Source organism: Grus americana, chromosome 4 (genome assembly GCF_028858705.1).
Source record: "Grus americana isolate bGruAme1 chromosome 4, bGruAme1.mat, whole genome shotgun sequence".
NCBI classification, from domain to species: domain Eukaryota; kingdom Metazoa; phylum Chordata; class Aves; order Gruiformes; family Gruidae; genus Grus; species Grus americana.
The window spans coordinates 15,241,900-15,313,988 of NC_072855.1; the positions used below are offsets into that span (position 1 = coordinate 15,241,900).

Genomic DNA, 72,089 nt, shown 5'->3' on the forward strand with positions numbered 1-72,089 from the left:
GAAGTGTCTGAGCAGTAGGAATATGTGGAGTTACAAAGAGTCAGGAGTTTCCTTCTCATGGCTTTGCAACTCCGTGTGCAGCCAGAGAAAGTGAGAGGCAGAGGCAGCCATCGAGAGAGGCTCTCGGGGTTCCTGGTCGTTCCTGTTATCCTGACAGTGCAAATGCACCCCTCAGTCTGCAGGCTGAGAGGCTGAAAATGAAAGAGTTGAATTTTCTGCTATTAATTATATAACTGTGATTGCTGAGAGTATTGTATGAGTAGCATTTCGTTGCAGTAGTTTTCTGTATAAAAATACTTGCAGCTAATGTGGTTATCCAAAGCAGCAGGTTCGATTTGTCACTTCCTGGCATTCTGTTCACATGAATGGACATCCCCCTGAAATGAGGCTGCGGTCTTAAGCATACAGATAAATATTCTTCTGGACATTGGAATAATGTCCAGAGACAAGTTTTTTTCTGTCACTCACTGAAAGTGATTTTTATTTATTTCACAAACTGAGGCATGATGAGGCAGCTGTGACTCAGTCTTCTGTGAAGTCTCCATTTGAGCTGATTTCACATAGTCTGGTAAACTTAAGAAAATATTCACCAAAAATAGCAACTGGAAGTGAAAAAGCAATGCTTTTGAAGATTTTGGTGCTTTTTGCCTTTGGCATTGCTTCTGCAGGGTTGAGAGGTACCCACCGTGCTGGGAGAGGGACGTTTGATTGCTTAGTTGAGTAGCTTTCAAATAACTGCAGAACATAACAATAAAGAAAAATAGAGGATCAAACTGCTCCAAACAGATTTACATCAGTGAACCTGAAGAATTGGGCCCAAAGCTTTTAAAATGCTTCCCTAATTAGTAAAAATATTGTTAAAAGTATTCAAACTGTAAATGTATACCTTTCCTTCTGAGCTATGCTCTCAGCTTTCACAGTAACATAAATAATTCCCTTCTTTGTTTTTTTCCACTGTGTGGAAACCATTTTCTGGTTTTCAAAAGCTGTTCCCTGCCCAGCCTTTGTTATTTATGGAGATTGATTATGTTTATTCCTTATACTTAGCTTAATGACACCAGCACACTTAACCTGTGAACCCAGGCTATTTTGGCTGGATGGTAATTTAGCTGAAGTTGTCATTAAGGTGTCAGAGTGGATTGTAGGACAGCTAATTTGTACCGCACCGCCGAAGCTGCTGAAGGCCGAGGGAGGGTCCTTGCTATGCTGTCTGTCACTCTCGGGAGAAAGCTGACACTAAGATGTAGGAAGAGTTGTCCCATGGCTTCTCAGTTCTTCATTCTTTAGTTTTCTGTATGGGAATGTCGATTTTACCCAGTTACAATCTCTTAAATTTCAGTTTATGTGGTTGAGCTATGCCTTTGTCCAGACATGTCTAAAGCTTTTGTTCAGGCATACTTTAAACTGGGTAATTCCATCTAATCACTTACTTCCTACAAGATGGTCATGTACAGCTGTCCCTTAATGACCCTCGGTCATTATGCTTGCAGTGCCATCCAGGGGAGCTGTGTCCTTCAAGAGACGAATTTAAAATTCACAGTTACCTCAAGAAAACTTCAAGCTCAGCAAGGTTCACATCTGACACCTTCAAGAACCTGCCACATCCCTGCCTGACCGCGAGCCTGTGATGAAATTTATTTGATTAAAATAACAGACAAAGCCATTGAGAGAAAAGATTTCTCTTAGATTATGAACAGGCTGAATTGAACCTAAAATATTTGACAGCTCAATAGTTATATGAGTGATTATAACAACCTCAGCCTCGCTAACATCTATGCACGTTTAGTCATTAACTTTAAGGGAGCCAGATTTTCACCCAATGTCTGCCAAAGACCTTTCAAACTCACATTGGATTTAGTCTGCTTGTCCAATACAGATCCTGGGAAAGGCATACTGTAATAATGTGTCTGCAGTTGATTTCCTCCAGAAAAAAACAATTTTCCCTGAATCCATATGGTTGTTAGCAAAATGCATTGTTAATGGAATTACTGTATACAGTGGCTGTGATAACACATGCTACAAGTTGTCATTTGTGATCATCACTGTTTCAACTGACTGTCTGCTCCTGGCTCATGTGTCGCAAGAGGGTAAGGAAAAAAATCACATACTGTCTTGCTTTAACCTCAAAAGGGCAGGATGGTGCCATCTAACAGTTACAGGAGTTTGACTTCTTTTCTACTGTAAGCAATTTTTTGCAAGTTCAAAACCTACTAATGTATGAGTGAGAAAAATTTATACAGAATTATAAAACTGCAAAATAATTGAAAACCAATATCTCTTCAAGGAATGTGAAGAAGTGACATTTATCTACAAATACTTAAGATCCAAAATTAGTACTACATGTTGAATTTTTAATATATAATAAGAGATTTGTCCTGAATGGAGATTTTGATGTATTGACTTAAGAAGGTTATCAGGGAAAAATAAATGGTTGTGCACTGCTAGCCCCTGCTCTCCTTTTGCACATCCCTTCCTTTCCTTTGAGCAGCTCCTCTCTCACGTTGCTTCATCACCGCCCATCAGTAGATATTCTCTTTAGAAAGAGCTAGACACCATCTACGTGTCACAGCAGATGTAAGCATCACCACTCTGAGGAGAAATGCTGCAGTTGTGTCCCTTTCTTTTCCTGGTCACAGACTACCAGAGGCGAGGGGGGAGCTGCAGAACGTGGGATGGGGACTGTGTGTTGGTGGGTACCCTCCCATACAAAAATTAATTCAGTCTTTAAATCACGCAGGTATATCTATGCATGTCATGGATATAAAATAGGCTATTTTCCCTAACTAAAATTATAGGATGAGCTTAGGTATTATATAATAAACATACATTAAAAAAATATTTCTTTTCAATGCTGTTTACCAGTTTGTAGATAATCCCAAATCCAATTCCTATCTTAGCCCTTTTATATTCTGCAGTGTAAACATATTTATCAAAATAAATGCATTTATGCTGCAAGGCCATGTTTATAGCAGTGTATAACTTTGCTAAATTTAAAGTGTTTGGGCACACATTTGTCATGCTGAATGTTTGACTCGGGAAATTATTTTTTTAATGGTTTGGCCATTTCTAAGAATGAAGTTAAGGAAAAATACTGTTGTTTCTTCTTTGCATCAGACAAAAAAATCTCTGAACTTGTTTGTTGAGAAGTTCAAGTGTTTTCAATCAATTTAATTATTTGGGATATTTGTCATGGTAATAGACAGATGTGTTTACCATCTGTGAAAAATCATCTTGATTTTGCCAATTTCCAAGAATCTAAAAAGAGTTTGATTTCTTACATGCTGAGCAGAGTCCAGGACAGTGGGGCAGAGGGATTGTTTGAAGACTCCCCTTGGACTGAGCACACAAAACACAACGGGCAAAGAAGCACAAGCCCTCTGAAGAAGCACCAACATTTCCTTGCTGCTTGTGTGAAGCAGATCTTTCAGAAGACAGTCTGTGATCATGTCACTAAACGCTGTATCGCAAAGGGTGTGAATAACTTAGCAAAACGCTCAAATTGCCTTGTGTCGCAGTACTTGACTCTACAGCCTTACCATTACAGCCTTACGTCAGCGATTTGTTTTTTTACTGTTCTCTCTGTAGGCATAATGTAAATAGTAAAACGTTCCATTTTTGATACATTGAAATATCACATGCCACAATGTTTAATTTGCATTAGTCATAATTTCTCAGGAAAATAAAAGAATAAATGTTTTTTATGATAACACATATTTGTGTATTTCCTTTTTATTTGGGTCTTTATCAGTTTCCCAGAATTGCGTTTTCTCTGTAATTCTGAAAGCCTTTACGGCATACAACAAATCCTTTTGTTACATGAGAAGTATGGAACTTTTTCAGAGATAAGAGTGAATAAATCTTCAGGTTTTTCAAGCTGATAAACACTGCACTGGCCGTGGTGTAAACAGAAGTACTTTGTAAGGCTTTTTAGCTAACAGGCACAGTTCAACAAAACCTGTGGAAAGTGGATGATGGTAGCTGAGAAGAAACCTCTGCACAGCACTCTCAGAGCCAAACCTGCCAAAAGCTTCACCAAGTTTGTACCTCGCTTGTATCACTATAAATAAAACCAGTTGTGGTCTATCAGCACTTGGTGAGGAGACCATCATTTTCTGTTTTGGTCCCGGAGTGCCAAATGTTGGCTTGTTTCCACAGGCACTCCAAACTCTTCCACTGACTTCAGTGGGGTTACTCTAGCCTCATACTAATGTGGTTTGAGGTCTCATTCTCTGCCGTTGAAATCAATGAAAAGACACGGACTGCAGCCTGGAATGACACGCTCAGGACAAACTGGTCTCCATGTCATTGTACGAAACTGTGCAAAAAGACACAGATCTTTGAGGCTAAGTATGAATGTGGCATCATTGAATGAATCTTCCACAGTCTTCTTTCATTTTTTATGATAGCCTCATTTATTTTTTGTATCCTTAGACTGGAGCAGAAAATGGAGTTGCTTCTTGGTGTTTAAAGTCAGATTCTGCCTCTGTCTCTTAATCTTGCAGTGGGAAATTTAGGTATAGAAACGCTACAGGTTTACATACTTTGTCATTTCAGTGCCCTTTTTTTTTTTTTCAGTAACACAGCTAAGAAAAAGCTGTGTGCCACCATATCTAACCAAAATTTGGCAAAAGACTTAGCAAATGTAGGCTTTGTAGTGCTGTCTTGCTGGTTTATGTAATACAGATCTGTATGCAGATAGGTAATATACCATATGTCATACAATTGATCTATGCTAACTGCTATAGTAAAGTAGGCATATTTTAAGGTGTAGAATTAGTGCTGCGTGCAGGTTAAGCCATAATAAATAAATAGTACAACTGCAATAATGCCACAGCAATGCCTCAGCAACCCATTGGCATAGATGGACTTAGATGTAAATTACTATAGCAGTTAATTTACAGAGCACTGCACACAGGAAACTAAACACAGGCCATGCTTTTGAAATTAGTATGCAGATAAAATTAGTGAAACAGTGTATTTGAGAACAGTTACAAATGTATTTTTTTAGGAGGGGAAAAACCCCACAACCTGTACTTCCCTGGGTGGTAGTTGCTTGATTTTAGATTTCTGTTTTATCCGTTAAAGATGAAAGTTTAGAAGGCACAAACAGATAACTGTAACTGGTCTGCATCTTTGTCTTCCATCTGCGTCTGGTTGTAGTGGTCATCTTAATAAATGAGTGTTATTATCTCTGTAGGAAAGATTGTGGTGAGTCTGTGAGTCTCTTTATCAGTTATCTGAGAGTGACTAATTTGAGGGTTGAACTGTACCATGTTATAATTCACTGAAACCAGCCACAATTAATCACCTACTATATTCTTTGACTGTAGCCTGTTCTACCAGAGAAAAAAAAAAGAAAGCAGGAAAGGTTATAATGTAACAAATACATTTTCAGCACTTTTAATGACACTGAAAATAGTGTTTGCTCTCACAGTTATTGTTCTTATGATGCATTTTGCTGCTGGGTTCAGATTTGCAGATCAGCAAAACTTTGGATGGAATAAATTCTCTTTCTTCTGTCAACTTCACTGGAGTGCGGGAGTTGCACATGCTTGGGATGTGTTTCCCGGACTCTGAGCAGGAAGTGGGTAATACCACATCTATTGTTCTTTGTGAATAAAGCTAGGTAAATAAGTAATACTAGTGGCTTTAATCATGCAGAAAGAACTCAGATGAACAGGGAAGTTATGCCTTGGGAAAAAGTAGAGAAACTTCCATAGTGCTTTACTGACAAGGAAGTTGAATGATCGGAGAAGTAAATGTTAATAGCCACATTTGGAAAGTACTGAGAACCACTGCTCAGGGTCAAATTCTGCTGCAACTTTTATTTGTCAGATCAGCAGATTACTGGACTTATATACCAGTACAGTAGGCATATGGCCAACTGAAAGTCTCACAGCAATAAGATGTTGACTCTTGGCACAGGGAAAAGGCTGTGCTCGGCAGGAGTTACAAGGGAAAGATGCAAATTCGCCTTTCAACTGTGTGGAGGGCTGCATATACATAAATATAACACACTTGCTCTTACAGCAATTCTTACTAAGAGAAGGGATCCACTCTTCTAGGTGCTGTGCGAAGGCAGAGCTGAATGACTGTCAACTCTCAGTAAAATGAGACTGTACGGACTGAGCAGGTAATTGCATAGAACTAGCCATGGGGTGACTATATTTTCTTTTCTCGCAAGTAATAAATTTATGGTTTGTGTTAATCATGGAGAAAGGTACTGAACAAAAGACAAATTCTGATTTCTGTTACATTAGTGCAAATCTGGGTTAACTTTGTCACTAAAATGTTTGGTCTAGGAGTGTTCCTGAAGGGCTGGTTAGGGCATACACATACGTCCTGACCTCATTCCAGCCGCAAACAGGGAGGTGTGCTGAACCTGTTTCCATGGAAAGCAAATCTGTATGCATATGCCAGAAAGGATCATGGTTTTCTGTCACTCGGTCCCTAATCTGGACAGCTGGGGATAAGGATCTCACAGGACTTTGCAACGTATACCGATACTTAGCATCAACAAGGACTCTGTTTTTCATTGTCAGCTCTTCCTATTAGGGCAATGTGAGCTCAACAGTTTGCTGAGATCCTTCTAATTGTGAGGATTTAAATAGCAAGATTGGTTTGACTGCAAGAATTCTCCTGTGAAATTTGCTCTTTGTAAAACCATCTTACTATTCTTTGCTTTAACCACCAATGCCTTAGGTTCAACTTGTACAGTATGAATTTTACAGAAAAATATACCAGGTGGTAGTGTTGAGATAGAAGGTAAAAAAACCCCAAAGAACAAAAAACCCCACCTGATCCTCAGCTTGGTCTAAATAAATCTCATCTGGTCTATGTAAATGAAAAACCCTGAACAGGGGCTGTTTTATACCAACTGAAAGTTTGGTATAAAACTGAAACTTAGGTTGCTTTCTCACAAGGATTCTTTTTATGTCCTCCCTCAGATACTTGTTTTTAACAAGGCTTGGATTTTTTTAGGTTTTTAGTTTTTTTTAGTGCATTTTTACTGATCACGGTGCGCTGTGCTGCCGTGCCTCCCCCACTGTATTAAACTGAAGAATTAGATTGTGTTTCACCTTCTTGTTCTTTTCATGTTAAGTGGTATCTGCTAATCCTTTCTGGCCTTGGCTGTTGCCTCTGAGACACCCACTTTTGCTGTATATTCCTGCTTTTGGCTTAGTTTGCAGCTCCTTCACTGGACACTCTTGTTTTTCAAGTAGGGCAAGCATGACACCTACGACAGGTTACAACACTGTCCTGATTTTGGTTTTCTGCCTAATTTGGTTATGAGTTGGCTTTGCAGTGACTTGCATGGATCACATCACCCACTGTCAGTGGGAGCTATGCGATGCTGGGGGGGTTTAGCTCTGTAACTAGCAATTGATCAAGGAGAGTTAAACAAGGTTCTTTCAGTGGCTCTGGTCTTAGTTTGTAATTGTTTATGTCTACAACTCTAATGTCTTAATTAAACTTTCAGCACATTATTCCATCTTTCATGGACTTGCTGTTTCATTAGCTCAGCTGCTAATTAGCCAGTATTTTACCCATCTTCTGCTTAATGCTAAATTACATGCGCTTTTCCCAGGTACTTAGTTTTTGTCTGCAAGGCTGAAATATCACTGAGCCTTTGAATTTATTTTGTCTTCCTGACCTCACTGGGTGGGTTTGGGGATTTTCGTTCCTTCTCTGACATCTATAGTGGTACAAACCTCAGTGGATTTTATCTCATGACCTCATCATACTACTATGACATGTTAAACATTTGCAAGTTTCTAGATTTTATAACATTTCACAACCTATTAATTGGACTGTTTCTAAGTATTTGCTTCTCAGTATTTTGAAATCTCTAGGAGGCATAGTTTGGAAGATATTAGGGTATCTTACTACTACTAAAGACATTTTTTGGCATAATAATTACAGTAAAACTTTAGCCAGTAATGCAACCACTTAGCTCCCTGGTATTACCTCTTCATAGCTTGGATGTAAAAAAAATGTCTGTAATAATAGATGTCTCCTTCTGTTTTACTTTTATTCTCTCCAAAATTCTAAAATAATTTCCATCAAAACTTCAAATAAACCCCCAGTAATTGTTTCTAGTGGGACTCTTCACCTTTTACCATCTGAGCTTCTATTCCATTCATCAGAAAACATTGTCCAATTAACTCACTTTTTTTTGAGTCAATATCACCTTCCTAAAAATACAAATTTCTACATATATATGCATATATATAAAAAACTACTCTAAAAGATCACTTGTACAATAAATAGTTGCATAGGACCAAAACCAAAAGGTGCTTGAGAAGAATAGTTGTCAGATTTATTCAGTTGATGGATTTTCTTCACTTATTCCATCATAATGATTTCATTCTGATAAATCTGAATGTTCTCTAAGAATTAAGTGTGTTTAGTCAGTCAGAGCTCAAAAATAGTGTTCCTGTGGTTCAACTTGGCATTTTTAAGTTACTTTTTGAAGCTGGCCTTTGTAATGTAGTCATACCTACTGTAAGTCTTTTTTCTCCTTTCAAAAAAATGACGTAAAATTAATTCACTCTGGTTAGTTGAAAGCCTTGGATGCACTCATTGAAACTTCTTGCAAAGTACTTCACAACTTACTATGAGGAAGAATCACAAACCAGCTTTGAATGCTTTTCCCTGCTGTTGCATTTTAACTGAAAGGAACTGTCTTGTGACTTGGTATGCTGTGTGACCTTTGAAGCAGCAAAAATTGGTTACTTGAATGCTTTCAGTCAGATGAAATAATTTATCTAGCACAGAACTGAAATGGTCTTCCATATTCTAGCTAATGGCTCTAACTATGGTAGTGTTGTAGCAAAAGGGGATCTTAATTCATTACTTTGTGTTTTAAGAGAATTTGGCAAGCATGGCTCTGTTTTTTGAAATAAAATGCCTAAGTGCCTTCTCACTCAAGTGAGGGGAGAAGCCTCTGAATGAAAGGTCAAAGAGCAGATAATTTTAAAACGTGACTTCTTAGACACAGGTGATTAGTGGGCCAGTTCTAAGCATTGGTACATTGCTTGTACTATCGTTAGCCAACTCATTGTTGGAGATGGTGACTCTTGTGGGCCTCTTTCTGAGATGTCCAGCTCATGCCATGGACTCTGCTGAGGATGTGACTCTGCAACTCATGGTTTGGGTTTCAGTGCTGGGAACATCTACTTTTTAGATGCAGAAATATTTCTTTGGATCTGGCCTCTAATATTTGGTTTGAACTCGAGGTTGCTTAGGTTGGTGTTATTCAACATGGATGGCTGGTCAGTTCCTTATTGATTCATTGCTGGAACAACCATACGAGCTATCGGTGATTTTTGACCATGATCTGAAAGAGTTGGAAATGAGCAGAGTCACTTAGGTGCTGGGAACAATAAAAGAAGGAAGACGGTAAGAAACAGGAGAAGAGAAAGTTTGCATTCAAAAACTTAGGCATTAAGGTTCAGGTCTCTCATTCATTGAAAGAGTTGTATAATATTAGATTCAGGTTAAAAAAGATTGTTCTTTGTTTGCCTGAGGTCAAAACAAAACAAGAACATCCTAGAATACAAATAAATTTTTCTTTATATAACATGAAGTGGTTTAGAAGTAGGAAATCCATTAATTCAATTGTGCTTTGATTTCTACATTGCATGGAAAGAATACCCAGCACCATAAGTCACAGAAATGGAAAGGAAGGTTAAGATTTGCTGAGTTGCTAAAAAAAGCACAATGCTTAACTCTCTGTCCAGATTATATATAAGCTTTCAGAAGTTTCACAACTTTTCTTGCTGTAATTAAAACTCACTAATATTTCTGTAGGAAGTTATCTAATGGGACTGAGAGGACTGAGAGATAATTAAATGATCAGAAAAGCCTTGTTTAGCATTTGTGAGGAAACAGGAGGTGTTAGTTAATGCAAAAGCAATGGAAAAATCCCTGGGTAAAATAGAATTTGAGGTATTTAGAAATAATATGAAAAAAATCCACCTGTAATTTCTGTTCATTCTATCAAGGAGCTGGTAAATTTAAAGGCTGTCTAATGATTTTTTTTGTAATGTAGTTAGAGTTGCTGGATAATAGTTGTATTATTATGATTAGCCTAAATCAAAGGAATGGAAACACTAATACCATTGCTTGGAAAATACCTTGATTGTTTAGGTTTCTTGCTATTGACAAGTTTTGAAAGGGCAGATTTTCCCAGGAATACTGTGTTTAAGAGTTAAAAAGCCTTTTCAAGCTGTTCCTAGGCAGTGGAAACCAGGGATGCTTCTCTATCCCTCAGCCCTGGAGCGAGGTTCAGCTGTATCCTGATGTAGACCTGCACAAACCCTTCTGCAAACTCTTTGCTTTGTGGTTTCTGTAGAAGGAAAGTTGGATGTCTGCTTCACGTTTGTGCTCCAACAGGCATCTGACCTGAAGTATTAAGGGAGCAGGATTCTGGGGTAGGTGGGTCTCCATACAGGTACTCTTTCTCCAGTCAGCTGAGCCACTCCGCTGTGTATGATTGAACTGCCAGCCAATGCAATAATATATATATAAATATAAGGAAACTCCAGCATGTAAGTCAAAAGCAACAATTAGGTGTAAAATTGAGATCTCTTCATGTTAGTTTGATATGTTAGGATCAAATATAGTTTTCTGGTTAATTTGGGTTGCACTTTGTCTCATTATTGACAGCTTGCTTGTTCCTGCCCTTGAAAGTGTGCCTTAATTTGCAAAAAGCTACATATAAATTTGTGTCTGTAGATAGCAACCACAATCAAAACAGCTTTTTGCTCATACATTATCAACATTTTTATGATGAATTATTATTTTCTTAGCCAGAAATAATAATGTTAACATCCTGAAAATGAAATTGCTTTTGCCAGTAGCTCAGGAAATGAAGGGGAGAGAGCTTTGTTGACTGTTCTCATGGGCTGGAAAGATCCTATCGTGATATGCTAAGGTAAAAATCTGGAACACATTTGGCACAATTTTAGAGAATTAGAGTCAGGAAGTAGATCCATGGAGTTGAATAGAAGTGAAAGGAAGTAAAGCAAATTGGCTGTATTTGAGACAGACTGTGGGTTTTCTACTGCCAGTAGATTAACTTGTTAAAAAGTAACGTGTTCTCTTTTATATATGGCACTTGGTTCAGGTGTAGTACAAGCGATGTGAACCAGGGTTCAAAGAAACAATGGATTTGAGTTCCACAATTACACATGCTTTTCCTTCACAGCCAGGGGTGGATAAAATTTGACAATCATATGTGTGCATATACACACATACACACTTTCTCTCTCTCTCTCTCTCTCTCCATATGTATAGAAAGATTCTTTTCCCTGTTTAACATCTTTCCCCATTTTTACATTATGTTTCTTTACCGATTCTCTAAAATACCAAATGCTTCATAAGGAAATATTTCTGGCTAGGACATATCAGAAATTTCATGTGACTCTATTATGTATACAATATATCTTTGAGAAATAGATACATTTTTCCTGTCATTTGACATTCTAGATGTCCAGTTTTTCTGAAGCAGAATTTACATGGATACATCAGTATTTTGATCACTGAAAGTCAAAGACTGTTTTGAGCTTTCTTACTTGCCACTGGTGGCTGATCAAATATTGCTGCTAGCTCAAAGGCAAACAATATAGCACTGACTTTCTTGCTCTCTTACTTTCTCACTGGGTCTGAGAGTATTTTGGGAATACTCTGGACTTTATTCAGAAGTTTGTAACCTTGTGGCAGAGGCCAAATAGGTTTGGATAGTCTCTGAGTGCAAAGAGCTCTGAGTCTAGGACAGTAACTTCCTATGTGACTTTTCCAGCAGTAAGAAATTATGCAAAAACAGAGACCTGAGCCTTGCGTTGACTGTGTCTGGCAGTTAAGTGCTGCTGGGGCATGTTAGCCTTTCTCGGAACATGCTTCTAGGACTGGGTGGCTGTGGCAACCTAGGTGTGAAGAGACTGTGTGGGCTGCAAACAGCTTTAGTCGCCTACATGCTCATCACTGTCTAGGTGGTGACAAATTTAGTTGAAGTCAGTAGTAAAACTTTAGGTCTGTAAAATTTTTTCAGCTTGAATTTACCTCCTCCATAAGAAGACAATCTGTGTCTCTTGCATTCAAATGCTTAATTCTACCCAAGGTGCAAAGTAGCAAAGGTCTATTTTAGACCTTGCTTGGCACCTACTTGATGGCTCATAACTCATTTGGTGTTACAATCACAGTCACTGCAAGGTGAAGCTATTACAGCCATAGTCAGGCACGGCTCTGAGATGCTCTGCATAAACCATGCCCAAATTTAAAAGTCTCCTGTCCCTTCTGTTCCTGACTTTGCTCCAAGTAATTTACCTAAGAAGGGAGGAAGAAAAGAGTGTTGTTGTTCCTTTTACCCAGCTCCAGTTTCAGCTTAATTAAAGGATGAGGCTGTGGTTTAACAGGATTTTGTCTTTAGTGGTGATTTAGTGGCCTCTTTGCAGGTGGTCCCCCTTTTCTATATGCTTGGTCTTGTCCATGTGCCAAAGTGGTACTTATAAAAACTGCTGTCAACAGGCTCAGAGATCTGGCTTGGTGATCTGGTTCATAGTGCAACTGTGTAAGCAAGTTGACAGTGTCAAGGGGTCCCATGGTGCCATGGGGGGCATGAGGGGAAGACCACTCAGCAATGAGGCAGCAGGGAGGGCATCCCTTAAACAGATATTGCTGTGAAGACCCCATATCACAACAAAATATCTGACAACAGTCTGAGGAACACTTAGGAAAATCTATTTGGAGAGGTGCTTTGGGGTGTGTGGTGCAGATTGCCTCCCATACAAACTGCATCCCACCCCATCAGGTGCTATCCACACCAGTATCTAGGCTGGGGACACTGTGGCCTTCAGTTAGGGCTTTCTGAACTTGAATGGGAAACTGCAACACATTTTAAACATGGAGTTAGTTTCTGGGTTTAAAATAGAGTGAAAACATGGCATAGGTGATGAGGCACCTACTGTTGAACCAAGTTCCTTTTGTCATCCTGCATCTGCATTTGAAATTGTAGTCAACTTCCATGGGGTGGGATCAAGGCTTGTCTGCTGAGGCACTTTCCATATTGAATGTCACGTACTTAAAAAGGTTATGTGACTTGCTTTAGAAATAAAGGTCTTCCTACACCAAAGGGACTTCTGTCAGCTAGAGAGTCAGCAGCAGCTCCGCATTGGGTCTTTTAAATTTTTAAGATTTAAGAGACTGGGGAATATGCTTTCACATTCCTGTGTTATAAAGCCTTAAAGAGGTTGGGGTTACAAATAGACACCTGCTGTCATTTTAGAACAGTGCTTGGTGTCAGGCCTTCATTCTCTAAATCTATTCCATCCTCCTCAGTTTATCAGTTCCACCTTCCTCAAGTACCGTGATAACAGTGGTAAGTTCTCCGCCCCTGAGCAGGATACTCTCCTCCACTGTATTGAACAGAAGGGGCTGGTTTTCCTTTCCCTGCTTTCTTCTTTTCCTCTGGTTCTCAGGCCATGTCAACCCATTGACTCTCCGCTTGCAATCAACCTCTGGTGCCAGTTTCCTTTGCTCACTTGTTATATTTTCAAGCATGAACCTACATGTCCCAGACAACCATCCCCCCTCCTTGAGCATTGACAAAAATACCTCCTTATCATCTCTCAGATCACTCCTTCAGCAGTTTGTGTTCTTCAGCAAGGAAAACTGTGATGCTTAAAAGCTTGTGAGCAATTGGCTATGAGTGGACTGCTTATCACACTGACCACTGTTATCTCGCTGTTTCCTGGTACCCAGTCATCTGACCCTCTCTTATCTCCTATATTTGGCTATGAGCATCAGCCCCTATAGACAAGACACACTGTTCTGTTTTTGCACAGGTTGGAAAAGAGCTGATATGATGAGAAATGTTGCAGAACTAGGACTACACTAGATTGTGATAATTTAAGCAATAAGTACAGGAATGATCTTAACAAATCTGGCCCAGCTTTTATACCACTGTCATTGAATGCTAGGTCAAGAGATTGAGTGTTTGGGATTTTTTTTTGTAGAGACACAGGGTATAGTAATGTGCTGGTGAAGTTGATCAATTAATGGGTTTGATGCAAAGTGTGAATTTCTTTCCTGCACTGGTGTGCAGGATAAACCTGTGGCTCTGATATTTCAAAGTAATTTACAGCCTTCTGGCAGATACTCCATTATGTACTCGATGATGCAATTATGTTCTCACCCTGTGGCATGTACACAAAGGAATGAAACATTTGTGACCCTGATTTTAAAACTGTTACTATCTATTTGCATTGTAGTAGCAAACTTTTGAGACCCCAGCTTGGATTTCGATCCTGAACATAAACTATAACAAAATCTCTGCTGCCTGTAAGATTAACATTCAGTAAAGACAAGATAACTAAAGCTAGAATCCCTTGAAAAATATGAAGCACAGAAAATTACTGATTCTGAACCTCCTGGCTGGTGCTGTAACCTCCACCCTTGCCCCTTTGACTGCCATCCAGAGACAACTGGTCTGATACCTAATATGAGTTTTCTTTGCAAAGGTTTAATGTTTTGCTTTCAAAGTGGAATTAGCTAATTTTAAATGCTTATCACTAACGTTGAGCTATACTGAATATGTGAAATACGTTTCCATGACTAGTATGATCAGTGACTTATGTTTTGACTCAGATATAGTGCTGGATGAACATATTGATGAAATAATTAAGCAAAAGACCTTTGTCATTCAACAGGAGATTCCATGTGAAATGTTGACATCTAAACAGGTGTAATTGTTTATTTTCTGAAGCTCGTGATGGGTGTGGATGAGTGTCACAGGCGAGGGTGTGGACGTGACTGTGCTGGCACATGGGGGATGAGAGATGTCACAGGCAGACCCAGCTGCAGCCCTGCCCTTTTCCGGAGGGAGCAGCTCCTGCAGCAGAGCTGCTGAATGGGGTGGGAAGCAGCTCCCAAGCTGCCGCGGTTTGCACCCAGCAACACGTACAGTGAGACAGTTCAGCCGTTCCTGCACGCTCCGTTCAGCTGCTCTCCTGCAGCAGCCACAGGAAGAGCAGAAGCGGAGAGCGGAGGCTGTGGTGTGCACGGCTTGACAGCCTCAGCGTTGGCCCAGTTGGGCCTCTTTGCTCCACTGTGAGAGCTCTGCAGTCATGAAAGTCCCTCTCTTTCTTTCATTTTAAAGTCTGGATTCAGATTTAGACAGAAACTTCAAGTAACGCGTACCTGAAACAACCACAGGTTACCCAGCTGGAACAATGGGATAGTCCTTGGTTTAGTTTATTGGTTTTTTTCCTCTGAGAGCAGAGTAAATCAGGACATGATAGACTTATTCCAGATGATTAAATCCTTCTGGATCCAGCTCCTGTGGAGGTCTGGCATAGCATCTTTGATCTCAGTATCAGCCTGTCCTGAAATCACATGGCTTTCACGAGTTCTTACAATTTGTACAAAATTCTGTTGAAATCGCCAGTTATGCCCCATGGAGCACTATTCACTGAAAAAAAAAGATCACTTGTCTCTCTGTAAACAAGTGTTGTCAATAAAAATAATTTACAAGAACAAAAGCCAATGAGATGTGGTTTCTTAGCTAAGTGTTCAGCTGGGTGATGGAAGGAGAAAGATACCTGCCAGCTAAAGCCAGCAGAAGGTGATATATTTACCCACAATTTCTTAAACTAAATACCAATGTGATTTTAATAGGACCATTAGAAATGGGAATGGAATTTTAACAGCATTAATATTACCTTTTATTTCTTAAACTGATAGAGTGTAGCCCAGAAGAAAACAAGTATTGCAGCTGAGGTTTTCAGTACAACCGTAAGATGTAGTTACCTCAACCATATTGAAAGTCTTTGGGATTTAAACATTTTAATCACTTTAGGTATCTTTGAAAATGATGGTCTAAGACCCTTTCTTTTGGATTATAATGCCATGTCTGTGACTGTTTTGTTTCTTCCCACAGAGCAGTTAGTAGATAACAAAGGTGACTTGCATAGTCATTTGTATGAAATGAAATGAGTGCACTGCAGATCTATCATCCCCATGACATTAATTAAGGCCTAAAGACTTTGGCCTGTCACTAAATTCCTCCCCCTCATGAATTTACAACATACAGCAACCTAGAACTCTGACCTAACACACAGGATTACTTGGATTATTTTCTGTGGTTCTTCTTCTACCCACTGCTTTATTCTTTTCATATACAATGTCATTATCAGAATATACTGTACATTTAAAATTAATTATCACCAAATATTTGTTTATATTGTGGTCAAAATACGTGAACCTGGTTACAACAAATTTTCTTAGCTGTGTTCAGAATGCATGTACATACAAATGTGGAAACTGCATATGCTAATATATTTGCAAATGAGCAGTTTGCACCTGTGAGGAGGAACTGGACTCAGCGAATATGCTCAAATCTATCCAAGTCAGTTTCTGTCCAGCCTTACTAGTAATTATACACAGGAGAAAGACAACTTGGGAGGCAGTGGGATCAGATATAGGATTGGGTTTTAGTGCCTTAAATTTCATGTCTGAACACAGGAGAATTGCCTATATGGACAATACTCGTATGAGACCAGAGGCCTTGGGGACAGCACTCTTCTTCTGGGATCACTAAGAGATTGTGCATATTAAAGTCATCTTGGCATCTTGTTTCTTTTCTGAATATAGGATCAAAATCTTGGAAGCAATGGCTGTAAAGTTCAAAATATCACAAACTGGTGTGAAGTAGTGGGTGAGGATATATCATGGACAGTTCATGTACATTAAAGGTGATTATTTGTTGTTGTTGGGTTTGATTTCCTTGCAAATCTTTCAAAAGATTTGCAAATTAATTACCAGCGTCTGTTTTCACACGTTAAACTTCTGCTTTTCTTTATGCTAAGCCTTTAAATAGATATTGATTAGTCGTTAGCACTAGATGTAGTAAACATTCTTGTTTAAAGTACCAATATTTATTCTCATCTGTATAAATATATTTTTCACATGCTTGACAGTCTAATAGGTTTAGTGTTACTACATGATATATTTAAACATTTAAGGAAAGGTTTAAAAAATTAGTTTAGCTTTCTAGGAGACTAGGACACCTAAAAAAAGGGAATGCATCATGGAAATGTAATTGTCATGCTATAACAATAACTTTGTGTATGTTTAGTTTAATATAGCCAATGACGAGTATGTCACTGATGGAAGAAAACCTCTTGTTTTAGAGCTAATTCCCAATTTAAATTAAATCAATAAGAGAGTATCCTTTAAAATACAAATCTGGCCAAGAAAAATTATATCAAAAAATAGTTGAGATAAGACACTTTTAAGTAGTAAATTTTCACATAATTTGCAAGTGGAAATTTAATGTTATGAATGAATACATTATTTTTCTCCATTCCACAATCCAAATGTAAAATCAATGTTTTATGTTGGGAAGAGAATACAGATAAAAAAGAGAGTATAGATAAAAAAAAATTCTCATCCAAATGAGAATCACAAGCCAGATCCATTTATGCTTTTGATGGTAAAAAGAGAGGGTTTGTTTTTTTTTTCCCTTCCATGGTGCTAAAAGCATAAATCAAAATGACATTACTCCTTAGGAAAATTAGGCCCTTGGATTTCAGTGGACCTGCTTGATGTGAGGTGGAAACAAATTAGAGAGTTAAGAATTTTCTGTTTCAGAAGCATTAAGGTCTAGGTATTTTTAATGCTGTTTCCCAGGCCGATTACTACTTTTGTCACAAATTCTAATCCACTTCATTTCATGATCTAGTTTAAACTCTGATTACTATCATGTTTTATCTCTTGCCTGCAAAGCTTTTCCACTTCTGTTTGGATAAAATCTTATTCTTCTTTGAAGAGAAAGCAGATGTCCCAGTAGATATTCTCTTATAACTTTGCTTACATTTTCCACCAGCTCAGCATTTGCTGGGTTCAGTGATATGTTTGTCTTGAGTGTGTGTTTTGATGATTTCAAACGCTGATATTTTTATTTATTTCCTTTCGTTCTGTTCTTGCAGTCTTCTGTTCAGATCATTATCCATCAAAGGGTACCAGTTCATCCTGATTTGAATTAATGAGAATTTGCAGAGACCTTTTTGCTCTTCATTGGTCTTAGCATACAAGTGGATTTGCCTTAGTTTTTGCTTTCAGTTTACTTTAGCTTCCCCAGCAGTCTAAATATTCTCAGATGCATCTTCATGCATGTCTTTAAATTGCTGGAAATTCTTAACCAAAAATTTGATATTTGTATTCAGAACTTCACCTGATTCTCTTCCTGTTTGTTTTAACATAACAGGACAAAGAAACTAGTTCTATTAATGAAGTCATATTTATCCCAAGAATATTAAATGACTATTAGCTTATTATATATCATTCCACGCTGACCATTTTTCTGGTAATATCCTTATTAGAGATCAACAGGAAAAATCATCAGCAGAAACTCTGCATGGAATTTGAAAAAAATTACTCACTCATTCAGCTTAAATTTTGGCATTAAAACTTAAAGTAGGAAAACCCCCACCTTACTTTACTGATATATGAGTCATATAACTGCTTGCATTATATTCAAAGTTTTCTTGAAGGGAAAATGTATGATTTCAATTTTTTCCATTTATTATAAAAAAATAATGCCAGGAACACACTATTCCCTTCCCCACAGCAAGCAGCTGTCGTAAGAATTAAGAATTATTCATTGTGCAAGCTCCATTTCAGTAGCTGGTGCTGCCTCGTTTCACCTTACTTCAGCACAGGACCATTCCTTAGGGAACCATTCTGTGTGTGGATGGATGCCAGATTCTGGCCCATTTTGATTCAAGGTTTAGATAATGAAACTCATGGTTTTATTTTCCCCCATTGTTTTGCTTCTAGCCAGTGAACTCCTTTCAGTGATAGTCTTTGCCCTAGAAAATGCTCATTCTATTCCCTCTGTATTATTTTAAAACCTAAATCCATTTACTCACCTTGTTTGAAGAGAAAGGAAAGGAAAGAGTTTCTTTTCTACAGAGAATATTATTTCTTTCTGCCTTGTGATTTCTCTTTTAAGAAGAAAATAAAGTAGTGATGTGTTAGTGAAACTAATCCCAAGTATCTTGGAGATATAGACTGGACTGAACTTTTGATTGAGCAAAAGGGGGTCGCTGGTTTTGCCCCAGCCAACAGCTGCGCACCACGCAGCCGCTTGCTCAAGGGGATGGGGAGAATGGAAAAAACAAATTCGTGGGTTGAGATAAAGACAGTTTAATAGGATAACAAAGGAAGATAATAATAATAATAATAATAATAATAGTCACAACAACTACAGCTGCATCTACAACAACAACTACAACAATAACAACAACAATAATAATAATAATACAGGTGATGCACAAATGCAATTGCTCACCACATGTGGAAGGAACATAAAGAAATCTGACACCCAGTTTGTTTCTGAGCAGCGATCCTGCCTCCCGGCTAGCCTCCCCTGTTATATACGGAGCACGATGCTATATGGTATGGAATATCCCTTTGACCAGCCTGGGTCAGCTGTCCTGGCTGTGCTCTCCCAGCTCCTTGTGCACCTGGCAGGGCGTGGGAAGCTGAAAAGTCCTTGACTTAGAGTAGACACTACAACTACCTAGCAACAACAAAAATCCTCAGTGTGTTAGCAATATTATTCTCACACTAAATCCAAAACACCAAAACACTATACCAGCTACAAGGAAGAAACATTAACTCTGTCTCAGCTGAAACCAGGACATAGCTCCTTGCTCTACCCCACTGTAGGAACCGACTTTGATCAACACTCCAGTCTCCTGTGTCAGTCATGTATGTCATGAGATATATTATTCAAAGGAAAAACAAAGTGCCTGCAGTTTCAAATTCAATTGTAGAGACAGCTTTCTTTAAAAAAAAAAAAAAAAACCCCAAAAAATCATTCCTCCCAATGAAATACAACTGTGTTTTACTATAGCCTTTTTAAAACTGAAGATTTATGCAGTTCCTCCTGGAAACACTGCTCCCAGGCAAAACTGTGACACTTTTGCTGCCGCCTTATGTAAAGGGCAGCTCTGGTGTTCATGATCTCAGAGTGGAGTGGCACTGTGCTCCTGCTTCTTGCAGCTTTGCTGTAGTGCTGGAGGGAAGGTCTTTCTGCTGGGCAATGCCTACCCTTGTGATGACTCCCACCTTGTCGCCCTCCATACTTCCTGTTGTCGGGGAGAAAGGTGAGGTAGAGGGACAATGTTTCATCCCTTGTTCTCTGGTAGTGCAAGAAGAATCAGTGGAAGAGACCTATTTGTAAATGGCCAGGAGAGCTTACTCCCTGCCAACACTACATCAGTCCTTAATTGAATCTTTAGCTAAAAAACTTCAAGGCTTTTTTTGTAACTATCAGGAATTAATAGTGGAAGGAATGTTTTAAATTGTTTTTCTTTACCTTTATGTGAAATGTTCAGATGCAAGTTTATTTTGATCCCCGCTTGGTTTTGAGCCTGATTACATTTATAAAATACTTTGCCCAGCTTTTTACCCTCCTGCTGGAAATCTCTGCAGTATTTTTAATGTAACCTAAGATGCCTTATAGTGTCTTAAAAATTAAAAGCATGTAGTTAAAATATATATTTGGAAATGTATTCTCAGGGAATCATGGCAGGTTCTCTTAACTGCATTTTTACATTGCAACGGCAATAAAAACACACTATGGCCGTGATGAATGTAGAAATGTTTATTTTCTGTTTAGATTAACAAATGCACCTTTAAGTGTCCTCTTTTAATGACTGTTCTCTCTCTCATTGAGCTCTGTGCTGTGACTGTATCAATGGGTTCAAGTAATCCCACATCTTCTGAACATGGAAGTTCCTAAAATCTTTATCCAATTTTTTCTTGAGGAAAACTGCATATAATGGAAAAAGAATGTCAGCACAGGGCAGGAACTGACAGTTCTGCAAATGCCAAGGGCCTTTCAGCCTTGTGTCAGGGGATGATTTTGATCTTTGGAGATATTTAGCCATGTTCTTTTAATTTTCTTGATTTCCCTTTGTCTTCCCCACGTCTATTTTTTTTCCCGGAATTTCTGTGCAGGGTTACTGAAGTTATTCTCCCCAGCCCCCAAAGCTTTGTTGGCCTGTAATGTACTGACTTGGGATAATGCAGAGTGAGGTTAGTGCCATCTCCAGAGAGCTGGTCATCCCCAGTGACTCTGTCTTCATTACAGTCTTTCATCCCCATGGAGTTGCTTTAAGTTACTAAAGGCTAGTCATGAAAAATGTTGCTGCCTCGTTCTCATGCTTACATGCCTGAAATTGCATCTACTCAAAGTCACACTGTGTCAAGTCTAGAAATATATTCCCAATTTGTCTCTGGTTGTGTTGAGCTGTTAAGTCAGAGCAAATGTGAAGCGCTAGAGGAAGATAATACAGCTACTAAAAAAGTGCATCAGCAACTGATTCGTAATTGTCCTGAAGTGGCTTTCTCTTATTGCTGAAGAGTTTTTTTAAGAGAAATTACAGAGCCGAAATCACAGCTTGCAGTAGAACAGTAGATATTAACATCATTTTGTTCAAGCTGTTGACCTGAGTTAGGAACTTCATAGGATGTGCCTCAAGATGTAGTCATCCAGAATAGCCATCACCCAGGGGGCGGCACTTGAAAACTGAAGATTTGTAATTGTGCCATATAATTACAAAATTCTGTCATTTGTCTGTGTCATGTCGTGTGTCATGTGCCATTGTTCTTCCCCTCCCTCCCCCCTTTTATTCCTTTTTTCTTTTTTGCTCTTTTTTGCTCTAGTCATGTGTGATGTAGACTGGCATGGTCCTTTAAGAAAGAAAATTGTTATAGCCATGATCTGATGATCTGATGCTTATCTTTAGTACCCCATCCTTTCTTATTCTTTTGCATTGTCTGAATTCACCACAGCAGTTCTCTCTAAGTACAGATATGATGTCTAGCATGTTGCTGTTAGCTCTCTTCATTTCTTATATTGCTCTAACAGGTCTGGAGACATTGCCAGTTTCCTTCCCCCCCCCCCCCCCCCCCCCCGCCCCCCCCCCCCGCCCCGAGATAAGTATCTAAACCCAGCAATTCCAGAAGACAATTAATCTTGACTATTTGTCACCATTACTCTGAAGTAAAGTTAGATACCTGATTTTGACTAGACACCTAACTTTTAGATATCTGAGCTATTGTGTATACCTGAAAGTGAAGGCCTCAAGCTACGTTCTTTTGGCTGGTGAAATACTTCACCAGCAGATGATTTATGGATGTCCTGAAGTGGCTTGCTGTCACTGGTGAAGACACCTTTCATTAAAATTACAGACCCAAATCCTCAGTGAGCAGCAATCATGTAATGACAAGATATCAGATTGCTGCAGCTGAGGATACAGCCATGAATGAAATGGATAAACCATTCATATAGTTTAAAAAAAAAATCTGTTACACTTACATTAGACCAATGCAAATTCACAGAAATCATGTAACATCAAATCCTAAATTAATTAAATGGAGTGAAAAAATCAGATTCTTCTGATCCATAATCTTTATATGTATTAAAACCAAATCAGAATTTTTCTACTTTGAATTTGGCTGCTGGGAAAACAAATTCAGGAAATAACATTAGAGCAAAATTAGAAAAAAGGATGTAAACACCCTAGATCTACTTCAGTACTTTACATGCTTAGTAATTATACACACCGATGCAAAGTATGTGGAAATAAAATCTTTTCACATCAGGATGAGGAAACATTTTATATCAGTTTTGCATCCCTAAAAGACTGAAATAAAAAGAGCACTGGCAGCCCCTTCAGCAATTCTGACATCATGTCACGATTGCTCCTGGAAGGCAAGTAAGCAGGGTAGGTCGCAGTTAGGCCAGATTTGACTTTGCTGTTAACTAGCTTAATAAGGGTAAAATAGATTAATAGGAGAACATAATCTTCATTATCCAATCAGAAGAGGAGCTAAGTTACTGTGTGCGTTCAGAGAACAGCCACATTTCGAGCTCAGGGTGCAGGTGGAAGCCCGGCAATAGGCTGGGGGCTCCCCCATCCACCGCACAGGGTACAGCGGGTGAGAGTGTCTTCCCAGGGGCATGTCTTACGCGTGGATGTGACGCAGAGCCCTCCGGGCCCCGAGAGAACAGGGGTGTTCTCCTGAGCTGGGAGAAGCTGAACAGGAGCAGTTAGGAGAGTCAGAGAGGTTCACTAATGAGGCCCACGGGGGCATCCCTGCTTCCACTCAGAGTCTCGTGTTGCTGAGGAGGATGCACGTCTCAGGGCAAGAGAGCTCTCGGGCAGGATGCAGCACCCAGCTGGTGCCACAATGTCTCCTGTGCTGTAAGTGCTCCTGCACTGCGCGGGAGCTTCACGGCTGGGAGGAGCAGGTGGTGGGAGGGGGAGACTGGCTTCATAGGCATGTGGATAGCCAAGTTTGCAGTGCTGGAGAGGATCACGTAGTATTTTGCCTGTCGGGTGCAAAGGCAGCAGACCTCACAAGGTCTTAGTTTGCTTTGATTAGGTTGGTTTGAGGAGTAGGGAAAAAGCCACTGGTCTTGGTCCGTGTTGGCACAGCTGACATGGGGAAGTGCAGGAGAAACAATCTGCATGGCAAATCCAAGCTGCTGGGCAGGAGACGCCTCCATGACCTCTCTGCTCTGAAATACTGCCCATTCCAGCATAAGGCTCACAAGATAGGCAGAAGTCCAGAGCCTCAGGTCATGGTTGACTCAAAGGTGTCGAAGAGTTCGTATTAGGAACTGGTAAATGTTTTGGCAATGTTGTATCCTAGAAAAATAGGCATACTTTAACCACAATGGAGCCTGCCTGCTGGCACTGAAAATTAAAAAGACCATAGAGGATTATCTAAACTAGAAACAGAGGGAAAGCTGACAGGCATTGAGGAGCACTTGGTTCAGTCTGATGCAATCTTCAAAAAGGATGTGGCTAATGTTCAATGCACCTCCCATTGGTGCCAGGAGGGACATAAATAAACAATTGTGATAAATGGAGAATGCAAATCAGGCTGCTTATACAGTGCCAGTTGAGTAGCATGTGCAATACTGAGCAAGGCCAAAAATTATAGATGCTTCTCTAGCAATAGTAGAAGCCTAAAAGATAAGATAGAAAAATTGGAATAGTTGGCACCAGTGGCAAACCTGACAGAAGATGCATCATAGAGACTGGTTGAAGGGAGGTTAACAAGGTTATTATGATGCCAGGGCATCAATTTTATAGAAAGTGCAGATAGGATATTAGGGTGTGGGAGAGGCACACTACAGGAAGGATAATACAAAGTACAAATACAGTATCTGCATTATATTGTGGGAAAAGGAGAGCACTAAGGAATCTATGTGGGTAAAATCTGGCAATTTAGTAATAAAAATGTAGCATTAGGATTACGTTACCAAACCCTCCACCCCAATAATGACAAAAATGTGAAACTGAAGAAGCTGCAGCTCAGGTAAAATGATAGTAGATTTTAACTATCTAGATACAGTTCATCCTACAGAGTTCTTCCTACAGTTCTTCCTACAGAGATGTAGGAAGAAAAAAAATTAATGCAATAAAAACCTCCTTCCTATATCAGCTTGTCTCAGAACCTGAGGAAAAACCCCAGATGTTATCCTGAACTTGAGCTCAAGTGGTGCACAGGACCTCACTTGAGAGTTACTAGTGAGTGAGCCACTCTGTAACAGTGATCACAATATAGTTGAAGTTAATCTTTGTATCATGAGAGAAAAAGACAAAGAAATCCAGCAGACAGATATTCAGTTTCAAGAAAGAGCACTAGATTAAAAAAGAGACAGGTAGTAAAAAACCCATAAATAAAAAAATTCAGCCAGCCAACCAAAAAATCCTGTAAGGAATAGTTCAACAAGCAAGAGCCTGGAGTATGTATTGCAAGCCCAGTTAAACTGTGTATTGCAATTCCAGGAGAAAATGAAGTCATCAAATGAAATCTCTTCAAGGCTCAAGGGAAAAGCTATCATAGCAAATGATGGGAAATGGAAAAGGTTACTATCTTAGGGAAAAGAATGGTAGTTAAAAAATGGAACGTCTGCAAGCAAAGCCTGTAATACATGGCAAGTAGAAAAATAAATACAAAATTAAGAGGAATAAAAAAGAATTTGGAGTACCTTATAAAGGTGTGTAGCCTACTCTGCCAGAGAAGTGGTGGTTTAGCCCTCAAAGAGGGGTCTGGATGGGCAGATCATGGGACCTACAATCTGGTGAATCTGCCTTCCATCCCTGACAGGGGGTGTGATAAATAAACCATCACGGAGTACATGAATAAAGATGGTTTGTTGGGAAGGTTCCTGTAAGGGTAAGTCCCACCTCACTGGCCTGGTGTGGGTCTCAACATTCTGGTTTACTGGGCGTGCCAGTGAGTGTGTAGATAAAAGGGATCAAGTGGTCTGAGTATGGTCACTTGTAGAGGCCAAGAATTGGTAGACGAGTCACGAATGAATCAGTATTGGGACCGGTTTTATTCAAGATCTTCATCAGTAACCTGGAAAAGGGAGTGAATTGTGAAATCTCTGATTTCACAGATAATAGTAAGTGATTTTGGTTAGTCAAATACCATGCTGGTGGTGAGGATCGTCAAAAGGACCTCAGTGAATGAGTAGGAATAAAACCAACGGATAAACTTCAGAGTAGATAACTGTAAGGCAGGAAAAATAATCCAAATCATGTTTACATGATGCTGAACTCAGAAATGGCAGGTACAACTCAGGAGAGAGATTTCATCCATCATTGGCAGCTGCCTGCAATTATCTGTTCAACAAAGAATGGCATCATCAGGAAAGGTATTGACAACAAACCAAAAAGTATTATTTTGCTCCTATTTGAAACATTGATGTGCCCATATCCTGAATACTGTGTGTATTTCTGTTCTCTGCATCTCAGAAAAGTCAGTGGAATTAGAGAAAATACAGAGAAGGGCAACTAAAATGAGGAAGGAGGTAATGTAATTGCCTTACACGGAGACATTAAGGAGTCTGGAAATCAAGTTTGGAGCAGGGAAAAGACTGTACGACCAAGGTTTGCAAAATCTACAAGGTGGTGACTAAGGTATATGTGGAACCGTTATTCACCAAACCCTGCAGTACTAGGTGAGTGAGCAGTATCTGAAGCCCACAGAGGGTAAGTTTAAACCAGACGATAGAAAGTACCTTTTCACACAGTGGGTAGAGGACTGGGTTTATTGGTGAAACCAACAGAATTTCTTGCAAAAAGAGATTATGGAGACTAATAATATCAGCAGGATCATAAATGAATCATAAAGAAAATCATGGGAATCCGGTCTAGAGACAGAGACTAAAAGGAATAGGCAGGGACATGCTCTCTAACTTCAGTAATACAAAGATTTTGGATGCTGGAAGTTGCTAAGAGGAAGGGACTGAAGCTAATCACCATTACTCTCCCAAAATAGCACCTCTTATTACCTCTGTTACAGACAGAGTGCTGGCCTCAATGGATTAATGGTCTGACTCAGTATGGCATTTCTTCTGTCCTTACATTTTGTAAATTTACCCCAGTTTGAAGTGAAGGTTCTTTCAAAAATGTTCTTGATCTTTTAAGATTTCTTCCTCTTCTTTTCAATTACCACTTCAAACCTTCACTAATAGAACCTGAACCAAGAATAGTGATTATTTCCACATAATAAAATAAGAGAACTGGAATTTGTCTGAAAAGTGGTAGAACAGAATGGGAGGGAAGGAAGAAAGCAAAACCTTCCTACCTATTTCGGGAGCATTAGTCATGCTTTGCTGTTATTTGATCATGCTGTAAATATCTGTGCTATTTAACACAATGTTCCTAATAGGGTCAGTAAACTGGCACCAAAAGTACCTTTACCCGTTAACTGTCCTCACTTCCTGCCAAGAGGTCTCCATCCAACCTCCATGCATTACGAGAGCCTGTGTCTTTGCAGGTGATCAGCGTAGATAGGTTTTAGTAGTTCCTCATTCAGTTGCCCCTACAGCAGGAAAATAACAATGCGAAGATCCAAAAATGCAAGTAAGCTCTCCACTAGGAAGCTCAAGTATATTTTGAGCCAGGCTCAAAAATATTTCAAAAATAATGAGCTAGTTTAAAAGATCATGAGATTTTTAGTGAAGGCAAATATGCTGGTTTTTCTGCCTTGACACTGGGGTTTTTGAATCTGGTCAGGTTAGGTCTTTAAGCTTTTCCACAATTCTTGCAGCATTAGACACTTCCTTTTTAAGGAAAATGAAGCTTCTCATTGCTTCAGAAAGTGGGGCTATAAAGAACATGACAAAAACCTAGGAATGTGGCAACAAAGATACCTGCTACATGACACCTTAAGAGAGTGGGAGGTGTCTCATTGAGCACCTGCTCTCAGCCAGTCAGAGATGAACCTTGAGGTTTTACATATGATTAGCTCTGCTAATAACCTATCCATAGATCTGCAGGACAGCAGAAGAAACAGAGCCTGCACAGCCTGCAGTTCTAGTTAGCCTTTCTCAGCATGTGCTAATACTTTGTGCTTTAATGCAACCCTGCACAGACTCACTCACAGCCTGTCCATATTTGCATATGCAAACCTCTAAGCTCTGAGCTGTAATTTTTGTTTCTTTACATGCACACATATGCCCAGTTCCCATGTTTTATACTGCTTCTGTGCATAGTTCTCGTAAATCTTATTAATCATTTGGATTCATATTGTAAGAGAAAAGAGCAGGAAATAAGTTCTGAAGTAGGGCAGACTGGTATGACCTTCAGCTGCACAGGTACAATTACCATCTTTCACAAATACGTTAGCAAATGAAATGTTGCAATTTTCCTTTCATTTCACTGGTTTCACAGGGATGCCAATGTAACTCGTGATTTACATCAATGGAGGACAATAATGACTTTTTCATCTGTTTGCACCAAACCCCAGAGTAGGATTTAAACAAAGACAGCCTTATTTCTTGAACCAACCACTTCCCACTCCTCCAGGCACGTTTATACATGCATAAAATCTCTCTAGACAATTATTTACTACATTTCTTGCCTTTAATCACACACAGTCTGCAGATTAAAGAGAACAATGTTTTCCGGAAGTGTACCTTTTTATTCCATGGTGACTAAGAGCCATTTCTGTGAAAGCGAAAGTTCCCAGGACAAACTAGAAACTAACACCAAAATGAATAGTGCTTGCTCCTAACTGTGGGTTCAGGAAGATAAAACAATGCCTAGTGTTTATGAAAATTGCTTTCAGGAACCACTGGAAGAAATTAAACTGCTTACTATCTACATAAGTTTTCATTCAAATGATAAAAGAAGCAAGGAGTGCTCTTCCTTTATTTTCTGCTGCTTGGACATTAATGGGTTGTACCACTGTGGTGGAACACCTAAAAGTGGGAGGAGAATTACAGTTTTTGTCTTCACGCCCTATAAGGGAAACGTTGTAGTTACACTTGACTTTGATATAAAAATATCCTTTGAATACTCATTGCAAACATTGCCAGTTGTTAGGTACAGTGTACAGACTGGAGTAACAGATTCTGAGTCTCAAAAGTCCTGTTGAAGTCAGTGATACTTCCCAGATTTCCTCAAGGATTGTCCCTTGTGCTTGAATATATACACTCTTCTTTCAGTTCTGATTATTATGCATAGCTGATAAACTCTTTTATCTTGTATAACATTACCTTAGTGTTACACTTTCCTCAATCACATTTTCAAAATGAATGCAATTTGTCAGAAATACTGCATTATCTTGAGAGAAAACTATATAACTATAAACTAGGAAAGAAAGGGGGGAAGTAAGCATATTTAAGCATGTCTCAGTTATCTTGTAATTAGAATTAGAGTAATTTACAGAAAAAAATTCACGATACTCTTCAGTTACTATCACGCAAGATGGCTTCCATTGTGGGCTACATTGCTGGAAATCTCCCAACTGAAATGTCTGAAAAGTGAATGCAAAAGAAAGTATGTCTATTTAAAGAAATCATGTGTGCCTTGAGGGGAAAACAAGCCACGTGTGTGCAAGATGGGTATCGTTAACTGACGGCAGTGTTTGACAAGGGAGGAGACAAAGCAGACAGTACTAGGGGGACAGAAGGGCTAAGTCCAGATAAGAACTATGGCAGCGGCAGGTTCAAAAAGGAGGATAGCGTTCAAGGCCAGGTTGGATGGGGCTTTGAGCAACCTAATCATTGGAACTAGATGGTATTTAAAAATCCTTTCTAACCCAAACCATCCTGTATGAGTTTACAATATTCCAAGTCACAGGCCAGGACTATCCTTCTAAAAATGGTGGGGGTTGGTGTGTATGCTCAGGACACAAGAGAAAAAGAAGTCACAGTAGTTAGCATGAGAAACGATAACTGGAGTCATCACAGTTCACATAGAGCAGCACATAAAAATATCCCAGTTGTTTAGCAGAAGGGCTTCAGCAGAAGCCAGTAACACCATGTTAGAGGAGCATCAGCCGTACTACGACCAAATTCTATGAGTAATGTAACCTGTTACTGATGTTATGAAAAAAGAGATTAGATAGATTCTGAAATTAGCTTTCTAGCTAAGGATCATAAGTTTATCCTAAATGTTACCATACCTGCACAGTCATATTCTTATTTTGATAATTTAGGAAGGGTTAAGTTTGCATGTACGTTTATAAGTAAAATCACATACTTTCAAAGTACCAGCTAGGCAAATCTATTATTGCACGTGTATCCTTTTTCTCTTGTTCGGATATAATCACATGTAGTAACCACATGTATGGACAAACAGAATTCCATTTTTAACAATGTTTACTGGAGAAGTTATCATTCAGTTAAGTGAAATAACCAGAGCTAGTAGCCAGGCATTTGTAATTTCATTCATACTAGGACCATATTGTTTTTGTGCTCCCTTAGAAGGTTTTCCACATACGGAATTTATTCTCCTCCTTGATCAGTGTATTCAGGAAAGACTTCAGAAAGCCTATGGAGTTACACAGATGTAAATGAGGAGAGGAAGAACAAGCCCAGCTGACCCCATAAGTTGCTAGATTTTTGTGAAATAAAAATCCCCAGTCTGTGGGGAAACTGCAGCATCTCAACGCTTGTTGGAATAGCAGATTAACATAATCAAAAGATCATAGTACTTTTGACTGAAAACTCTTCTGAAAAATCTAACGATTAGTGTCCCAGTACAAGCAGCTGAGAATCTGGCCCTTGTTTTGATACCCTGATGAGAACCATGAGTTTTGGAAAAATCTGGCCTACGTTGTCGTTCTGGATACTAAAAATACGACTTTATACATGCAATTCACGTCACTTCTGTATTTAACAGTACCCAGTGCAGCAATGCCACCATATGGTGTAGTCCTCTTAGTTATATCAGTAACTAAATGACAACACGAACAGGAGCTCATGGAAATACAGCGATCATGAGTCAGTACGTGGGTAACAGTGCCAGCTACAGACATCCTCAGAAGGAGAGTGGGAAATGCCTGAAAGAATTCATTAGTTTCTAACGTCCTTCTCCACTATTTTTAAGCCCCTACCTAGTTTCTATCTGTAGGGTTCAGAAGCAGGTTCATGTCTCCCATCTTTTGAACACTGCAGGATGAGATTTTTCCCCCACACCTTGGAATAAGACAGGCCATGTGCAGTTGAGCAGGTAAGAAACGTGTAAGATAGATCGACTCTAGTTTGCACTGAGTTTTTTCTGCCCCAGCATCCTACCTCCAAGGGGAGAGTATTCCCAGTGCTGTTGTGCTGGGATCCTCAGCAGAGTGCATCTGAATTTTCTCCGAAATTCCAGTTTTTATGAGGCATACAGGAAACATATAGCATTTTTCCATCAAACTGAAAGAAAATCCCTAAACACAAACCTCGTGTACAATATTTTCCTTCTTTATTTATATATCTTATCATTTCTAGAAAGGCTTGAGACGTGGAGTTAGGTGTATTCCATTCTGTTCCTTTAAAAGCTGCTCTGAACTGTTTGCAAATGTAACTATTCACAAAAGATGAGTCCAATACCAGATACAAAAATTCCTTAAAGTTTTGGCATTCAAAAAGCGGATCAAAATTGCATTAACTCTGCTCTCCTGGACAGCTCCAGTTTGAGTATCCACTATACCCTTATTTCCTTCTGCATTTTTCAAGTAGGTAGTCCATTTTCTACGGTTCTTGTAAAGTGTCGTATGCTTTTAGAATATGTTTGAAGGGTACCTACACTTACAGTTTGTTTGCAATATGCTTGGGCATCCTTTGCACTGAAAGCTGATCTGTTAATGTACTGTAACAGTTATTATGGACTTCTTCCAAAGTACATTAATGTCAATGGAAGACTCACAATAAATTCAGTGACATCCAGATCAAACCCTGTTTCCTTATTATTACTGTGCGAAGGGACACAGATAAATAAGCTGTTCTCGCAAATATTTCCTGAAGTCTGCTCTCACGGATGCCACACCACTTGTTTGTGCTGAGAGGTATACTTTAATAGCATTGGCACAATGAAACTGGAATTCTTTCTCACAGAGAAAGAGACACTATTTATATCACTGGGGATTCAACTCTTTTTCTAAAAAAAATATTGGCAGACCGAAGATTCTTAGGTGTAGATTAGTAAAAAATTTAATAGAAAAAAAGATTTAAAAAACTGGTTCCACATTTACATCCTCTTCATGATTTACCTGTTCTCTTCATTTTAAACAAAGAGATTCAAGGATAAAAACTTTACTTTTAATAGCATACCACTCTAACTATGCATCATGTGAAAAACACTTTTCTATTAAAAAAAAAAAATCATTTATTTCAAGAGCTTAAGTCTAAAAAAAGAGCCATGGACTGATTCCATTTCTGTTTCTAGAGACCTGTGCAAAGTTCTGAAAAGATTTCTTCCTTGCTAATCCCAGTATCTTTAACAGTGAATAGTTTTCAGAAATCCCCTTTGTATTTATACCAAGGCCTTAAAAGACTGTTTGATTTTTGATACATAGCATTCACCAGCAGCTGGAACAAAAACATCACAGAGGAAGAACAGATGCTCTCATGGGCAGTTGATATTAATATCTTTCATATCCAGAATCTAGAATTACTGCTCTGTGATTTGCCCTCATTAACAGTCAAATCAAGTATGTTTATCCCTGTAACACTGCAATAACATTTATGATACTTTTTCTGGTACTTATTAATACAAAGACAATCAAAGAAAACTGCTCAGTACCATCTGATCCCTATTGGTTTTTATAAACCTTATATAAAGCTTTCTAAGGTTAATGGAAAGGTGCCTGTTGACTCCAGCAAGTTGCAGGTTGAATCTTATTAGGATACTTCTTCTTGAACAAGCAAAAAGGGAAGATATAATACCATATCCCAGAATCTTCCAGTCTCACAATCCAGACAATACAGCACATCCACCTTCACTAATGGGGAAACAGTATTATCTTTTGTTGCATTTTAATAATTCTGCTCCCTCAAAAAGGTTTTTTTAATCCTGACTGGGCTAACCACTAAGGTCAAGGAATAGGAACAAGACCAGAAGCTCACCAAAAATGCTCCAAGACAGATTTAAATGATCAAGAAACTATTTACTACACACCTCCCCCCCCAAAAAAAAAACAAACAAAAAACAAACCCACACACCAAAAAAACCCCAAAAAACCAAAACAACACAGAAATTGAAAAACTATAAAACCAATATAATAGCCAGGGATTGCTGGGTCACATTTATGCTTTAAAAGGTATCTGAAACTCTCTGGTTATGCCTGGATCTGTGAAGTTCTGGAACATTTGGCAGTGCAGATTTGGATCTAGGCTTCCCTATATTATTTCCGTATTGTCAAAATCACTAGAGTATAGGATGCATTATTTATGTTGGCTGTGGAAGAAGAGATGGTGCCTATTCCAGCATAGTGGCAGGGGCAAACGATAGTTGATCCATCGTAAAGCCTACTATTGCAACCCACCTGCAGCTTTCAGACAGATTTGAAAGTGGACAATGAGATTAAAGTTTTGATGGTAGGGCTTTAGGAGAATTTATGGTCTTTAGAAGGTGAATTTTGTTACAAGAAATGAGAGAAAACCATTAAGGATGAAAGCTGAATCTTTCAAGGTGATCTAGGAAGGTTAGACCTCCAGATCTCATGGAAATTTTGCTAGTTCTTTCAAGGATTTGAAGAGGTAAAGAGGACTTGCTTTTCCGGATAGTCCCTACCCTGTATTGCAAACTGGAACCCTGAGAGGTCATAGTTCCTCCATCCTATGGCTGCTTGCAGGGTCCATTATTTTCTTTAGTCCTTGCTATACTGACCTGGTGTTGACTGGACACTCTAGAATTGAAGATATTCAGGTTGAAATCTCAAGAAAGATTTTTCTAGTGGAGGGTGTCCCTGCCCATGGCAGAGGGGTTGGAACTAGATGATCTTTAAGGTCCCTTCCAACCCAAACCATTCTATGATTCTATGATGCTATGATTTTTATTTTTATACTTTGCAGACACTAGGCAGTTTTTTAAGATAACCTTGAGCTGTAAACATATTTCTGCCATACTCCAACAATTTTTAAATTTCTAGATTTTAATATTGAATCAAATCTGTTGCCATTCAACATGTCAATGATAAATGCAGTCTGTATGCTCAAATACTTTTAAAGTTTAAATTAAAAAGTATTTAATAATAAATAAACAATATATAATATATAAAAATATAAAATATATTTATTTATTAGTAAAAATAAATAAATAATAATAAAATAAAAAGTATTTAACTGTTTCACAGCAGCTTGAACTATCAAAGACATGACAAAGGCATCAAGCTTCTACAAACTCTATCATGTTCTATGAGCAATGTAAAATAAATGTGCCAGATTCGTACCTCTGGGTGGCAAGGTTGGTGCACAGATGTGGTACTAATGATAATGGAATTATTTGCTAAGGTTCAAGTTAACTTAATAAATCCAAAGAAGAAAGATTACATGTTGATGACCATGTATAGAAAGAGCTGCAGGGAAAATTTCACAATATACATCCAAGATGCTAAACTCTGGGCCAGGAGTGGGTTTAAGTGCAGCTTCAATTCTGTCTTGTTCAGCAGTGAGGATAAACACAGGACTGCCTGATGCATCCAAGCATGGAGAAATGCAAGGAGGCTGAGACTGCTTTGATAAGGGGGCCCTGTGCCACAGTACTGGCCATGCCTCTCAGTAACAAAAACAATATAAGTATCTCAATAAAAATAGAAGTGCAAAAAGCGTGGCAGAAAGTTTCTGCTGGAAAACTGATTATTTCTGTTCAGTTATCAATAATTTGATTAAGATATATGTATGATGCCTTGAGACTCCATTTTTTGCAGGAAATAGTGGTTGCTAGAAAGGTCTGATACAGACCACAGAACTGTGAAATAAAACTGGGTGGATCTAGACAGTCTGTGAATGAGAGCATTAAAATTCAAATGGCATTTTCCTGGGAGCAACAGAGAGTTCAGATAAAGTTTATTTTCTGAATGTCTTAGCTTCCTTAAGATGGCTTAACTGCTAAAGTTAAAAGTGGTGACTGAAGGCAGTTAGGCTCAGCTGGTGTCACACAGCTATGCATGAAACGATTACTTAAAGCTGTGCTTTAGTTCAGATGATTGAACCCAATAATTTATACTGCAATACCCTAGATGCTGCATGATCATTATGGATAAGCAATTTTCAGAGAGCTGTGAGTATTTGCATCTTGCAGTAATACACCATTACCTCATAGCACAGTGTCATATCTTGAGACTATCCGTGAGACTATCGAGACTATCGTGAACTAAGTAATTAGTGACTATCTAAGAAACAGAACTGCCCATTGTGTCATTCCTGTATTTTCCTAAATTTAAGGGGTTAATAACATAAGTCAGAAGTCTAATTTGATTTTGAAGGTTTAAAAAAAGTATTTGTTTAATTTTATTGCATATTAATATCTTATTAGTTTTTGGGAGATTTTATCCCCAATTTTTTATCTCCTGAGAGTTTACCAATATCATAAACCCAGTGTTTGTTCAACCTTCAGTCAGCACTGCCTTAGAGGATTATAAAGCTGAATAAACCAAGCTATTATGCCTTTCATTATTACAGCTTTGAACCCAGTGAGCTTGTTGTTATCCAAAAAAAGGGTAGACACTCCTTAGAAAGATTAAGCAGAGTTTGGATAAGGCATCTAGTTTGCAGATAGTCCTAAAGTATTGATTTAAAATATTAAATTCATCCTCACAATCAAAAGAAGAAAACATAAAATTCATGGTTTCATGTCTGGAAAGAGCTTGGCAAGCTTTGGTTATTTGACAATAGCTTTTACAACTTCCTAAGCCAAATAAACATGATTAGCAAAATAAACAAAGACAGATAGAGAGATGTGACTGGAAACATCAGAAAGTGTTAAGGCAAAGCAAGCCTCGTTGCAAGGACTCACTCTGCAGTCAGGGAGGAGTGATGGGGCTGCTGCAGGTGATCTCACCGTGCAGCGTCGTGTTTGGTGCTTCACGATACTGAGCACTTGGGCTCTGGAGTATATGCTGGTTCTTAAACACATACATAGCGAACTGAGGGACGAGTCTGAAGTTTCAGTATAGAAAGCTGAACTTTTTCACTGTAACCATCCTGAGGTCAGGTACTATTTCTCCAGCTAGAGTAATAGTAGACTTTTGAAATGATGCAACGAGTTTATGTTGTTACTTTGAAGAAGATACTCTTTATCATAAACTAACTATCCATTACACATTTAGACAGGTAGATGATGTATTTATAATATGTACATAAAATATGAGTGACAACCCTGAAGCTGAACTTAATATTTATGGTGTTAATACAAAGCCCTCTACTCCTAAGATAAAAGGCATGCTTTTTGTCGCCATGCTGTTAACAGAATCATCAACCTCTAAATATGATCTACTTATCATTTTGGAAGGGTAGTGTATGATACTAAATGGTTCAAACTTCTTCTTCTTTCAAAGATCCATAAAATTCAAATTCCTTAATACATTGTCACTTGCAAAAATGTTTTGGACCAGATCCCAAGAGCTTTCTTAGATGAATTCTCCAAGACAACCTTTGACTGTGTGTTTAGTGTCACAGAATAAGTATGGGGTTTGTTCAATACAAAGCCATATTAAAATTTTTTTTAATTATTTTTATGTGTAATTTCCCATGAAATTTTCTATGTTAATTTTTTTTTTTTTACTATTCTTGTGGCAAAAAATAGACTGCTTCTTTTTCCTAACTTTTGGGATAGACTATTAAGGAGTTTTAACAAGTGACACAGTTGAGGAAGCCATTATTAAAATAAGCAAGATAACAGTGGCATGTTCCAAAATGTACCCTTATTATAATTTGTTAAGTGATCAGAAAGCCCAATATTTTCCTTGGAACACTGCTAATATTATGTACTTTACAACTGTGATAAGACTCTTTAGCTATTGTATGTACTGAAAACTGTTGCAAAAAATCACTTCTGGCTTGATTTTACAAACACAAAGGAAGTAATGATTTTACCTTTACTTTTCATTTGCTTATTGAAATCATGTTCTGCCCTACCTTGGATTACTGACCAGGACTAAATTATGCACATCTAAAATAACATTGCTTACTTCTTGTGGTTGGGGTGTTTTTTTGTTTGTTTGGGTTTTTTTTGTTGTTTGGTGTTTTTGTTGTTTTGGTGGGGTCTTTTTTCAGAAAAATTTCCATGTGCTTCTGAAGTATTTAATGTGGAAATAAATTCGGTAGGTTAGTCTGTGAGTAGTGTCATCTTCTTCAGAAGAGATACTATCTATTTACAATGGATAGAAAGACAATGTCCTCATCCCTAAAAGTATATGAAATAAACATAATGGAGTAAATCAGTTACGATGCCAATCACATGTGCTATAATGGCTTTGTGCATACAAACATTTCCTTAATCTTAATGAAAATGTATTACTTCTATTTTATAAAAGAAAGGAAGAAAAGTGGAAAGTGATAATATTTAATTAAAAAATGAGCAAAACATTTATTAATTGTTTCTTAATGAAAAACCCCAACTTTTAAAGAGTTCCAATATTGTTCAAGATTTTTGCAGCTGGTTTCTGTGTTTCATTAGGAATATAAGCATTGTGTCGGCTGAAATAAAAGCGCAAAGAAAGATTGAGAGGAGGAAGTCTCGGTTTGGAAACGAGCAAAAGTAAAGAAATGAGAAGGACTGAGGGGTGACGTGTAGCTTCGGTGCAGGGGTGAACTGTTTGCAGGAGAGAAAACAGAAAGAGGTTGCAAACGAGAGCAGGAACCGTCCTCCCCGCTGTGCGGGTGCGGTGGCAAAGGGAGCGGGTTCCCTGGTTACGGCTCCGCGGAGCTGCGGCGGCTCAGGTAACGCTGTGAGTACATCGCTCTCATGGCGTCAGCCTGACAGTAGAGACTGAGCAACTGAACTCGGTACAAAACCAAAAAGATGCCAGTGAAAGGGCTAGGGAGTAGATTAAATAGCTGGAGCTGCACAAAAGGGAATTTTATCCTCTTTAGCACTCGAAGTCCCGATTGCATCTATCCACCCGCGGCCGAAATGGCTGCCGTTATCTTTGCCTGGCACTTCAGCAAAGGGGAGCAGAGCTGCTGAGGTGGCAGAGGTTGCACACAAATCGCAGCCTGCATGCTTCCTGTGTGGAATATTTCTGTTTCTGCCAGGACGGATGATCTTTTTAAACACAGTATACGCTAGCTTCCAAATACACTTTTTCCTCAGCATCAGACGGGCTGCCTTGTGATATTTCCTTGAGAATAAATGCAAACTGTAACCATCTGTGTCTGGACTCTTCTCCCATGCCTTCCTACAGCTATTTCTTCCATGACTTCTTACCTTTCTTTTCCTTTGTACATATATGTGTATTAATATATAAGCTATAGAGTTCCCGCTGGAAGAAACGTCTCTCTTTTTTAAAAAAATGTCTAATCCAATTTACTCTTAATCACATCAATGTTTAGTCCCACTTTCTGACAGCTGATACTTGAATGCTTATATTCTGTCTCATAGGTTATAATTATTCGCTTCCTTTCTGCTGTGCAAAGGTGTTATCACAGTATCAGCATTGTCTAAGCATGCTGGGTGGTGTAAGAGCAACTGTCATTTTATGGGTAATAAATGTGCAGATTCTGTTTTTATAAATATGCCATAAAAATAAGGGAACAATTTTTCTAAGAGCTATAACATGAATTCCTAACTTGATCTTTGATTTATTTAAGAGATGACCTGAGCTAGACACCAGCTCCCAAAGCCAGTTCTCACCGTTTCCTTAAAGGTGGCCTACCTTTGGGGGAAGTTTTGCCCAATATTTCAGAATATTCTGAAAAATACTTTGTATTAATTGATAAGCAGTTTTTGAGAAAAACTATTAATTCCGTCATAGGTTTGGTTTTTCTTTTTCTGATGAAACCTGTAGGGAAGGCTGCTGCCAGATTGGTATGAGGAGCTTTAGGTTTATGCTTTCACCAGAATCTGCGTTAGTTAATGGGTCTTTCTGACCCACGCAATGTAAATGATTAACTACTGGCTTAAATATTTGAGAGCTAACTACATACCATGTCTTCCAATTAATTTCCTCAGCAATCACTTTTCACACACAGCATTTCTGTCTTCCACACACAGAGAAACAAAAGCTGAACAAATCTGTACAGCTTAAACAAACTGTTTCTCCTGTAGGCTAGGAAAAAAAAGGAAGTGATTGTCATTGGTAGCATGATTATTGCTATCTTTATGGTATCAGACATAGATGACTTACTGGATACTACCATACTTGTGAAGGCAAGATCAACAATTAAATGTTCAAGATAGGAGCAAAGGAAGGTTCAGATCTGACTCTGGCATATCCTACTTCAAGTCAACTAACTTAAAAGTGATTAACTTGAAACCGGTTGTACCAGGTTACAGGAATGGTGAATTTATCCCAAGAACTTTCAGGAGTATTTGTGAATAACATGGTGTTAGCCTTTTTAATTTCACACTCTTGCTAGCTTGGAAAAAGGTGACAATAATGGTGGTGTGATTTGACCCAGATTCATCTTGCAGTCTCAGAATACAGTAATTCACAAGAAAAGTGTATGGTTTACAAAACAGTGCTACAATATTTTTTGTCAGTGTTAGAGGACCGTTTTAACATATATGTAATCTACCAATATAGGCAGTAATTGATATATATATAATGTATGTAAGTTTTCTTCTGTGTTAGTGCTCTCTTAACAGGAGTAAGAGGTTTCATACATCCAACATTTTTCTGTATATTAAACTCCTGGAGAGGAGGATTTTTTTTTTTTTTCTATTTTGAACATGAATCGTGTGGATTTCGTTTAACAGGAACTCTGTTAAGTACTTTAGCAATATACATAGTAAATTATAATGTAGTGCTGTTCACATTTGGAAAATTTTTTGTATGTACAAATGAGGTGGATAAACAGTTTAAAAGCCCTAATTTTTGTGTAAACTGTATCATCCACACCTTTGTTAGAAAATAAGATGATAAGCTGAAATAAATTTCATACATTTGATACAGTGTGCTAAATTCTTTATTTTGATACTCTAAAATAATTGAATTGGGGAGAAGAGCATTTCAGAATTGCTTTTTATTAAAGGTATTAAAAACCTGCAAAAGAAGGGAAAAATTACTTACACACAAGTTTCTGTGGATAAATTCAGAAATAAAATCTAGCAGAATCTTGAATCACAGAACTATTTCATCTTCACTATCTTCCTGTAATTTCCTGTTATGTACTTAGCCTTCAATCTCAAAGAGTTATTCCCACTATTTTTTTTCAGAAAGGTTTAGAAATTACCCTTTATATTTTGCACAATGGAAGTGCTACAGCCCTGAAGTAGCCATTTTACAGCTATCTTTTACTTTCTGTATCTCTTCAGCTAGCTCATGAGTGTTATTAACATTCTTCTGTCTTTTTAAGAAAGTGTAACATTTATACGGGCTCACCTTGAGTCAGTAATACTTATGATTTTGAATTATGTTCTTCTTCATGTTTATGATGAAAAAAAAAGCCATCTACATGAAACTGTTGAATTTTAGTGTAAAGTTTGGAGAGGTGATTCTTTTTGATTAAAAATAAGACTTTCTGACAGGAAGCCCTTTTATAAGAACATCTCAAGCCTCTACAGAACTTTCTTCTTCCTCCTATGTGTTTATGCAACGCATCAGTCAGCCTGAAAGACTAAGTGTAGTCATCTCACCTGCTTACTCATCAGCTGTCGCTAAGGCAGCTCTGAACAGCTCAGGTGCTTGGGGTAGAACAAGGGCCGTGTGCTTTCCAGTGCTGGTGGGGTACCCAGCCAAAGCTGCTGCCACGGCTGGTCCTCTTGTCGTTCAAAGCAACCACCTCCTTTATCGTGCCTCAAGCTACCTGTGGAAAAGGGTCGTGCCCTCCATTGTGGCTATAGATTGTCTAATACTGTCTACTGTACTCTATAATAGTAATAATCATCTCAGCTATGGACTAGTTAAGAAATAAAGGCTAGTGGAGTTCTGGGTGGGAGAGAAGACTTTCATATTTGTTTATTAACTATATCTGCACAGAAGCTAGACAATGGTTATATTATGAAAAATGTTCTGTACAATGTTCTTGTGTACTTGCAGTGTCTTGAGAAGGAAAATGACAGCTTGCAAAGAAACTCAATAGTTAATATTTGGATCGAATATTTTGCAGCCACCCTTTGCAATTTTTTGCCAGCTTTAATTATAAACATCATTCAAGAGAAAAGAAATCACAACAGAATAAAAAAACTAAAGCCTTCAGAAGCTGCAAAAAACCCACCAACATCACTCTTTGAGAATTATGTTGTCAAATATCGTCATACGTAAATCTGTGCAAAATATCTTGTTGAATATTTTATGTGCCAGTTTTATGTCCTAGTGATAGACAATTTGGATTTATTTGCAAATATGAGGGGAATTATCTTGTATAACTTTGTTTTAATGTATTTTTTCATAGTACAGTGGTTAGAAAATCCACTAGGAAGCTACAGATAGAAGTTAAAATCTACACTTTTTCGAATTCAGCACAGGTATGTGAGTTGAGTTCACTTCTCATTTGTTATTATTGGGAGGCTTTGTGAGCTGATCACCTCCAGACTCCTCAGTTGATGCAATTTCTCACTGAATGAAGTGTTTATCTGTTTCTTGAGATAAAATAACTGTGAAAATATCACTGATCAAGAGTCTAGTCATTTGAAGATTCAGTAGAAAGGGTGTGATATTTTGCTTTCAAACCACATATCGATACTTTATTTCTGATACTGCAGAAGTTGGAAGCATCTTACCTCAAAGTATATATAGCATAATTGTTTGACCACTGTCCTGGGGAGCCCTAAGCAGAGAATAATGAAAGACAAGCCTCACCACATTTCTGCAGGATATGACAACCCTCCAAAATCATACTTTCATGTCCTTCCAAGGTTAAACAGGTGTTTTCTGGTATTTCTGAACTAATTTTTTTTGTGGAATGAAATGTCTTTGAAGTGATGAAAATAGAGATTCTTATTTTATTCAGTGAGTGTCAATAAACCAACAAACTGATAAATGTCCTACATTCATATGCAACAGAAAGGAAACAATTAAACTGAGTGTGGTGGGTTGACCTTGGCTGGATGCCAGGTGCCCACCAAGCCGCTCTATCACTCCCTTCCTCAGCAGGACTGGGAGGGGAGAAAAATAAGATGGAAAAAAACCCTCATGGGACAAGATAAAGGCAGTTTAATAAAGCAAAAGCAAAGGTCACATGCAGAAACAAAGGAAAAAAATCCAAAAGATTTATTCTCTATTTCCCATCAGCAGACGATGTCCGGATACTTCCTGGGATGCAGGGCTTCAGTGTGGGTAGCGGTTGCTCTGGAAGACAAACGTCGCAAATAATGAATGCTCCTCCTTCCGTCTCCTTTCTCTTAGCTTTTATTGCTGAGCAGACGTTGTATGGTATGGAATATCCCTTTGGTCAGTTTGGGTCAGCTGTGCTGGCCGTGTCCCCTCCCAAGACCTTGCCCACCCCCAGTCTGGTGGTGAGGGGGGAATGTTGGAGAGACAGCCCTGATGCTGTGCCAGCCCTGCTCAGCGGTACCCAAACCACTGGTGTGTTACCGACACCTCGCTGGCTACCGATCCACAGCACAGCGCTGTGCGGGCAGCTATGGGGAAAATCAACCCTGTCTCAGCCAGAGCCAATACGCTGCGTATCAGAACAGGGCCAGATCTCATATCTTAACTTCCATTTTATTCTATTCACCATATAAATGTTTTGTGCTGGCACATTTGGGATCATTGGCTTCATATGGCTAAAATTTTGACTGAAACAGAAAAAACTTTTTATCAGGCAAGAATCCCAAGTATGTGGTAGAAGACTCAAAATGTCCCCATTGGAGTCATGAGACTCATGTTCCTGCTTCACTCAACTTCTAAATCAAAAGAAATCTTTTTAAAACAAGTGTCACTAAAATTTTCATGCAAGGGTCACACGCTAGAATAGTTAGCAAAGTTGAAGACTTTTTTTTTTTTTTATAATTTTACTGCTTAAATTTAGTGAAAATGTATCTGGGTTTCTTTCACAGCAGTACCAATACCTGCCCTGAGTTTAACAAATAAATAATAGCAGACCAATGTTTTCTTTGGACAACATCAGACTGCTTTTACACATGGATAAATCTTGCCTTGGTACGGCTGAGGTGCCTCTTTAAACAAAACTGTATTGCTGACAGCAAAGAGCAAGATTTTACAGCCTGAAGCCAGTGGGAGTTCTGCCTTTGACCACAGTCAAAAGAGTATCAGAGCATAGGTTACATTCACTCCCATAAGACACTGTCAGATCTGAGATATAGTCCTTGTTTGGGAATCTTTCGGTTCAAATCTTCTTTTGCTTTAACAAAATCAGAGGTCTTTGACTCAGAATGTCTTAAACAATAGCTCAATGAAGAATGGCTAGGCATGTGGCTCTGATTCACTTCCTGACTTCCAGCTAAATTTTGTTTCAAAAATTGCATTACAAACCAGTAGCAACACTGCAGATCCAATAGGTTTGCAGAGTATCTTTAAGTAAATGGAGACATATGTAAAGAAGGATTATGTATTTATGAACCGGAGAGGAGGTTGTGTTGCAGTTGAGATTAAAAAAGATATGACTCATAAAAAGCTACTAGCAAGGGCTGCATTGTAAATTTCTGTGAAACCTGGTTATATTGAATAGTAATAATCCACTATACTGGATGCATACAGCTAAAATCATGAATCTTCCCTTTCTGAGCCTAATAGTTATGAACATTGAGATTTTTTTTTTTTTAAAAAATCTTTTCAAGGACATCATTTTGCCCAGAGTGGACATATCCTTCTCTCCACTTCCCTGTGCACCCCTCCCTCCCCCCCAAAAAAAAAAAAAAAAAAAAAAAGAGAAGTATTTCTTTGGAAAATTATGTTGTTGATCAGACAACTCTCATTTTTTTGTGATCTTCATTTCCCTTTCAGTGTTTATGTTGATGGGACTTTGGCATGCAAAATCCTGCAGGCGGGAAATACGGCAAATACAATTGATGAAGCACTAATTTGTGTGCATTTGTCAGCAATTCAAACTCATTTGCACAGTGAAGAGCTTTTTAACATAGCTTTCTATTAAGTGGTAGAGGAAAAAGTAGTTCACTGTAGTCATCAGAGAGTACATCTTTCATCCAGGGTTTTCAAAGTACTTTCCAAATTAAGCTTTCTGACCCTCTCTTGAGTTAAGTATCAGACAGGTGAACTGAACATTTTATTTCAGCACTTCTGTGTGAAACATATGCACACAAAAGCGCTGATCCTGCAGAGGGGTGAATGATGCTCCACGGGATGCACGGAGCTCAGTTCAGGCCCAGGTCCTGCAGACAAATGGGGCTTCTGAAGCAAGTGAGTGCAATCACAGCATTGCACATCTTCTCCTGCGCTTCTGGATGCTGGAGGCAGGCTCGCTCTGCCTGTGGCCGCTCAAGAGAACTGTTCTGCTGCTCCCATTGTGCTTCGAGCACCTACATGTGCCTTACCTGCCATTTGATTGCTTCTCTATCATCTTAAAATTTAGGCAAAATTTTGCCCTATACTATTAAGCTTGTTTTTGGCTGTGGAACAATGTTATAATATCAGGCATTTGTCCTGTAAATATATACATGTGTTTGTATATATATATAACTGTAATCTGATTCTCTGTTTGCTGTGAAAAGATATTAAATATCATATTTTAGAAAAATCTTTTGGCTATACCTGGGGAAAGCATGCTGGGTTTTGCCAGATGTGCAGTTAGAGTCAGAGTAATTAAAGCAGCTGGGTTTGCAGATGGTAGCGGGAGAATATTCGTTTATTCTCAAGAAAAATGGAATTATATAATTCAACCACATTTTTATCTTGAGGACTTTAGCCAAAGTCCAGGGCCATATTGCTGAGTAAGACAAGAAACAGAATTATTCTTGTTTATCAAGACTGTAGAAAACCTGCTTTCTTTTACAGGAGATTTCTAACAAGAAAGTTTATTTTTTCATAGTTCCCAGCTCCTTTTCAGATACTGCTCAGCTCAGAAATTCCCTCACAGATTTTCTCAAGGTCATTTTCCAGTATTCAATCAGACTTGATTTTCTGCTCCTTCCCTCTCAGCATTCCAGTTGTTTGTCTTCTTTTACTTTCTGAGGTGTTAAGTTTTTATCACCAAACAGAGCTTTTAGTGAGTCCTCTCTAAGCCCACATATGAACCTCTGCTCTGGTAAAGGTTACATTCCCTTCATCTCTTTGGTTCTATAGGGGAGTCCAGTTGCTTTTATATTTTTGGGCAAGTATAAGTAGCTGTTTCACAAAAACATTTAAAAAAAAAAAAGTTCAGCCTAAATGATAACACTTGAAATAGTTAGGGTAATGTAGAATGTGACGTGTACCATGAGGCAAATCACACAGTGTTTGGATAAACATTTTATGTACTCTAGGGTAACTTGTGATGGTCATGGTGAATTAATACAGCCAGATCAAACCCATGCTGCTAGAACTTTTAACCCAAGCTGTACATGTACATGTATCTCCTGTCCAGACTTTTCATATAGAAAAGCTTTGGTAAGAGTGATTCACATGGCAGAAGGAGGAGAGTACAAATGACACATCAGTTACAATTTCAGTGTTCATTTCAATCCATGAAATATCCCTGGCATATAGCAAAAACAGACTACCGGAACAGATGTCAGGAATGTTAATGTGTGTCTTTAAGGTCATCTTTAATGTTTGTTCTTTTTGAAAAGAATTGAGTTTAGTTTCTGGGAGGGAATAAAGAGATTTTCATTACCCAATAATAACAAGCCTGAATGCAAGAAGCATATTTTAAGGAATTCTCAGTATAGTACCACAGTTGTTGCTGTAGCTGCCTCTACACAGCTGCCTCTGTAACAGTTAATCACTACAAACCTTTTAAGAGTATGAACCAGATCAATTTTTCAGTAGTTTCATTCAAGTTTACAAAGGATGGATTTAGTTAATATCACCCCTTCCTGTTCTTGAATTTTCTAAAGAGAGGTTTTAGAAATATTTTGTAAATAACAGTTGTTCTGTTCACAAGCTATGTACAATTCATCCATCCATTTACACTGGCGCAGTATTTTAAAATTCATAAAGAATATAAGATATGTCTTGCCAAATAAGGAGTCTTCCCTTTTGTTAAACATACATGTTAGATTAAATGCCTCTCTTCATACACTGCTTATCACGTTAGACAGAATTCATTCTGTCGTAAGAGCAGATGGCTTGGTTTGATGGAATGTGCTTCATTCAAGGGAGAGGATTGAATAGTTTGACAAAATGCATTTTGTGGATGGATTAGGCACAGGAGAGTGAATTGTGGTGTGTTGTCTATGGAAAACACCAATGAATTTATTTTAAGATGTTGAGTATAGAAAGGATTGGAGTGGTTTAAAACGTGCACTTTATTGATCAAACAGATTGAGAGGCCTGACAAAAAGTAAAATGTGCCCACAGAACTCATTCTGTCAATGGGGATGTTTTTCATCTACCTGCATCCTCAACAAATTGTATTTTCTTATATACTTCATATGCTCTTATCAGCACAATGCCACTTTCTCCCAATTTCTCTTTCCTGTGACAATAAAAAGTGTTTGGTGAAATTTCTTGCTGTGACAGATTTCATAGGCAGCGCTGCTCCTGTTCGGTACACACTTTTCTGGCCTGCAGAAGGGTCAGTGGTTGAGCCCAGGCAACTGGGCATTTGGGTTCAACTCCCTCTGCTGCAGTGTCACCCACTGAACTGGGAGAGGAACGTGCAGGTAGAAACCCGGTAAGGCATGTGTTTTGTGCTGACTCAGGGGTGCAGGGCGACTCACAGGCCTAGTATGCCTCATGTTAATTAGACACCTAGTAGTGGCGCTCACAAAATCCCAAATGCTGAGAGTAAAGTTAGCTAGAGTGTAATGAGAGCGCTTGGAGGCTGAGACAGAGCTCCCATCTCCAGAGCCGTGTTTATTCATGCTCAAGACAACTTTCCAGCATGGATGCCTGTGACAGGCCAGCCCTTTCCTCTCTGGGGAAAGGCAGTCTAGCAGCTCGGGTGTTTCATGCTTAGGTTGTAAGAAAATTTGGTTTATATCCGTAGCATGTGTACCTGCTTTATGAGTGACCTTAAAGAGCTTCTCTAGAACAGAACCAGTCATGTTTGACTCCTGCAGGTGTTGAGCAGGTAACTATAACAAGAGCATAAGGGACACGGATACAGCTGGGTTATCAGAAATCCAAAGAGCTTCCAAAGGCTGAATGGGTTGTGCCTGTGACCTCTATGCAAACCTAATGTAAAAGAAGAACAATTGCTCTTTTTTTTTTTTCACTCCTTTAGCAAGAGGTACTTTTAGAAGGCAAATCCCAACTCAGTTTTACCAAGAAAAATCCAAGGTCATTAAGTGATATGCAGAAAATTACTTTTTCCAAAATGAACGAATGAACATAATTGAACCATAATCCCAGATTGCACTTACAGTGGGTCTGGTTTAGGTGAATTCAATAACTCTGAGATGGGATTGTTTCCAGATAGAGACAGTATCGCTGTCTAGGGTCTGCAGTTAGACATGACTAGATCATTGCAAACTCATTCAAATAATATCTATGAGCCTGTTGAAAGTTTAATTTGAGAAAAGTGTGTTATTGGCATATGCAGAAGCTTTTGAACTAGCAGACAGTCTATGGATTTTTTTTTTTGTTCCCTATTTCAAAATTGTTATCATGCTTGTTTTGTATCAAATGATCTCATAAGAGTTCATAATGCTGCATAATAGGGCTAGGTTGAAGTGTTTATAAATTGTTAATGAATAATGTTAACTGACCAAAGTTAATAAAGATTCATTAAAATTCATAAAATGGTTCATGTATATTTCATTGCAAACATAAAATGAGATACTTTTCCAAACATGGATGTTTCCTGAAACTTAAAATTAGGAATTTTCAGAAGCATTAATTAGTGGAAAGCTGAAGGAAAAGGTTATGATGAATGTACAGTTTGAGCTATTTTGAATAAGTCTTCAGTATAAATTCATAAATTATTCAGTACAAACCACTTATGTAATATTTCTTAAAGGTAAAATAAGTGTCCTTTCAGGCTTGGTTGCCCTTTCCTTAAAGCAAAATAACTCTGCTGCTTTACTGGAACCAAGTAACAGAAATAAATTGATTTTTCCCCCCAGGGCAGGCATCTGTTACTTCCTAAAGTAAAGAAATACTCAAGGAACATATGGTTGAAAGGATTTGGCAGGGTACTGTTTTAGAAGAAGAGATGTATATGAAACTGAAGCAGGAAACAGGAAAGTATCAGACTCAGCCAATAGACTACCAGCATGTCTTTATCTAAAATTAAGTGAGCTTTTGAGTAAAGTACTGGCTGAATGAGGCTGGAGTTAGGAGCAATTTGACTTCTGAACACAGAAGGAAGTCAGGCTTTATTATCTGGGTAACAAAATTTGCTTAGACTTAATTCTGCATAGCTGGCCGGCATAGATGGTCTCAGTCAGGTGTTCAGTTTCATTAAATGAATGCCTTGGGGCTGAGGGGTAAAGGTTACTCACAAGAATAAAAATTTCAGAACTGCGCATTTTAGATCCAGAAGGGCTACTAAAATAGCATGTAAAAGCCAGTGAAAACTAGCTATCTGGCTCAGCATTTGAAGTCCACAATTAATTTTGAAAGTCAACAACACTAACAGAATGAGGATTTACCTTCCTTAAAAACTGAGGGTTACGACATTTGCAATTTCTGCCCTTTTTTAGATGCATTGCCACCTGCCTTTGAATGGGGGAGAGTGGAGCCAAAGAACCACTACTTACTTTGCTTTTTCCTCTCTGTGCACCTTGGTGGACAAACCTATTATGAAACTGAAAGTGAGATGCTAAACTTCCATATTCATTTGCCAGGCTACTGATGAAGGATTATCAGGAAAATAATTATGAGGAAAAAAGTTAGACTCCAATGGAATGAAGATGCTTTTTCCAAGCAGGTATCAGTAAGGTATAGTCCATACTGCTTTTCTGCACCCATCTTGCTGCTTAGAAGTATCTGGTCTCTTTAATAATGCAAGGAATCCTGTGTTTTCAACCCAAGGCATGTTACTAACAACCTCTGAATGTTATTGCTGGGAGGGCCCCTCCCAAACTGTGCCTTTTTTTCCCTGTGTGGAATTGGCTGCATCATGACTTGTGCACTTGTTTTCATGCAATATTGAATGTTTGAGCAGTATCTTCACTCTGCGAGCTGCAAGGGAAGGGGGCTGGCAGGCACTCGACTGGCTCACATCAGGCTGAGTGTCCTCAGGAGAATGGGTGTGCTACAATGAGAGAGGTCAACATTTCCTGGCAGCTGAGAGCAAAGAAGCTGTCAGTCAAGGGAAACTGCAAGATACATGTGAGGCAAAGGTTTCAGTTAACAGAATGATACTGTGTTTTTTTAAAACACTTTTAATCAGCAGGTACTCAATGCCTTTCTTTTAGTGAAGACACAGAGATGTGAGCTGAAGCCAATGAAATGATGCAGAAACAAAGCCAGAATTAGAGCATGACTCCCTCAAATCTCAACTTGGACTTTATCTCCTAACCTTACTTTGTCTCAGGGTAAGTTTAAAGAAGTGTGAGACGATAGACTGGAAGGTTTTTCTGCCTTCCTGTGTTGGATCATCTGCAGCCTGGAATGACTTCAGGTTGTTTTCTCGTGAGTGGTTTGGTGATCTCCTTCCCCAGAGTCACAGTAAATGTTTTCTATTTTCTTTCTTTGGAGCACACATTTCTTTTCTTATGTTCACATCACAAAATTTTGCCTACTGGCTGTTAATGAGTTTTGCTTTTTTGTTTGATGTTTCCATATATGTATATTATCTGTATTTTTATTAAGATTTCATTCACCTTGTTGATTTACCATTGTCAAAAGATTTTTTTTTAGTATTTGACCTACCACTGAGACAATTGCCCTTATTTGCATATTGAATGATTTGGCAGTGTCTGGAAGAAGAACTAGACGTGCTGTGAGATATTTGAACAGATATTTAACACTTTCAAGTGCTATGACATTTGGTGTGGTGAGCAAGACTGGACGTAAGGGGATGTTTGGGCTGTAGAATCCAGTCTCACTTCAGTAGCAAGAATCATCTCTGATCACACAAATTGTCAAGAACATCAGCAATGAAAAGAACGGCATAAGAGATTTTATCTGACCTATCCAGATAGCTTTTGCATTTGCTGTATTTGTACTAATATTCATTCCAGTGCAGCCAATTAAAACTGGATGTCATTTGTGAGTCTCAACTTTACACAGCACAATACAGTGATTGTAAGGCTTACCTTTTGAGTTAGGAAGTTTTTCAGTTAAGGGTGTGGTTTTGTGCAAATTATCATTTCCTCTTCAGGCTCATCATATGAGAAACTCTCTATACTGCTACAAAGGCCTCCCCAAAAGCTGTTTTCCTAAAGCAAAATGGCAGAGCCAGCACAAGAAAGCTTTCCTTGCAGATCTGAGTGAATGTCTAAGCATTCAGGTTTCATTCTGTTTGAAACAAGCAGATCATTTCTAAGATTTTAAATTTACTAACTAAGTCCCACCCCTTATCTGACTGCTTTGAAGACAGGCCCCTAGCTACTGAAGACTTAAATTACGATAAGTCTTATCACTACAAAAATGATTTTCTTTAACTGGGAACTGATCAGCATTCAGAACCACATTCCGGTGATTACTCCAGGCTCCTATACTTGTAGGAGCAGGAGGGAGTGAGCAGTAAGGCAATATTTCCAACTTGTGATTTTTCAAGTCATAATTCTGTGCCTCCACTTAAATTGTCTTCTCATATTGAAGGTACAGAGCTTGTATCTGCAGCACATCAGACCTCTCCAGGTGGTTGTATCAATATATGGAACATTATACTATTTAATGGGAGCATCCAGAGTTGAGAGTGGAGAATGAGGAAAATCCTGCGTTTTTCCTATGAAAATTGTAGGAGAGTCAAAAGATCTGTTTGATTTTGTACTGATTTTGACATGATAAGAAATAATTGAAATTTTTTGAAAGATGTTGGAAATAAAGCTTAGGAGATCGAGTTGATTAGGAGACGTGTTTATATAGGTGAGCAAGAGATGTAATTTATTGTCAACTAGTGAGATGCCCTGACATATATCAGAAGTAGAGGCCTGGTTTAGCTTTGTACAAAACTAGGTACAAGAAAGCAAAGTGAGTTGTAAAGACTGCAAAGGCCAGGAGTAAAGCAATAGCTGTGGAGGAAAGATCCTTGGATGCTATTAGCCCAAAGGATCGCAATGTGAGGGAAGTGTTGAAGAGGGTCTTACAGGTTTCTTCGTGCTAGGAAGTTGCATACAACAGTGTATGAATCCTGTGCGGAGCTAACAATCTGTACTTATACACACTTCACAAAAAAAAAAAAAAAAAAAAAAAAGAGAGATTATCTACCAGAAGTTTCTGCTTTCAGTATTGAGTTGTGGGGAAAAGTTAGTTTAACCCATTGGAAGGTTTCAGGAAGGAAGGGGAGTGAGAACAAAATGAGGTCTAGAGATGTAAATTGTGGTATCAAATTTAATGAACTGCCCAATTTTTATATGAGGAAGTAACTATGAAAGAAATAGTTCTGGAGCCAACCAAGACACAGGGAAAGACAGTTCATGTTTCAAAGAATTTAAATGTGATACATTTTGCTGAGTAGTCAGAGATGCTTAATGCAAACTTTACTGTCCCTCATGACCTGAGTGAGCATATATGCTAGTAGTATTACCCAATATCTAGGTTTTCTGCAAGAAGAAACTATTAATACTGGTGTATTACTGCTTTTGAAATTATGTTCGTCCAGATACCACTGAGATTTGGATTAGGTTTCTGCTTTACATAGCTATGAGCATTAAAAGAACCTATCTGCCTGAATGAATGTCTTCTGTACACTCCTTCTCTCTTTGCACACCTACAGATTGGTAGCATTTGAGTCATTTTATGTGTATGACAATATGAGACTGAGCACTACTGTTAGTTGTACAGGAAAATAGAAAAAGGATGATTTTTCTCTTAATATTGGCACATCTCTGACAAATTGAAAAGTTTTGAGTCATATCTGCAATTCCGAACTGCAGGTCATGAGAAGGGCTCATGTTGGAGAAGTTCATGGAGGACTGTCCCCTGTGGGAGGGACCCCAGGCTGGAGCAGGGGCAGAGTGTGAGGAGTCCTCCCCCTGAGGACGAAGAAGCAGCAGAGACACCATGTGATGAACTGACCACAACCCCCATTCCCCGTCCCCCTGTGCTGCTGGGGGGGGGAGGTAAAGAAATCGGGAGAGAAGTTGAGCCTGGGAAGAAGGGAGGGGTGAAGGGAAGGTGTTTTAAGATTTAGTTTTATTTTTCATTATCCTACTCTGATTAGTTTGGTAATAAATTAATTTCCCCAAGTTGAGTCTGTTTTGCCTGTGATGGTAATTAGTGAACGATCTCTCCCTGTCCTTATCTTGACCCACAAGCCTTTCGTTATATTTTCTCTCCCCTGTCCTGAGGGAGGAGAGTGATAGAGCAGCTTTGGTGGGCATCTGGTATCCAGCAAGGGTCAGCCCACCACACTCATGTGTTTCACCCTTAGATCTTTTTCAAAGTGTTTTCCATTGTGTTCAGTTTTAGATTATATGTAAAACTGCAGTTATCAGCAGTCCCACTAAATTCCATTTTTCTTCTCTGAATGATGTAGGTGTCCCTTTTGTTATGAATTCTTAATCTTTAGTTATTTTTAATGTGTCTTCTCTTGCACTGGCTTTTATATATCCCTTCAATTTTGCATCATAACAAAAATAATGATTTAAAATGTGTATATATAGCATTTAGCTGAAAATAGCTCAAAAAACCTCTGGCTGAGCAGAATGAGTTTCTCTATAGTTGGAGTGTAAGCCATTTCTATTGTTAAACAAAATTAATTCTCTCTGCTTTTTCCATTTTCTAATTTCATAGAATCATAGAATCATAGAATGGTTTGGGTTGGAAGGGACCTTCAAGGTCATCTACTTCCAACCCCCCTGCCATGAGCAGGGACACCCTCCACTAGACCAGGTTGCCCAAAGCCCCATCCAGCCTGGCCTTGAACACTTCCAGGGAGGGGGCATCCACAGCTTCTCTGGGTAACCTCTTCCAGTGCCTCACCACCCTCACAGTAAAGAATTTTTTCCTAATATCTAATCTAAATCTACCCTCCTTTATCTTAAGGCCATTCCCCCTTGTCCTATCACTCCATGCCCTTGTAAACAGTCCCTCACCAGCTTTCCTGTAGGCCCCTTCAGGTACTGGAAGGCTGCTATAAGGTCTCCCTGGAGCCTTCTCTTCTCCAGGCTGAACGACCCCAACTCTCTCAGCCTGTCTTCACAGGAGAGGTGCTCCAGCCCTCTTATCACCTTTGTGGCCCTCCTCCAGACTTGCTCCAAGAGCTCCATGTCTTTCTTATGTTGGGGCCCCCAGAGCTGGATGCAGTACTCCAGGTGGGGTGTCACAAGAGCAGAGTAGAGGGGCAGAATCACCTCGCTCGCCCTGCTGGTCACACTTCTTTTGATGCAGCCCAGGACACGGTTGGCTTTCTGGGCTGCAAGTGCACATTGCCAGGTCATGTCGAGCTTAATTTGCTTCAATATGTTTTCCTATCACACTAAAATAATCCTTTGCAGAAAAGTTTTAAAATTTCTAAGAAAAAGATTTTCCAGTGAATCTCTGTCATCTTTGTCTCGCCATTCACTAGTTTGCTATTTTGGTTTAAGTTCGAGTAGGCTGCTCCAACATGATACTCTCTAAGTCAGAGACACAAACCATCCTTTGCCAAATAATACATTTGTAAATATTATGTAGTATTCATCCCACATGAGTGCTTTCAGCATCCAGTTGACAGTTGGAATCATACTTATTCTTTTGATCCTTCTTAAACTTTTGAACTCTTTTGAACATCCACCATTCCTTTTGTGCTTCCTCTGTCTGCGATGAGCTATCCGTAAGATTTGCCAAAGGCTTTCCTGCTTCCCCTGCTACTTACTTCATAATGATGGGATATTATTCATCTAGATCTGCTGTCTTGTCATCTTTTATTACATCTAGTTGCCAGACTTTATACCATCTTGTACTCATAAAATCTTAGCGCATTTTACTCTTTTCCTCAGAAAACTCTGCTCCAGTCTCCAGTGTGTGATCTGCCTTCCTTTGTTTTTCAGTAGTAAGGCAAAGCTGCATTTACAATCAGAGTGATATGTATGCTTTGTTTTTCTTATGAATTCCTGACTTACTTTACCCTAAACCTTCATCTCAAGTTTAAGAGTGTTTGAAATTTAGGTAGTGACATTGCTTAAGTGAGAAGTTTTATTTATTTGTTTATATTTTAGAAAAAAATGTGTCTTCAGTTGGAGTACTGCTGTTGAAAAGATGACATCTTCCTGAAAAAATCTGAGGGAACCTCAGTGCTAGAAAATCTCATCTCATAGAGAAGGGACTTTGAAATGGTCTAGAAAGAAGATTCCATCTCAGAAGGAAAGAGGTAAAGGTGAACGATGCATGAGTGAACATGTGGACTGGGAATCAGATTTGTCATTAAAACATTCATATTATGGACCTGCCTTGCTGCAGGACTGGTAGAACAAGTCCATCTTGCCTCCTATGGGAAGACTGACTCTATTGACTCTAAATACCAAGCAAAAAAAGAAGTGCTGCCAGCATCACAGACATTACAGCATCACAGCTCTTCCTTACCATTTGGAGGACTGCAGACATCTACAGAGAACAAGAGATTTTTAGCAGGTGGTTATCCACCTTGAAGTAGATGAAGGTCAAAATGCTAAGGTTAAAATGAACACTGTCCAGTTGATCCTCATATGAAGATGCAGATATTAAATCAGAAAGTATTAGCACAGGCAAAATCATGCCAGTCTATCTGCAATTTAAAGCAGAAGTTTTCTAGTGCATCCCTAAACTTGTTCATTGACCAGATAATCAAATATATATGTTCTTGATTCCAATACCAACTTGTCATCCTAAAACAAGATTTGCATTTACAGGTGGGTATCCATCATCCATGGCTAGAACTGAAAACTAATTTAAAATATATATATATATATGTAAAACCTTCTATTTCCCCTTTGAACACTCTAAATTGACTTTGAACTACTAAGTTATAAGTAGTTTTCATTATATTATAATGTAAAGAAGAAACAAAGATAAACAATATTTAGTAGAATTTAACACTGTTAATGAAGCTTTAAATTTCCAAAATCCAACCAAGTCTTTTTTTTTTTTTTTTTTTTTTTAACCTCTTCCTCCTCCTTCTTCTTTTGTCATTGACCAGGAAAACCTTTTTGCAAGATATGAATATTATATGCCTGACTGGAGCAGATGAACCCAAGGCAAAAACTGAAGTCTCTACAAAACTTATACTTCTACACTACACATGCAGAAACGTTCCAGAATTCATTGGTGCAGGAAGCAAAACATTTTCATTCTTATCAGAACTTTTCAAAATATCTTTATGTCCTTTCTGGATGTTTAGATTAACTGTTTTAAATGTTGTTCTTGTTTTCATTGAAGTTCTTCTTCACGCCTTAGGTCTTATTAAAAAAAAAAAAAAATTTATACTGATAAGCCACTAGCAATTACAGTTGTTTAAAATGGCATTAGGCAATTCTGGAAAATAACAGATGACATATGAACTTTTTAATGGACTAGCTCTGTAATTAATGTGAGTCCAGATGTGACCTGTAATTTCCTAAGAAGTTGCTGCGGTCCCTGGAAGAATTCAATAATAGTGAATTTCCTACCTGCAAAACCACCTCTTCTAGTGTAGATGGAAACCAACAGAGAAAAGAATCAGGAAATGCAAGTATCTTAGGTTCTATTATTTTATTTTATTTTTTTATCTTAGGGAAGAATGATTGCTGTTTTCTTTTTAGATACATGTGTTTATTATACAAAGCCCCTTGAAAGTATTTTTCTCTATTTCCTTTGAACTCTTCTTGCAAGGACGTATGTCTGGTTGTATGATGAATATCCAGTCTGCTCATTGTCAATCATTTGCTGTGTACCCTGTTTGCCATCTTCCTTCTTATTAAGTCCTCTTGATTAAAAGGTCTTCTTGTGCCTCACTTTTGCTCATATGAAAGTCTAAATGTCTGTAATTAATGTTTCTCTAAGCTGCTGACTAAGCCCCTTCCAATCAGGAAAAATTCAGATATATTTGAGTTTAGGAGGTGGCTTAGGGGAATAGTCTGCTGCTGCTGAAGTATCCAGCTTTCTAATAATTCCTCAGCCCATATAGCTGGAGTTTCATTCATAGGTGAGTTGACGGAGAAAAGTCTTCAGAAACATCTCCTGAATCTTCAGTCATGCTAAAATATCACAAAGCCACTGCATTCAAAAAGGCCTGAGGCATCTAGAACAGGAATTGAATGTCAATGTCAAATTCCAACATGGTGATTAAGCAAGCAAACTGGCTGGCTGCCATGTAGCTTTTCTAGCTGTATGACTCCTTATTTGATGGGAAATTCCAGTAGTTACCTGACTTGTTTCACTGAAGGCCAATGCATTCCTGACACTCTGATGAGTGTGCTCTGAGCATACCTGATATGTGCCAGGAGCTGATCCCTAACCACCACCACAATGGAAGGTTTTGGGCTGCTTGCTTTTTTTTTTTTTAAAGCTTCCAGCCACCATAGCAGCACCACTCAATTTAATATATGAAGCAGTTCACCCAGGGAAAGGTCTAGAGCTGACATCTTCCTTCTCAGCCTTGGCCCTGCCCAAGTCCACAGCACCCACCTTTTCAGAGAGCGTTTGCTTCCGAGGCTAGTATCAGAGTGTGGGAAAGGAGAGGGAACCTGCCCTGTCTTTCTGGTGGAGTTGTGTCATCATTGTGCAGGAAGGAATAACAGATTTGGGAGGTCAGGAGGAGAGAGTGCAAGGGGAAGCTTGGTTGTGTACTAGAAGTTAGGAAATTCTTTTCAGAGAAGGAAGTCTGGGCTCTGTTCTCACACCCACATCTGCTTAGTCATCTCGTATGGAAAGTTCACAATGAGAGAGAAATCTAGGACCCATCTCCTAGGTGAGGACCCTAAGTACCGTACTAGAGCTGTGTGCTCTCCTTGGGTCTGTCTTCTCCTGGTGCAGTGTACAGTGGCAAACAGTGGTGCTGTTGCAGGAGGAAGAGAGGAATAGCTCCACTCTACAGACTGGTGCTGTTTGTTACTCGTTAAAGCTAAGGTTTTCCTACTTCTTGGAGGAGTGTACCAGCTAGTAGACAATTTAAAAAAAAAAAAAAGCAAAGAAATAAAGAAGTGGGGAGATTCTTTTCTGCATACATTTTTAAGTGCTACCTGCACTTTAAAAGAGGAAAAAAATAGCTGTTGTTGTCTTAAAAGGCAGATTCTGACCTTTTGATTGGACTTATGAGAGCAGTCAGGCTCTGGAAAGAGCTGGCAGTTCAGGCTGCATGTTCTGTTCTCAGTATTTATTAGTTTTACTTTCTCAGCATGCCATATTTTTCAGATCAGTCTAGAGTGTATATCGTACTTAGAAAACATAGTAAAACCGTTCCCATTTTTGTGTCCCATGCCTGTCTTTTCCTATTGACCGCTATAGCCGTTGGTTATGCTAGGCTCCTGGATGCAAACCGGCGGTTCAGAGCCTACGTACCTTACGGTGGGTTCAACACTTCACCTGGGCCAGGGACCTGGCCTTGTGGCCAAAATCTTTCAAGTCCTTATTGAATTTAGCCTCAAGTATTTTTTCCAGAGGCACAAGTGAGTCTGAGGAGGAGGAGGGGTCTGAAGCCCTACTTTTCACTGTGGGCTGTACAGCTGATGAATTTAATGGCACTATCTTTTCTGAAATAATTTCCACTGTGTTCTTCAAGTGAGGTATTATATTGCATGGCTCTATTCATCAATGAAAACGGAATGATTTTTATGAAACAAAATGCTTTGTGCTGGCTGTAATTACACATAGAACCTAGAAATAAGACTAAAATATGTCCATTATTTACCACCATTGTCATTTAAAAAATGTCATTATGAAGTTGACTAAATAAAAATCCTTGATTTTTCTTGAAGAAGTTGTGCTAGTTTGTCTGTTTTGTCACACAACATATTCCTCTAGGAATTTTATAAACAGTGTTTTTACTTTCCTTTTCACTCATTTTATCTTGTGCAAAAGTGAATTTCATGGCCAGCAACATAAAGAATATCCCAAGCACCTTTCTAAAGATGTTGAACAATACTTATTTGCCCTGTAATGCAGCAGCTGGCTTTTATGAAACTATATATTTTTATCATATAACCGATTGCTTTGCCATAAATGCATTCAGTAGTATAGAGCTTTCAGTTGTCAAAGTGTTTCCAAAGGCTTTTAGTACAATTAAATTGATTCTGAATCTTGTGTAATAATAATTGTAATGGCACTATTATTAGAAGAAGGTTCTTTGGGGTTGATAACTTGGAGGTGGATTTCAAAATAGAAACTGTTTATCATTACTATATCATTGTATTTTTATGTGAAGCACAAACTGCAAGACAAGACTTGAAGTTTGCTCATATCGTGTTTATTTTATTACTGGAGAAGAGGAGATTATGGTTCAAGAAATTCATCTTACTCTCTGCAGGTGACATTTCTAATGGTTCTGCTATTGATTCTAGCTTGACATAACCTTTTCTTTCCATTGCCAGCACAATACTGTTTTTGTGCCACTCTGTGCTTGGTCACTGCACACTTGCGCAAGAGAGGAAGGACAAAGCAGGTGAAGTTCTGTGGGATTACGCTGACACGAGGAGATGCAGCAAGAGGACAAAAGACTGTGACAAGGTGATAGGACTCCTGTTCCTGGGACTGTATACATGCTCTTGTTGAACTGGGCATTTATACAGTCATTCTTTTATCTGACCCTCTCATGGCAATTCAGGGACAAGTGGAAATGCAGTTTCTTTGGTTCCAGGTGAACAAAACAACTCCAGGGTCTTTGGAGCTTCTAAACACCTATGTTTAAGCACTCTTTAGAAGTTAAAGGAGTGATCCTGGACTACAAGAGAAAAGACTTTCACAGGAGAGGCCAGAAACTCAGAAATGATGGAAAACAGAAAAAAGAGAATAAGAATAGGAGTAAAATACTGTCCTTTCATAGGAAATTTTTTACTGAAAAAAATTAGCAAAGAATATTAAATAGGGGGAAACTTTTTCCATTTGAAGTAACCCATTAATGAACTGGATAGAACTTGAGATTATACTGCTTACTGAGCTATTTCATAAAATCATTATTCTTATCTATTAGGAAGAAAGCCATAAGTGTTTTACTGACAAAAACTCATTGTAAATATAATTTTTCAGAAGCTATCTAGAAAGCCAAGAAAAGAAGTGGGCAGCTGAATTACAGCTTGGAATTTAGCACTGGAAAATGTCCCTCATCTTGACCTGACAAAAGATTATTTTTTGAGTAAGTTTAAGGTTGTGTATTGAAACATTCAATCTTTCTCTGGGTTTTAAGGCAGAGAGAGATGAAAACTTCTGTGCTAAAACCCAAGATGTTTGCAATAGCAATGCTTTACAACGTTGATGTAGAACTCTGCACAAGATGCTTGTTTCTATTGAAAATTGCACCTCCAAAACCTAATTTTTTTCTGCAGATATTTCTGACTTCTGGCTGAAATGAAACCCCAGAATGCTCAGCTGAGCCCTGAGAACCACTCAGCGCCGTGTGGGAAGTGGGGGTTGCCTGCCATGGCTGGCACCGTGACGGTTGGTCTCACTAGGCAGCGATGCGCTGTGGCCTCCCTTCTTTTCAAGATGTCACAATAAGATGTTTGATCTTTTGATGTTTGTTTTATATTTATGCTTCTTCTGCTGTTCATGACAAGCAAAGCAAGGGACTATATTTTCAAGTGGCTAGCAAAGGAAGGGTAGGGTTTTTTTGGCAGAGTCTTTAGCCAGTTTAACACATGAATGCAATCCCTCAGAGAAATGATAAAGGGGAGCTTTAAGCACAGGCAGAAGAGGTTGGGACATGGTGGCTTTAAGCAGATATATGGAGGAAATCAGGATCCTGAAGTGAGGTTCCTGCCCCAAAGTGGGGCGATTCTCAGGAAGAGAGCAGTTCAGATGAGGGAATCTGTTTTACCCACAGCCACGAGTGTTGGTGTCTGTGCAAGTGTGAAGAAGTATCATATGTTCCCCTCTCTGTTCTAGAGGAAGATCCTAGACATGTGCTTTAGCCAGTTTTGGAAGCACTGGGCTGATGGACCTTTGGTCTGACAGCACAGTCTGTGCTGTTCAGTCTACTCTACTCTCTTTCCTGTGTTTCTCCATGAATTCCACCATCACCTCTTTTACTGCCCTAAAGCCTCATTATCCTCCCCTGTTCTCCTGAGTCATCCTTGCCCTCAAAAGCTCACTTACCTCTGACAGCCCTCCCCAAGTTCCCTACTGATGTCTTATCTTCTTGCCTCACCTCTCCTCCTGGCCGGTGCCCTCTCTGCTGTCAATGCATAAATCAGTTTTCCACATGCCTTCACAGAGGCTGTGGTACACACAATATTACTACTAAGTTCCCTTTCCTTACAATGAGGAGAGCTTACTGGAGCCTTGCATCCCTTTGCATGATCCTGTGCTCAATGAAATCAATGGCAACAGGAACTGCAGGATTAAGTCTATGGATACCTGTCTCTCTTGATTTACTCTAATGATTTCTGCAAAGCTGCTGTGAAGTTTATGCCTCTCCACTAAGTTCCATTTTCAAGTAAGAAACACACTTGAATTCAGATAAATTGAGAATAGGTACCATTGTCTGGCCCTCCTCTGTGTTTGGGAATTCTCAAACGTCCCAGTGCAGAAAGCTCTTGACCTTTTTTTCCCTGAACTCTGTTCTGCAGTCCGAAGCAGAACACACAAAGGGAAACCAAGACAAACATCCCTCAGAACGCTGATTTCCCCCATTTGGTTTCCTGCATGTTGATTTGCTCTGTCACTGTGAGTCCTGATCTGCAAAAATCTTTGTCCTGTATAACAATGGCTATGAAGATAATTTAGGGCACAGCAAGGGCCTCCTTTAAGCAAAACAAAAACCCAAGCAAAACACAGAACATGGTAATCCAAGTTGACTTTTTGTTTTGTGACAGAGAAATGTAAAAATAGTTTAGTGCAACTAAAGGTCTAGGAAGTTCTGATGAAAGATCTCTTTCCCTGGAAAAAAAAGAAATTGTCTTTCCTGAAGTCTGTATTAGCCTGATAGTGCAATCACCTTTAAGAGAGAGCAATACTCAGGGCTCTGAGCTGGGTCAACTGCAGTAGCAAGATGAGCTTTGCTTTCCAATACCAGCATCCAAGCAAATAGACTACTGGTTATTTTGCATATAGATTTTTTTTTTAATTTGTTTGTTTTTCTGAGGAGGTTTGTTGGGGTTTGGTTTTTTTTTACTTTAAACTTTTATTTTGTTGTCAAATATTAAAAAGAAAAAATCAAAACATATTTTGAAATCTTGAAACATTTCTCTAAGTGGGAAAATGACCTCATGTAATTGCAACTAGTCCATAGCCCTGTGGATTTCTGGGATCTATTTAGCCCTAAAGATCGAAGAACACAGAGACAGACTTTTACATAAGTCTATGTGATACTATACAAAGGCTTAGATTCACATTTCCTTATCGATTCATCTTTCTATCTGGCAACATTTATGAATTCCTTAGTAGACTGTAGAATTGTAGAGTATAAGTCAATTTGAGTACTATAACATATAAAATATTCTTTGTCATTACTAGTGATCAAATATAATGTGTATATAAACTACAGATTTTCTTTGATTTGTACTTTGTTAATTTATCTGTAAGTATAGAAAATTCAAGCTTGTTATAGACTGCAAATTTATGAAGAACATTGCCCTACACCCACTAATCCCACCAGGATTTAGTTTATAGATATTTCCTTTTTGAAGCCCAAGCAGTGAGAAATTTAAAGCAGTATGGCATTCAACAGGACTGTTGCTTTGTTCAAAGCTTAGACATGGTATTAAATGCAAGTCTGAAGGGATGCTAACTGCTGTGAAAAATACAGTAGATTAATTAATTCAGTATTTCAAATTGACATGTTGGTTACATGTAAAAAATTTTGCAGCTCTGATGGCTGAAGTCTATTTGTCTATAGAGAACGTGCAACACACAATAAAATCTCAGCATTTTCTTGATAATCTTTTTTTAATGCTTACCTGGATAGGTAATCTCCAGAAAGTTTTTCAGGATCTTTGGCTTCTGCCAAAGATGGTGATTACCTTGTTGGCCTCTGAGTAGGATGATGTATACTTACGTTGTGAGCGTGCTGACCCCCTGAAGTCAAGGTGAGAACAGCCACCTATCGTGCATAATGGTCCGCATATGGAATATTGTCATAGAGTCAAGGCTTGGAAAGGTTTAATGCATTGACTGTGTGAATGAACATGATCTATTGGAACTCAGCATTATTTCCCATGGTAGGGGGTCAGCCTCTAGTTCCGGTTCTGCAGTGAAGAAGTTATCACTAAAGTAAGTGCAGCGACTCATGCAGCAGTGACTACGCTCCTGGTAACACGGTTTGTTACTAAACTTCAGTTGAAGACCAAAGCCAGGGCAAAACAAAATAAACGTAGGAAAGAAAAGCAAAGCAAATGACCAGCTTCTGCATAACTTCCAGACCATTACAGGAAGATGCACGCAGTTTAGACAGGCTGGCAGGTGACAGCGTGGCCAGAGAGAAGACCATGACAGGGAACTGAACTTAGACTGTAGCTATGTCTGCGTCCGCTAATGTTTACATAGCTTCTTCATTTAGCAGAGCAAACTGCCTAAATTGCCATTACTCATACCTGAGGTCAGAATGCTGAATATTGTGATGTGATGTCATTTAGTGCTCTATCGTGTGACCCTCTGGTCACTGTTTGCTGTTGCATTTACTGCAGAGACTAATACTACCAAAGGATGACTATTCAAAAAGAGCTTCTATGGTTTGAGGGTCCCAGTCCCGTGAAAAGCACACATCTGAAGAGTAAAAAAATTGACTTTAATTGCTAATATTTCTCCCCGTTTTCAAGTGTATATTTTTTAAAGCAAATAACTGATTTGGCTTTGTAATTCTGAAGACAATAATTCTCAGAAGTATAAAAATTCTGTAAAATGTTAGTAATGTCAGCTCAGCTATGCAGATCTTTATCCATACATGTACATGTAGCAAATATTGACCTCAAGAGGATAAAACTCAACCATCATCCATAAATAAATTGATTTGACAGCAAGTTCACATAGTGCTGCAGGCAACATCTTGGAACAGGTTTGCCTGTAGTGAAATCTGAAGGTTTGGAAGAACGCAGTGTGAAAACAACACCTACAGTTTCATTGGGTTGGAAATGTCAGCATATCACAGATAAGACAAGCACTTGGTGCTTTCTGTGTTGGGCCATGGAGGAGAGTTAAAGATGGAATAAGATGCAGGGGCTGAAGTGCAGTACGAATCTTTCTTCACATTCCTAGAGAAAGGTCATTCGGTTACAAACACAGTGTCATCCTTATGGGCAATTATTTTTGTCGAAACTGAAATCTGTATTTACGTTAAATAAAATACAGGCTTTTGACTTTGGTTCTCTTTATTGCAAGATAGTATACAGTAAGCAATTGCTAGTTCTGTATCAGAGACCTAATTCTATATTAAAGCTTGGTTGAATTTATAAACAAAGTTTGTGTATCAGGATAAGCATCTCTGACTCTGTATCTGTGGGACAGAAGCTTATCCTTGTGATAAAAAGAGCTGCACTGGCACTGAGGAAATGTGTGTGTCAGTCCTGATCCTGCCTCAGACTTCCTGTATTATCTTTGACAGCTTTGTCTTTGTTTTTAACTGGAAAACTGGGATGAGACCATTTCCTCCAAAACATTCTTCAGTTTATAAACTCCATCAGCGAGGTACACTGGCGTGTGTGAGTCCTGCGTTGATCTCAGTAGGTCCTTGTGTAAATGAAGGTCCTAAGACATGTTGTTAAGAAATACTGTAGAAGTGCAGAAGGTGCCATTTGGCACACACCCGCATCAGAAAATGCTATTTTGACAAAACCAACAATATTTTGCAACTCGGTTAAGATGTTCATGACATTTCTACATGGGATTTTTCCCATTTGGGGAATAAGTTTTTCAAAGAAAGTTCTCATAAGACATTCAACATACACATATTTTCAAGAAGAAATATTTAAAATTTACATTTTGGGAGAAATTTTGAACGAATGTTTTTTCTCCAAATCAAGGAACAAAAATACTAAAATGTCACCATATCAGAAAACTAGCACTTACAAGCTGAAAATACTCCTGCAAATGGTATTGAAATTAATGGGTCTTGTTTAGCACTATTAATATTCATGCCATTTATTACAAAATTCAAGCAATTTTATGACTTACTGATAGTTTGAATCAAGAGACAGAGAGATTAGAAAATATTATGGGCTCAAAAGCAACCCATGTAACTATTTCCAACCTTCTAGAAATAAATAAATAAATAAATAAAAAGCCTTCTAAGAGCCTATGTTTTAATTTGTAGTGGAAAAACTCTCAAAACCTTTAGCCGATGTATTCTTTGTGAACAATTTTCTCACTGAAATGTATGATTTCACTGAAAATTCAGCTAAGATTTCTTTTGTTATGCAAAATATTAATTCTAAAATGTTTTCAATATTTTGACTTCATCACCTTTTGTTTTCTTTTACTTTAATCTTGATACTTTTTCATTAATTTTCAGTTTTCTTCAGTGTGTATGCTTTCTACTAGCAACTTGAAAATTTAGAAGTACTTACAAAAATAAAAAAAACCAAGTCTGAATTGGGATTCTTATTGCAGAATTATCTTTATAATGCAGAGCTTTGCCTGCTTTAACAATGAATTTTCACTGTGATTTATGAAAGTTGTATGCACAGTAGTTGCTGTTGAAGTTGTATGAAGGGAAATTAAGTTTGTAAGGATATCCGCTGTGGTAAAATGTTACTGAATTCCAAGTAATCCAAAGATAATAGTATGTCCTGTTTCCTTTTTATTACCTTCTGCAACCTAATCTTCAGGATGATTCTTTTATCTGTAGTAATACCTATTTGGTTTGCCTAGTTCTACATGAACAATTCTGAGACACTCTTAGCTTTAAAACTGGCACTGAAATTTTATTTGCTTTGCTTTTTGAATTTAAAATTTTAAAATGCAGGGATTGAAAAGACACCAATGTCATGCATATCAGTCCTTCTAACAATAAAGCAATGATGAGAAAGTAATAATTTAAGTGAGTGCTCCTTCTGAACCTTAATAGCTCTAACTCTGGCAAATTCAGAGGAAGGAGTGGAGTGTGTTGTTTAACACAGTCTTCAGACTGCAGAATATGTTTCCAAAGGACAATATTTTTCAAAAGATTTTTCCTTTTCTGGCAGTCACTGGCAATGAGCAAAGAACTGAAAAAGTCATAGTCCTGAGCAATATTTCAGTGTTTTGGAGATATTATGAACTGTTGATAGCTTTTGCCAGGAAAAAAGGGAAGGACAGGGAACTATGACAAAAAAGTTTGCTGAAAAACAACAGGCAAATCATTAACTCATGCCCAGGCAAATAGAAAAGCATGTGGCACTTCTGGGTTTTGGTGTTTTTTCTTGGTTGGTTGGGTTTTTTGGGGGGGTGGGGGGTGAGGAGGGTGGGGGGACTGGTGGTTGCCTGCTTGTTTTTAAGATTGAGACTTGGATTAAAAAAACAGACCTGTTAAAACTTTCACTGGTATTTCTGTAAAATGCATCCTTTTATTCCACCTGCCACAAATGTCTTTTAGTTGTAATGTCTCAAGTATATAGGATCGTAATTCACCTTCATTGGTTAGAACAGAAATAATGGGACTCTCTCTGAATTTGAGGGAAACAGCTTTATGGGATTTTATTTGTTTGCCTTTGTTTCTGATGAAGTAAAGGAAAGTCAAGGATGACTCTTACATTTAAATCTGAAAGTGACAGTAATCATAACAGTGATTTCTTGTAGAAGAAAACCCTGTAGCTTAAATACAGTTCCTTGTGACAGGTGTGTCACCTACAATTATCTGTCTTCCTCTCCTGAAATAATGACAGTAAGAACATCCCTTAAAAGACTTATCAGTAAGGGGCTAAACTTTTATATAAGTTTAGTGGAAATTCAATGCAGAGAGAAGCTCCAATATTTCAGACTTCTTATAAAGTCAAGTACTTAAGTGGCCATTGTGTTCCTATATCATGAAAACCAAAGTCTTTGCATAGTGAGATGGCTAATTTATAATTCTGAAGTGAAATTTCCCGTTAAAAAGCTGGATAGAAATGATGCCTGAATGGATAAAATTGTTTTTCATCTAATATTATGCTGGGAACAAATGTGTTAACAGTGAAATGTGTTTTCCATATTCAACTCTGCTGTGAAAATAGCTTCTAAAGCAGCAAACGTTTATATCAGTGCTTACCTGGTGCACAAGGAAGTACTCTCCTTTGATACAATGGGATTACTCATGTGAATAATATTAAATGATGTGGAGAAGTTTGTGTTGACCTGGACAAAGTGTGGAATTGGCAGAGAGCAAGATCTTACCATACATCTCGGTTCTATGGAGAGGAAGAACAGCAGCAAGGAATTCTCAGCATTCACAGAAAATCATAAATGTGAAGAGTTAAATTGAATTCCACTGAGTCAACAGCACCTTCTTTCCTTATTTCAGTGGAGACAGAGCTTTGTCACAGGACTTTTCTGGTACATTTTAGCATAGCATCTAAACATAGTCCACTGTGTGTTGCTTTGGGGGTCTTTTTGTGTGTGTTTTTTTGTTTGTTGTTGTTGGTTTTGGTTTGGTTTTTGTTTGTTTGTTTTCTTTTTGGAGGTGCTTATTCATCTCTCCAATGAAGCACAAAGGTTGTGAATGCAAATGTCCTATTATTTGACTGCTCTTGTAGAAGTATTTTTTTTCTTCTTGTATACTTCTCATAGAAGTATTTTTCTTCTATGTAGTGATATTTGCTATACACAACTGTCATCTTTTCCTCTTCCCTCTTTACAGTACTGTATGTTACACTGAACTTTCTTTCCTGCAACAGTTTCCTTTTTAACCTGTGAAACCTGTATCAGCAAATATGGAAAAAAGAGGGGGAAAAAAAAAAAAAGAGGTGACCTGATGAAAACCAGACCAATAAGGATTGTTACAATATTGCTGAGAAAGAGGTATTTCTGCTTTTGGTTTTCCTCTAGCTGTCAGTATGTGAGCCCTGAAGGGCTCACTCCCTGTGATGTGTCAGAGAAAACACAATTGCACTTTCTGTAGCTGATCTACTAGAGACAAAAGCAGCACTAGAAATGCAGTTTTAGCAGGAGGCCTCTCAGCATACTTTAGATGTTATTTCTCAGAAATCTTCCCCTGATGCTTCCAAAACCTTGGTCCAACCTACTGCGAGTAAGTCAGGCTTCTTCCAGAGCATCTTTTATATTGCTCTAAGCTTCTCTCTCCTTCCTCCCGCTGACTTGCACTCAGTCCCGCCCTACAGGACTGCAATCTCACCGCCGGGTTCAGAACGCAGGATTTCTTCTACCACCTTGCGAGGAGGTGAGCTGCGGGGTAACGCTGCTCTGTAAGGGATGGGGAATGTGGAAGCTCAGCCATTTGCTGCATTTTCTCACTGACTAATAATAGAGTTTTCAGGCTTTGCCTTGCCAAATGTCACAAGATCAGGAGTCTGGAGAAAAAAGAATTGGGGAGAAGGAAGCTTAAAAATGTCACTTAAAGAGATAAGTGATGATTTCCTTTTATTTCTCCTCTTACTAGGCCCTGCTGCACCTTGCAAATCTAAGGATCAGGTTTACAAGCATTTTCGACAGAAAGACCTAGAAAAACTGAATTTATTTTCTTTTTTATTCAACATAAATTAAGATTTCTGGAGAATTTTCTCAGATTGTGAGGGATTTAAGAAAAACATAGAATATCATGCTACTTGGGACAAAACTCTTATAGCACTGGGAATAATGATATTGCAGCCTAATTCCATTAATTTAAGATGTTTTTTGTTGGTGGGTTTTTTCCTTTAAATTATCGTAACTGGAAATGATTTTTCTGAGTCATCCTTTTGTTCCGGTCAGTGGCACAGTATAATATGTTTCTGTAGCAGATAACGTAGTGAATGACTTCACATTCACCTTTGCAAGCGGATTTATTTTTTCCTACTTTCTTACAATGTTTTCTCTTTTAAGACAGCTTGTATACAAAATAGGTTTCAAACAGACTGGCACCTTTTCCCCTGATGGAGGAGGGATGTGAACATCGAGGTCAGGGAAGGGAACGAGGCAGGGCAGCCCTTGGGGCTCCACTCTGCAGCAGGTGGGAGGTTGCTCAGCAAAGGTGCACTTTCTGCAGTCAGGCACAAGGCATAAGTCACAAGTCATAATCCCACATAGCTATATGCAGCATTAGTAAAACAGGATGTGACCAAGCATAAAAGTCCCAGCCCACTCATTGAACTGAATATATAAACTATTACCTTATAGGTTACTCAATAAGGGGTAAAAAGTCCTCCTAAGCGTGATGTCAGTGAGGGCTGACTCAAATGCCAGTGCTCCACCTTGCAGCAATAGGATAAATACTTTTTATAATTCACTGCTTAAAGTTGGTCAGTAATCTAGAAATTGTGGCCTGATGCTGCATAGATTTGTGCTCGTGAATCACCATAATGCCATAAGCAGAGCTGTTGTAAGCGATGCAGCGGTTTGCTGCCAATGAGTTTCCTCAGACTTGCAGGCTTAGGGGCTTAGTAATTTTTAGAAGATCACATGATTCATGGTTTTCAATGTTTATTTGTCACATTTCTATTCCAGCTGAGTGTGGACACTGTTAATTTATTCCTTTCCACTGTCTCTCAGTTCTTGAGAAGCCATATCCACAGCTCTTCACAGCTGCAACGCATCCTTAATGCTGCTGAGGGGAACTCTGGCCCTGAATAATTGTAATTTCCATGTTGTTGTCACTTTCCTGTCCCTGGCACTGAGAGGCTTTCAATGTTTTGACACCTTTTCTGTGCTTTCTCCAGCTTGAAGTTTCCTTGTTTGTCTTCGCATGGTGCATTTTAATTTCAGGCTGTGTAACTGCTAATGCATTATTGCAGTTGGCATTGAAGCTCTGAGAAAACAAACTGGTAGAACTGGGAAAGAGTTTGGAAAACAAACCCGATTTATTTACTGTATGTGTTCTGGTCCTCCCATCTTAAAAAGCTGCAGAGGAAGGCAAGAAAATGATCAAAGTATGAAAACCTCTACAAGTAGAACTTTCTAATTTTGAAAAAAGGCAGTGTGTATGATAAAGGTCTGTAACTCACATGAATAGCATAAAGAAGTGGTCGATCTGTGCCACAGTCAGGATCAAGGAGACATAGTGAAATAATAAAAGCAGCACTTTAAATCTCTGAAAGCACTTTTTTTCCTTTGTATGTAATTTAAATGGTGACTCTCAATTTGTAAGGAGGTCAAAAATATAAATTGGTTCAAAAAGGTATTAGGCAAATTCATGAATAATAGCTTTATGAAATACAATGGCCCAGAGGTAACCTCCAGCTTGAGGAGTCTCTAAACTACTGATTGCTGTTATCTGTCAAGGGAAGGGTCATACTATATGTACCTTATTCTTCCTCAAGCATCAGCTACTGTCCACTGTGAGAAAAAGGGACTGATCCGGAACAATGAAAATATGCCCATTGATTTTGTTTAAGATTGAAGATTGATATCCAAGAGTTTTTAAATAGAATAAGTGAGAATGCAACTACAAATGTATTAATATCAAAAAGTATGAAGAATTATTTACAATGCTACAATGAAGCATAATGAGGAACAATAGATTGGACTGAAAACTCACCTTAGGTGAAATTCTGAACAAAAAAATGTATTTAGATTAGGAACACTCTCTTCTTAGAGCTACTAGAAACAAAAGTCCCTTGAAAATGTACATTCTTTGAGAGGGAATCCTGAATTGACATCCAGATGGTGTAAGTTAAATGCCACAAGTGATGAGTTTACTTCAGTGGACTGTTGGCTCTACCACAACAGGCACATCTGATCTGTAGCTAAGTTGTGTATTGCACCATAATAGCGTACTTCAGAAAGTATGGGTCAAGTATGATCTGAATTGTGCCTAATGTGACTTCATAGAATTGATGACAGATTTCTTTACATCAAACAAATTTGTCCTTGGTGGTGGTGGTGTAGACTTGAAGTGAGTCAGCCTCAGGGATTTTTCCTTGGTTTACTGAGAACAGATCTGGGCCCAATACATCAAATTTGAAAGATATCTCCAGGAAAAGTTTGTTTCTGTTTTAGAACTTTTGGGATGGTAAATAAATAGTATTAACTTTAAAGGCCTCTCAGAAGTCTTAAAAAGCTATGCAAAACTTTTAATGACTACCAGGAATTACTTTCCATAAAGGGGAATGTTATTTAACAGAAATATCGTGTCTTAAAACCTTGTCTATCTATCTTGGGCAATGCCTTTATCTCCATTTTTCTCTGGAAAACAGAATCATTGGAAGGCTGAAGTGCATGTAGATCAGGCAGAAGAGACCATGAGGTGAGGGGTCAGGAGGAGAGAGAGAGAGAGATCACCCAGACTTGTGAGAATGAGCTAGAGTCATCCTCATTTTGTCTCACATGGCAAATACAGATATTTATACAACCACAAGATCTTTCCCTGAGTTCGCAGAACCATAGAATCATAGAATGGTTTGGGTTGGAAGGGACCTTCAAGGTCATCTACTTCCAACCCCCCTGCCATGAGCAGGGACACCCTCCACTAGACCAGGTTGCCCAAAGCCCCATCCAGCCTGGCCTTGAACACTTCCAGGGAGGAGGCATCCACAGCTTCTCTGGGTAACCTCTTCCAGTGCCTCACCACCCTCACAGTAAAGAATTTTTTCCTAATATCTAATCTAAATCTACCCTCCTTTATCTTAAGGCCATTCCCCCTTGTCCTATCACTCCATGCCCTTGTAAACAGTCCCTCACCAGCTTTCCTTTAGGCCCCTTTAGGCACTGGAAGGCTGCTATAAGGTCTCCCTGGAGCCTTCTCTTCTGCAGGCTGAACATCCTACCTATCTCAGCCTGTCCTCATAGGAGAGGTGCTCCAGCCCTCTGATCATCTTCCTGGCCCTCCTCCAGACTTGCTCCAAGACCTCCATGTCTTTCTTATGTTGGGGCCCCCAGAGCTGGATGCAGTACTCCAGGTGGGGTCTTATGAGGGTGGAGTAGAAGGGGGAGAATCACCTCCCCCAACCTGTTGGTCATGCTTCTTTTGATGCAGCACAGGATATGGTTGGCTTTCTGGGCTGCAAGAGCATTTTGCTGGGTCATGTTGAGCTTACTGTTCACCAGTACCCCCAAGTCCTTCTCCTCAGGGCTGCTTTCAATCCATTGTCCGCCCAGTCTGTAGTTATGCTTGGGATTGCCCTAATCCACGTGCAGGACCTTGCACTTGGCCTTGCTGAATTTCATGAGGTTCGCACAGGCCCACCTCTCAAGCCTGTGGAGGTCCCTCTGGATGGTGTCCAGTATCTCGACCTCACCACAGAGCTTGGTGTCATCAGCAAACTTCCTGAGGGTGCACTTAATCCCACTGTCCATATCACTAACAAAGCAGTTGAGAAACTAAAAAATAACTTATACGCTTTTTGTCCATTAATGAGATTGAAATACCTGCAGGCTGATCTTAGCTCTAACCATGTGTTTGGGAGTGGTATTTTCTTCTTTCACCACACAATATCTGTTTTCAACAAGGTGGGTATTTATGGGCATGTGAATGATTCTAAAAACAGTGATTTAGAGGCTAAGTTGGAGTGTATTTGAAATATTACCTTATGAATTCCTTATCTATTTGCTCAATTCCTTTCTGGTGATTTTTTTTAAAGTGTGCGAAGGAGGTAATGTATAATTTTTATTGTCTTCTAATAATATTTAGGTCATCTGTACAGAGCACATTTGAAGCTACTTCCATTAGTATTACATCAAATACAAAATGATATTATTTTTGTAAAAATGAATTCTTTTGACAGAAGACAGCTTGAAATTTTAATGCTACTTGCAATTCTTGAAGACTGGGCTGACTGAAAGTCTAACTTATTAAACCAAACAGTGTCTGGAAGTTTCAAAGAAAACATGAACCCTAAAATAACAAGTATGACATGAATGTAATGGCACAATTGCTTGGTTAATAGGTCATATTTTCTAACCAATGGTGTGTGTTGTGATTACTAAAATACCCTTGCATAAACCAGACATTACAGAGATTTAAGACTGAACTATAAGAATGATGAGCATTTCATAGAATCATAGAATGGTTTGGGTTGGAAGGGACCTTAAAGATCATCTACTTCCAACCCCCCTGCCATGGGCAGGGACACCCTCCACTAGACCAGGTTGCCCAAAGCCTCATCCAATCTGGCCTTGAACACTTCCAGGGAGGGGGCATCCACAATCTCTCTGGGCAACCTGCTCCTGTGCCTCACCACCCCCACAGTAAAGAATTTCTTTCTAACATCTAATTTAAATCGACCCTCCTTCAGCTTAAACCCATTACCCCTTGTCCTGTCACTCCATGCCCTTGTAAACAGTCCCTCTCCAGCTTTCCTGTAGGC

The 72,089-nt window shown here is 38.7% G+C and overlaps 1 long non-coding RNA gene across 1 annotated transcript; it reads left to right on the top strand.

The window, feature by feature from the left end:
• Window positions 1–5,944: 5,944 nt before the first annotated feature.
• On the top strand, window positions 5,945–57,484 carry LOC129206268 (uncharacterized). The gene is made up of 3 exons (XR_008577076.1): window positions 5,945–6,133; window positions 53,799–54,467; window positions 54,755–57,484. It is a non-coding gene; the product is annotated as an uncharacterized LOC129206268 (long non-coding RNA).
• Window positions 57,485–72,089: the final 14,605 nt, after the last annotated feature.